The sequence below is a fragment of the Aedes aegypti genome, chromosome 2 (genome assembly GCF_002204515.2).
Source record: "Aedes aegypti strain LVP_AGWG chromosome 2, AaegL5.0 Primary Assembly, whole genome shotgun sequence".
NCBI lineage: Eukaryota > Metazoa > Arthropoda > Insecta > Diptera > Culicidae > Aedes > Aedes aegypti.
Window position 1 is genome coordinate 329,455,228 of NC_035108.1, and position 72,089 is coordinate 329,527,316.

Sequence of the window (72,089 nt, forward strand, 5' to 3'; positions counted from 1 at the left end):
AAAAAAAAACAATTTTTTTTACTGTGTTTATTTTTTTCCAGATAGTTCCAACAATAACCTAAAACTTTGCGGAAGACACCAAACCGATCAGACAAATAGTATCTGAGTTTTAATTTTTTGAAAATTGTTAATGCTTTTTTTCTTAGGCCCTTCTCAAAAGTAACGCTAGGGTAAAAATGGCGAACCGATGATGCAAATAGGCATTTTTGGGTATAAAGAAAGCATATGCCAAATTTCAGCCAAATCAAAAAATACAAAAGTAAACCGACATTCGAATTCAAATGGAACCGCTCAGTGGCAACATATCTGGAGAAAATTCTGGGATAGTTTCTGAAAAAAAATCAGCTTTTGGAAATCATTGGAGGTTACAGCGTTGGAGTACTGTAACCTGGGGTAACATTGATCCTGTCCCTGACAGTATTCCACTTTAATGGGTTTATTTGGGTCCATGAAATTTTACTGGGTTTTTAAACTACCGACAAATTTCGCCTGAAGAAAATAAAGAAAATAATCGCCAGGAGTAATTAAATGGCAAATATTTACATGTTTTATTTTATTTTTTGTTATGTTATATTGAAAGGAAGCCATTTGTAAAAGAGTATTGTTTGATCCTTCGACCTGGTTGCTTGCTCTTGCGGGGGCGAGCGACGAGGGCAGGATCGCGCGTCGTTAGCGTATCACGGTGGAAGAGTATCGCGGATCACTTTAGTAGTGTTTGATTCTTTGATCTTGTCGCTTGCTCCTGTGGGGGCGGGCGACGAACACTTGTTCGGCGTTCAATGCGTTTATCAAGTAATATCGCGAATCCGGTTGGGCGCAATAATTTCAAACTATATACTTATCGTTTACCAAAACGAATCCTTTACCCAACCCTTTCCCATACATAAACTCCCAGTGTCTACTTGTGGAAGTGCAGAGGACTCCTCGGCTTCTATGAAGCAAGTAACACGTCAACATTTCCCTCCCATCCCCAAATTGACCTGCATTCGGACGCAGCCGGCGCCGTTATTGTTTGTTATAATAATGAGAGCACCAGTACTTACACATTGAGGATGCTACTGATCCCGAGTATTTGTCTGTCGGTTCCCTGTGTAAGTACAGCTGTTCTTGCAATAACGGAGTAGCATGATTTGAGCATGATTGACCGCCCGCAGTTGCTATTCCGTTATTGCAAGAACAGCTGTACTTACACAGGGAACCAGCAGACGCTACTCAGGATCAGTAGCATCCTCAATGTGTAAATACTGGTGCTCTCATTATTATAACAAACAATACCGGTGCCAGCTGCGTTTGAATGCAGGTAAATGATGCTATGGGAGGGAAATCTTACGTGTTACTTGCTTTATAGAAGCCGAGGAGTCCTCTGCACTTCCACAAGAAAACACTGGGAGTTTGGATATAAGAAAGGGTTCGTTTCAGTAAGCGATAAGCATATAACACCCACATTGCTCGAACCGGACACGATTGATCTGGATTCCATCGCTCGCTCACAAAGGAGCATGCAACAGATTCAACGGACCAATTTCTACTCAGTTTCTGATGGATTCGCTTGAAGCAGAATAAGAAAAAAAGGGACATAAGAGATCATTTTGGGTAAAATGAGGACTTCTTGCAGTCTTGCATTACAATAGTGGTCAAATCGCTCAAAAGACACCGGATACCAGCCCTGTTTTAGGAAGTGATACCTGCAGATAATCTCGGAAAGGCTTTCCGGGATTTTTTCTAAATAAAAAAAAAAAAACATATCATGCTGTGCTGTGGTCTGGCGGCGCACAAGTCTAGTTCAGAAGGACCACGGGTGGAACCGTCTATTCCCACAATATGATGGGGACCAAAGGTTCAATGTTTGTTGGCAAGCTTTCTTGTGCAAATAAATTTCATTAAATTTAAAATATTTATGTCGAGAGTGTCGTCGTCGTTGTCGTTGCAAGAATGGCTTTATTTCTGGGTGCCAGCGAGAGAGAGAGACATAGTGGATAGTACGATGATAGTTGTTGTTCATATGTGGGAAAATCCCGGAGACAATGCTACCGCATCGCCATGGGATAAGGTAATCAAGAGCCCTCCAACCAACATCGCAACGCCAGCTGCAGTTGAACTCAGAGAATCTGGTAGTTTTCCATATTCTTGTAACGAGCGAAACGAGCTTCGTGCAGTCAGTGCAGGCTGGCCTCAACCAGAAGCAAATGCAAAACGATGATGCCTGGCATTAGTAAACAACATAAATATTTCATGATGAAATTTATGCCGGCAAAAATATATATTAATGGTCGAAATTTATGAAGGGCTTATGATTAATATCCGTAGTTTAGGGGTATCGAAATAGTGCGAAAAACAGAGGCATAGAAAGACACATTGATGCATAAGAGATATGGTAATCTCATAAGTGAAGGGGTGTTTCTGTAGTTTGTTAGACCAAAGCGAGACCTGAGGTTTGAATACTTTATTACATTTCGTATCGAGGATTGCATATTGTCCATAGTAGCGCGGCCTTTACGTTGTTGGCATAGCAGTAGGGTTTTCTCAGTATGCATCGTACCCTCGTGCCGTGCGTACACAAATTCTTTCTGCTTTCGGAAGTTTTTAAAACTACCTAAAGCAGTAAAACAGTGCTACAAATAGTACTTTTCAGTACTATTGTTTCTACTTTTGACCTCTTTCCGATCCTCGTTTGAACCCGTGCCTTCGATATTTCGTTGAACCCGTTAGCAAAAGCTAGCGGCGGTTCTTTTTAGTTACTGTCTTGGAATAAAAAAACCTCTTAGAAGGTCACTCCTTCTTTCGTTTTTGCACTGAACATGGTTGCCGCCACGAACAAAAGGAAGGATAAATCTATGAATTCACAACTTCCTCACAAAAACGTGGGTTTTAAAACTGTCACTAAACGTGGCAAAACTGAAAGAAAGGACTTTTCTCCGGAATGCGCTCTTTCTCCCAAGGGTGAAATGGTTAATGTTGATAATTGCATCGAAATGTGCAATCAGTTCGATGTTTTAAACCAATTTTTGGAACACCAAGTAAGAATTGAAATTTATGTGTGAGATGCGTTCATAAGGATACCATCTATTTCCTCCAGTTTATAGTGAAAACCTTAAAGCTACAGTTGTCGTACCTCAAATATAACTATAAATTCAAACGTGCATTTCCAGCATATCGATTACCACAATTAATAATTATTTAACTGAAAAAAAAAAAACAACACACAAATAATTAGCAATTCATGAGCTCACGGTGTTACTGCACACTTGGTACCTATGGCATGCTCATTTGTCAGAGCACCAGTTTCGATCCGTGTGCAATAAATCTATCAAATTGGCCTCATTTTCACGTTACAATGCCAGAATGGAAATTTTTATGTATTCCCACGTTTGCATTTCCCCAGCATGGGTGTTGCAAAATCCTTGAAATGGGTGATACATTTATTTTCGATTATTATTTTAATTCCATTCTGGCATTGCATACAATGGCATTAAACTGCCTGCAGGTGGCCTGCCTTTCAATTGAAACCAGATCAAAAAATAATTTGTGTAATGTAAATTCCTTTTTCAGCGGCAACTGCAACAGACGGCATCGTGTTGTTATTGATGATGGAATGTGGCTCTGCTTGTTTCGGTTTTTACGATACTGCGAAATTCGAGCGTGAAAATGGGCCTTATAATGTCATCGATTTATTTAAGTGAACAATGGATACTAAGTAGCTCATACAATCTCATATGGATGAATCCCTTTTGGGACCATGTGTGTATTTTTAATTACAGACTGGAAACGGTACGGATTCAAACTTTCGAAGTCTTATATCCTGTTTCCGAATACGCCCAAATAGCCGTTAATGTAGTTAATAGAGTTTCCCATCCCGGGAAATAAGATTTCCCTGGAAATGATTTTCTGTTTCCTGGGATTCCTGTATTTCCCGGGATTTCCGCATTCGCTGCACGGGAAAAATATCTGTAGTAAAAATTACTATTTTAGCTGACTACGCCCATTCTTAAAACTGCCATGGAATTTTAGAAACAAATACTATGTTTAAAGTATTCCCACCATATTTCTGGTATATTTGACAGAAACCATGTTCATCAATCTGATTTCGATTACGACAAGGTAAAATCATCCGCATTTCTGGTCTGCTGAAAATTGCCGATGTGAGCGTTTAAGTTAATCCCTTAAAATGGTAGTTTTTAGCACATGGTAGTTTGACGGGGTTGGTGGTCTGATGGCTATCACTTCTGCTTCAAAAGCAGAAGGTCATGGGTTCAATCCCAGGCCCATCCCTTTCCTCGTACTTTGTAGTTGTATATCTCTCACTTGCTTCTATCTTCCATTCTAAATCTATCATTCGTTCATTTTTTTTTTCTATCTTTATTAACGAGATTTTGAGCCCTGGGCTAGTTCATCTCGGGACCAACGGCTTTACTTCCCTTCCGAAAAATTTTTAGTGATTTTCTCGGGGATGGGATTTGATCCCTGGTCCTCGGCGTGAGAGGCGTGTGTTCTAACCACTACATCAGGTCCGTCCCCTGGTACATTCATTCGTTCATACCAAACGCTAGAACCCCAGAGACGGACGAGAAACCGTTTCCCCTAACGCTTACATTCTTCCACGCGCATGCCTTTCCATACGCCTGATACATAGGCAGTCTGCTAACCACAAAAGCAAACCTCTCTGCCATGCCTTTCCCCTAATCCATACACTCACGCATGAACTAGCTTAGATGCAGTGGTACATGCATCATCAATTCCTCCCCCTTCCCCACATTGGTCTGCATTCTGACGTGGCAGGCACCATTGTCGCTAAAAAATGGAAGATCATCAGCACTTATACACTGAGGATGCCTGTTAGTCCCAAGCGGTTGGTTCCTTGTGTAAGTGCAGCTGATCTGGCCGATACTGGAGTAACATTAACAGGCGGCCAATCTACAAAAAAAAAATAGGTAATCTTTAACAAAACTCGAAGAGAAACCTTAGAAACTCCTACAGGAAGCCTTGCAAGAAGTATTGCGAGAATCTCTGAAGGAATGGCTATGTAGTTGCTTGAGGAGATCTACAAGAATCATTGGACAACAGTGTAAGGAATTTCTAAATGAACTATAAGAAAACATATCTGAGGGAATACCTGAAGGAATCCCTGATGGGATTATTCTTGAAATCAATTCAAGGAACTCTACAGAATTTACTGAAGCCAATTTTAAATGAATTCTTGGCAGAAACCTTCGAGAATTACTCAAATCAGCGGAAAATAATGACTGGAAAAAGCTTTTACAAATATTCTTAGGATAAGGAATCCATTAAAAAATTCTGAATGAACCCTATGGAAGATAACTTCGCAGAATCCCTGGAGGAACTATTTGAATTGGCAGTAAAATTGCAAGAAAAAAATCCTGAAAGTATTCTTCGAAGAACTCTGAAAACAGAGTTTCGTAGAAATACCAGAGAGAACTTCTACATCAATCCTTCGGAAAACTTCTACTATGATGTCGGTAGGAACTTCAGCAGGTTTCCTTTGAAAAAATCTGTCCCATGGAGAAAGACTCCTAAAAAATCATTTCCTAATACGAAATTTGTCTGTGAGGGGCCGTTACGTGTTACTCGGTCTCGGATTCTCTGAAAGCTGAATTGGGCGTTGCCTTGAGAGATGCCTGTAGAAAACACACCTGGAAGAATTTGTTAGCAAACCCAAGGTATTTTTTGACAGTAATTTTTGAGGAAGTCCTGTTAAAAACACTTGTAAGCTGTCCTGAAGAAATTCGTAATATACTTTCAGGCAGAAATAATTAAGGAATCCACTTTTCTGAACACTTTTCCAATATAGTATAAGACATGTAATAGTTATTAGTAATACTTTTCAATGCAAAACTGACAATTCCAACAACTTTTTTTTCTAGGTCGTTGAATCGCTGTTTTAAAACTATGTTGCCCACAAAAAAAAGGTTCAACTATTGCGTAGGAAATGTTTTCACTTCAAATGACCTCCGTATCAACCAGAGTGTAACTCATTCAAACTTGAATTTCCTCCGTAAGAGGCACGGTGTTCATTTTACCACCACTTCCCCTATAATTTAGGACGCGCTCTAAAGTTTTTTTAGAATTTCTTTCTAAATGAATTTTTAAAGTGCACTTGTATTTTCAAATGCTGGTAACACTATTGATTGAATAAGACAGTAGCTATCGATAAAACTGACTAAAGATAAAACATTGGCAAGATTTAATTTTTTTGAACTTTCATTGAGAACCGAGATCTCTTGGTCACTCCGATCCGAGTGCTAAAAAGAAATTATGTTTTGGGGAGCTTATCGAAATGGGTTAGGCAGTTTTCTCAAAAGCATATACAATTTGTTATACATTGCATTGGCTCACCAACAGGACCCTGTAAGTGAATCACCCTCGCACATTCAGGCATTTATAGAATGGCTAGCATTGTAGATGGAGCAATAAATTATGCATTACGATAACTGTTTTCATCACATAATAAATAGACGTATGAATAACAAATTTCTATATAAATTACTAAGCGACAAACCATTCCGCAAGTTGTTAACAGTTTTTGCTCTCACAGTTTTCTGCCAATAATTGTCTGTTAGTATTCAGTTCCACATATCGTTTCTCTGTGGATCGGATATTTGATTTGTGCTTACTAAAGGTTTGATTGTTACGGATGTACCTGAATTGTAATCATTGCAGAAGTGTTGTTTTGACTTATTTTTACTTAAGGAAAAATCGAAATATGACGTCCATCGTTTTTCGAGATTTCTAAACACCCCCCTCCCCCCTGTCACGCTTTTGGCAATACCTAATACATACACTGTCACACTTTCGTAGACCCCCTGCCCTAAATGGTGGACGTCATTTTTGGGTGACCCCTAAACATATATGGCACAGCACGCTTATACACGACATGAGCTAAACAATATTACTACAATATTAAATAACCTTCATAAACTTGTCAAAAGATTTCACCATAAATTTCAATGAAAAAAAAAAAAAACTTAAAAAGCATAAAAAAAACTTCAACATTTCTCTGTAAAATCTTTCAGGAAGTCAGGAATTTTTCAAATATATTTTCATGGAACAGCTCCCTAGTTATGTACTACGAAGTCTCTCTGCTCTTTTTTGAAATAATAAGAAAGAAAGTACTGCAGAAGAAATTTCAAGCATTCCCTTCAGGATTTTACCCAATAGTTTTTCTTAAAAGTTGTCGAGTCTTCAGGGCAATATGTAATCGATTTCAATGAAAAATTCATTTAAATGTAGGGTCCATTTCTAGGAAAATATCAGAAAATCTTAAATGATAATGATTTAGTGATAGCAATGTCACTCCAACCACGCAATGGAAAAAAATCTCGAATGAATCATAAGGTAAAAAACTTTGGAGGGTTTTTAAGGGAATTTTCCAGGGAGGATCTGTAAAAAAATTCTGTTCGCATGACATGACATAATGTACGTATAGTGGAATTACCTTATGCGCTACTTAATTATACAAGGTTGATGTATAACAAGGCATCAAATAAGACCTATCGAATAAAAATAAATGCAATGGCTTATGATACGTACGCAGTTTTTTTTTTGCAAATTAATCTGAAGAAGATCTAGGAAAAAAAAAACCCAATGAAAGCCTTGGGAAATAATAGAAAATATGTGCTTGCGAAGAAACTGTGAGCAAATTCAAGAGTGTAATGTAAAATTTTTAAAAAATTATCAGTAGCTAATTTCAAAGAAATTGGGGAAAAAAAAAGTCTCAAATGGCGAACAGACTCGTATTTTGAACACTCGAATCTTGTATGGTGATTTAGTTGAACCGTTTCACTGAAATATATCATCAAATATCTAAGAAATGATAGTCATTTGAATGTTTTCCAAAATATTTTAGACACTGGCAGTTGTAATTGTCCCCTAGCTCAAGGTCAGGAAAACTATCTTAAGAGAATTAATTTTCAAAATTTCAATTCCAAAACCGTTTTGTCTCAAATTCCGAGTGGTCTTATACTCCGAAAACTCGATTTCCTATGGTGATATTGTTGAATTAATTCACTTAAAGACGTCATCTATTTTTATGAAATGACGGTTTACTGCAACTTAATTTTAAAAAACTATATTTATTAAACTTTTTATTTTTCAAGCTGTTGGGTATTCCAATCAAGATGTTTAGAATATGAGACAGTGTTAGATATTTGAAGCAAAAGTTTATTCAAATTTTTTCGCATACAGCGTTGAAAATAAAAAAAAAGTAAAAAAAATGCCGATTTTCACACAAAATGGCCATGTTTGAGTGTCCGTAGTTCTGTGTGTAATTAAATTTTGACGGCAAACTTTTAATAGTGTGAATTTTACCCCTTCTTTGTTGTGTGGCACAATTTCTGTTTATAGTTATTTCACATTAGTGTTATTCACTTTTAAAATTCCACTTTGAAACCGTTAAAAACTTAGAGACAAGGTATAAATATTATTTTTGATTCGACGCCAAAATTTCACATAATTTGGATCATTACATAGAGAACTACAGGCCATCAAACATGGCCATTTTGTATAAAAATCGGCAAGAGTAAAAATAGTGTTTGGGGTTTTATCTGAATAAGCCGATCAATATTCGGAGAGTGTTACAGTTCGTGAACTATAACAGTTCGTGGCGCATTGCAATCGGAGAGCCTTATGAATGTTGCTATTCTCTCTTTCGTTTGGTATGTGGTGAGAGAGCAACTCTCACACACTGCAACGGTATCGAGCCATATTCGGGTGATTTATGTTTTGCATGAAATTAACAATCACTTTATCACTTTCATGTAAAGGAAAATAATCCCCTCTGTGTCTTGATCCGAATGAGAATGTATCAGCGAACGTTACAAGTGGAGCAGGGATTCGAAGTCAAATTTTCAAAAATCTGGAAGATGGAGATTTTTTAGAAATTCATAACAAATTTTATCTGGATCCTACAGATTTTTGTAAAATGGGGCCTTAAAAATCTGGAATATTTTAGACAAATATCGAAGGTAACGCTGGGGTGGTGTGTGTCTGTCCTCGTGGCTCGTGACCTTACACGAACGATAAATGTCACGCGTGTTGTATGAATGCAGGTGAATAAATGGGATAAAATTGACTTGTTGAAAAACTGAGCTAGAATCCAAAGTTACATAATTTTTCGTGCTCCGGAACTATTTTTAAAACACGTTTGAATTTAGTATGGACATCGCGTTTGAATCACCCCTCGGCAAATTTGACTTTGGGTGGAGCTGTCATTATGAAAAGTTGAAATGTCGTTGAGTCGACGGAATGAAATCTTATTTAATAATTTACTATATCAAAATTAAGATATTAAAGCGCAATAAAATCGTGTTACACCTAGAAAAATGTGCTCTTTCGATCAAGTTAAAAAAACGATGAATTTTTCATCACTGAACAACCCACTTATGGCTCGTGTGTCAATGATCGTTGAATTTTCCAAAGCCTGGTTAGTTCCACTAACATGCTTTTTAAATTAACAAGTCCGCTTATTTGCCCTCCTACTTTTTTAAAAATGTTGCAATTTATACCACAGCAAGCTTTAAAACGATATTAAAATAATGATTGATAATTAATAAAAAATCAATTATAAATAATAAGGTTTCTGATATCACAAAATGACGTATTTTAGGGCCACTGAACTGTCTTTTAATGCTCATATAAGACATCAATCAGACGGTCAAAATTTAAAAGGTTGCAATAGTTAAAGTTAAATCCACATAAACTTCTCTGACGTGTGCTATAACAATGCGTGCTAATTTTGTAAAATACATACCCCGTTCAATCCATACTTCCTTCATTTTAGAAGTTTGGATGAATTGGCGTTGCAGTTCTAAAATCCTATTATATGAAAAAAAAAAGACAAATAGTGGGAAATGCAAAAGTTTATCTTCTTAATCGCATGCTAGAATCGTCGGATCTAGTGGTGACGAGCTTATAAAAAGTGACATTGAAGCTTTCTCAGCTATTAGTATCGAATAAAGCGTTCATGCAAAAACTTGATTATTCAGGTGAGGAGGGAACTGAGTGTAACAAATTTGGATGTTTCTATTTAGTACACTTGAGATAAGAATAATTAATTGAGAAACATGAATTTGTTTCGCCCATTATATAGTACAGATATAAAATTTATGCGGTAAGAAACATCATTTTTATGGAAACCACTTGAGCACTCGCACCGGCAATTTTTATCAGAACAGAAATGCGCTTGATTTTACAATGTCTGTAGTCGAAATCAGATTGATGATATTTATTTCTGTCAAATGTACCAGTTCACTATTGACGTAGAAAATTGTTCTGAAATACCATGGTAGTTAAAGAATGGGCATAGTCAGCTATAATAGTAATATGTACCAAACATTTTTTTCCAGTGTACATATATAACAAATAAACTATTAAGATGAACAAAATAATGACTTTTCGTTCGAAAACTTCAAACTTAAAGCTTTCAATGATGATTATGTCAATTATGCGTAGTTATAAATTGTTATAAATAGTGCTCAGATACGCATAATCAATACTTATAAGTAAAAATATTCAATTTTTCAACTGGCAGAAAAGTGGCAAAGACACTCGAAGACACGGATGAGTCCACCTGGAAAACATAGTAAAGATGTTGGTCTATCTAATGCATGTAATTTTGTTTGCAACTTTTTGCAACTTTTCGAGATATTTTAGTGTAAGAAAGGTGAATTTTCCACAATAAAATGCTTATAACTCATAGAAAAAATGAAGAAATTGTCTTGGTATGCTCAACAAAGTTTTGTATTTTGAAAATACATACTTAGCTCTAGAACATTGTAGGCCATTAAAATCACTGTGAAAAAAGTAAAGTCAGTATTTGTACTTTTGAAGTGGTTTTTATATGAAAATCGCTATAAATCCTTTATTTTAATAGATAGAATTAAAGTGTATTCGACAACTTTTCTTCATTGAACAATTCCTATAACTTTGTCGAAGACATTTTTAACGACAAACAGACAAGGCTTTAACGACAAACAGAGAAAATAAAATTTTTATATCACTAATGAGTAAATTAATCAAAAATTTGTGCATGTCAAAAGTTGGTGCTTAATATATGCACTAACTTTGCCGAATATAGTATGGCAAAATTTTCACTCTTTGATACTGAAAAAGCTGATGATCGTGTTTTTGGGTTTTAAACCACTGTGCAGTGCTGCGAATATTGCATATTGAATATTCCTAGTAATTGATTTCCGATGCTTCCCCGTGATTCTGCTCGTTATGATAAATAATATGGTGATCAATTATCACAGTGAAAACATTTTTATTGTATTTTTATTTGTGAAAATGCTCTAAAATGAAGTTCAAAGAAGGTTGAAAAAATGTGTTTAAGAAGAAGTCAGCCCTGTCGTCCTGCTTAGTCGCGCTTAGTCGACGACTAAGAAGCTTTTCTCAGATTTTTTTTTAATTTTTTACCCGAAGTCATAGAAACTAAAATGTGCAAAATCAACAACAATCTAACACCCCATAAGATATCAATCGAAATTTCCAACCTGTACCTACCAACGCTCTGTTACCTTATTTCTCTCAGAACTTCATATAGAACATATTACCGCCCTGTAAAAATTCCATCGAAATTTTTGAGCTGTATCAACGCCCTAGAGTTATTTCACATTATTCCACGTAGATCAAAATTGAAAACTACAAGCTGTATCAACGCCCTGGAGTAATTTTACTTTGTCCCATATAGATCTGTAACATCCTAACGCCCTGTATGACATCAATTAAAAATTCAAGCTTTATCAACGCCCAAGAGTAACTTGACCACCCTTATGTAGACCAAGTGCATCTTTACGCCCATCTTCACGTCCCACATCACTTGAATATTTTAAGCATTATCAACGCCCTGGAGTAATTTGGACTCGTGCCATGTAAATCAGCTACATCTTAACGCCCTGTGGGACAAATGTCAAGATGTGCAAACGCCCTTGACTGATTTGACCTTGTCTCACGTAGATCAGGTGTGCCTTAATGACTTGCATCGATTGAAAGCTACAATCTATTGACACCCTAGAGTGATTTGAACTTGTCTCATATAGATCAGCAGCATCTTAACGTACGGCTGTAGGACATTATTAAAACAAATCAAGCTGTTTAAAAGCCCTAGAATAATTTAAGCTCATCCCAAGTAAATCAAGTGCATCTTTACGCCCTTTGTGACCTCAATAGAAACTCCAAACACTATCAACGCCCTGGAGTAATTTGACCTAATCCTATGTCGATCAAATACATCTCATCGCCCTGTAGGACATCAATTGAAAATTCAAGCTTTATCAACGTCCTGGAGTAATGTGACCTCATTTTACGTAGACAAAGTGCATCTTTACACCCTGTCGGACATCAATTGAATATTCCAAGATTTATCAACGCCCTGGAGTGAATTGACCTTGTTTCATGTAAATAAGCTGCATTTTTACGCCCTGTGGGACAAATGTCAAGATGTATAAACGCCCTTCACTTATTTGACCTTGTCTTACGAAGATCAGGTGCACCTCAATGCCCTGTATCGATTGAAAATTCCAATCTGTATTGACGCCCTGGAGTAATTCGACCTTGTCTCACGTAGATCTTAGATAAGGTGCACATTAACGCCCTGTAGGACATCCATTGAAAACTCCATGTAGTATCAACGTCTTGGAGTAATTTGGACTCGTGTCATGTAATCATTTATATTAACGCCCTGTTCGATATCTATTTTCATTGCCTTACGACCTTGCCCAATGACCTTGTCTTACGTAAATCAGGTGCAACCTAATGCCCTGTATCCATTGAAAATTCCAAGTATCCATGCTCTGGAGTAATTTGAGCTTATTTCATGTAGATCAGGTACATCGCCATGTAGGACATCAATTAAAAATTCCAAGCTTTTGCAACGCCCTGGAGTAATTTGGCCTTATTTTACATAGTTCAGAAATATCTTAACACTTTGTATAACATCAATCGACCAAGCTATATCAATAGTCTGAAGTATTTCTGTTTTATTTCATATAGATCTTTGCAAGATCTGGAGGATATTTATGCCCTGTTGAAAAACAATAGAAATTTCTTAGCAGTATCAACGCCCTGGAGTAATTTGACTTTATCCTTTGAAGATCAGGTGCATCTCAACGCTCTGATTGATGTCATCGAAATTGTCAAAGTATATCAACGCCCTGGATTAATTTGTTCCTTTCTCACGTATATTAAGTATATCTTAACGTCCTATATGCCATCAATTGGAAATTCTAGCCTGTTCAACGTCCTGGAATATTTTAAGCTTTTCTTATGTAACGCATAACGCATCTTAACGCCCTTTAGAACATCTATTGAATATTCAAAACTGTATTACCGCCCTGGAGTAATTTCACCTTATTCTATGTAGATCAGGTAGATCTCAATGCTGTGTAGGTCATGAATTGATATTCCAAGCTCTATCAACATCCTGCAGTAATTTATCTTAATTCTACATTAATGAATTGAATCGTAACGCCATGTAAAAATCAATCAAATTTTTCATTCTGTATCAACGCCCTGAAGTGATAATACTTTGTTTTACGTATATCAGCTGCATCTTAACGCCCTGTAAAAAAAAACAATTAAATTTTGTTTGCTCTACGACCTTAACTAACGTATATCAAGTGGAGAGTAGTATTTGGTACTTTAGTTGCGTCGTCTGCTCTTGCGAGAACGAGCGATGCAATCAAGATCAATGTTGATTGTGTATGCTGAGCAATTTATTTATCATATTGGTGAGTTCTTTCCGTTTTATATGTTGTTTATAATATCTATATTTTGTCTCATATTATATTTCCATACTATTTGTCAAACGATTTTGCTACTTTTCCTCAAATGATAGTTACCCGAATAACCCTTTTCCTCGAATCCCATTTTTCCAAATGACCTGTCACTTCGAGAAGTGATGCAGTTCATGAAGGTGCAAGAATAGTTCTCAGTGACAGAGTGCTACCAGATGCCTGGTCCGTTCACTACTCTGAAATGTAGGAAGTTGTGAAACGGGATATTCGGAGAATAGACATTCAAGGGACTGACGTTCGAGGAAACGTCATTTGGAGAATCAATATTTAGGGCAAAGTAGCACAATCTCTTAATTAAATGGACTCTATGCGATTTATCCCAAATATTCGGTATTATTGAAGAAATTGTTGATTAAATTATCTTGAGAGATGCTTCGATAACAGCACGTGATTATTAAGAGGCCCAAGACCACTCTCGAAGTTTGATGAAATATGTTAATGTTTAAAGCTGAAAAATCTTCAACTTATATGACCAATAATTTTCAAGTGAATTTTCATAATCAAGTATGCAAAAAGAGCAGCATTTTCGTGTTATTAAATTTGATGAAATTCTGTAATTGATACTTGACAATTCGAAGATTCACTAATATATCCAACGTAAAACTACAAAAGATAAAACCATAGCAAAATATATTAAAACACAGAACAATTGTGGACTTTTTTTTCATTTTGATATCACTTCAAGAGCGATATTTTATTTTAACTTAAGCCAGCCGTAGCGGTAAACGCGCAGCTATTCAGCAAGACCAAGCTGAGGGTCGTGGGTTCGAATCCCACCGGTCGAGGATCTTTTTGGGTTGGAAATTTTCTTGACTTCCCAGGGCATATAGTATCTTCGTACCTGCCACACGATATACGCATGCAAAAAATAGTCATTGGCACAGTAAGCTCTCATTTAATAACTGTGGAAGTGCTCATAAGAACACTAAGCTGAGAAGCAGGCTCTGTCCCAGTAGGGACGTAATGCTAGAAAGAAGATTTGGCTGAAAATTGAACACCTCTTCTTAAAGTTAAAAAAATAATCAAACGTTCTACATGTCATGCTTTTAGAAAACTCAAAAAAAGTCTCTGGTAACTTAATTATTTGATTTATTTTTTCAAGAAATAAATATAATATTTTTCTATATGTACACTCCCGTGCAAAAGTTTGGGTTCACCCCCTCTAAAACATACAAAAGTGTTCTGTCCATATCTCTGTGATTACACGTCCAATTGAAACTCTTTAAGCCGCATTCGAAAGGCAAAGAGTTATTCTTACTTCGTTTGTATTTTTTGAAAAACATTTGTTGAATTTTGTTTTCAAAATTTCTACTTAAAGTTGTTACATTTTTCAAAAAACACATTGAAAAATCATATCTAATTTCCTCAGCATTGGGTCGACCAAAATTTTAAATCAATGTGTCATTAGTATCGTAATCTTATATTCTTTGAAGAGACCCCACGAAATGTTGGCGGAAAAATCTGGAAAGTATTCAAAATCAATGAAACAGTCAGTCAAGTCATCGTGCAAAAGTTTGTTTTGAAATTTTGGTCGATCCAATGCTGAGGAAATTAGTAATGTTTTTTCAGTGTGTTTTTTAAAAAATGTCACAACTTTAAGTACAAATTTAGTAAACAAAGTTCAAAGAATGTTTTTGGAAAAATACATACGAAGTAAGAATAACTCGTTGCGTTTCGAATGCGGCTTAAAGAGTTTAAATTGCACGTGTAATCACAGAGATATGGACTGAACACTTTTCCATGTTTTTGAGGGGGTGAACCCAAACTTATGCACGGGAGTGTATATATAATATATGAATACTTTACGTTCAAACATAATCAATCATTTGGAACATTGAATCTTAAGTATTAATTTATTTATGCTTAACTTTAAAACTTTTCTTTGCTTCCTAATCTAATTTTCTTAGTCTGACAGGACTGAGAATACGCATAATACTTCGTTAAAAATGTTTCGAGTTATGGTTGAGTAATTATCGCTGAAATGTGATTACCATTGGCATACATAATTAGAATTACAGTTTGTGTCATATTTCGCTTCAATTTCATAAAACTAGAGGAGAAACGTTTTGGTTAATTAAAATTGGGAGGCGAATGAACTGGCTAATCAAGTTTAAACCCTCATATATAAAAAATAACTCAAAATGCTGAACCCTAGGCTTGACAGTTTGTAAAAAGCTCAGTTTTTTGAAAAATAAAAATCTATGTATTTCTTCCGTATCTTCCTTCTCATATATTCCTTGAAACACAAAGCAATCTTAGGGGCATCGCATGAAAGAGAAATGTACCGTAAACTGGGGAGAAGTTGATCAACTAAACGGGTGTTTAGTTCTCCAGATCCGTGCTCTTGAAAATTTGAACTTTGGCTTCGATTCATCTTCACCTTAAAAATAATCAAAATTGTTGTGGACATAGTTCATGTTATGACTGAATGTCAGACGATATGTAAGTGATGAAACGACACAGAAGCGGTTTCTTGAAAATGTATTGAACAATAATAGTAATTTTACATGTCAAATGATATAAAAGCTACGGAACTATGATCAAAATTTCCCGAATCAGACACTATCGTGTTTAAAATTGGAAATAAATTTACGTCATTCGGCTAGCTTATTTTATGTGCATCCAAAACAAGTAAAATCACGTGATGTTTGGTAAATACAGAGTTTTTTTTTCATAAATCCTATATTGAGGATTTTGCCCTCTCATAGACTCACACCTAAATAATTTTGTCACACCAAAATATTCTCCCACCATGTCTGCCACATATTGGATGGCGTCGTAGCTAACTAAACCAACAAGTAACGCACATGGAACGCATTATATTGGACTGTACATTGAGTGCAAGGTGCGTGCTTCTCTGAAAGTGCCATATAAACTGACGTGTGAGTATTTAACGAACAATACAAACTAGTGATTTTTTTCTGTAAACTTTCATTTTAGTCAGTGTATGTGAGGTTAAAGTATACCAGCAGCTATAACCAGTAAACCTGACAAGGACAAACATTTAAAATTAAGCTCTGTAATTCCCGTAACGCAAGTAGGTCACCTTTATGATTTGCGTTACGGGGTATAATCTAACGTATTGTTTTTTTGTTGTATCTGTTCTGGATAATATTTAAAAGTTAAGGTCGGAAGAATGTAAGAGAGTAACAACCCGAGCAAAGCTTGAGATCATATTGAAAACTAATTTTGATGTTGTGATGTCGTTAATTTTGATAACTCAGTTTGTTGTCATTTTGGTCGTTTAAACGGTTAAAATATCAAAACTGAGAGCTGAAAACGGTTCGAGTCTCTGCTATCATGGAGAGCGAATTGAGAACGCATTGAGATATACATATTTTCGAATGATATTGAAACGGGTCTGTTTTGTCACATGCTTTATTTTTATATTCTTATAGTGTTTAATTATATAAAACTAGTGGTCCCGGCAAACTTCGTCTTGCCATCAAGTAGGCTGTTGAAAAACACTAGTCCCGTGTAGAAAATGTCAGATTAGTTTTCTCCCATTTCCCCACTTTCCCGAAGATTTTCATAATTTTTTCTCCGCACAAACACGTCGGGGCCCTGGACGAATTCAACAGTGAAATAATCATGTAAGTCCAATCACCCGTTCTTAAGTTATTTCGTTACATACAAACATCATTCCGTTTTTATTTATATAGATGAAAACGTCAACAACAAATTGAAATGATTGCAGAACGAAAGCAATATATGATATCATACATTTCAATGACAAATATTATCAAATTCAACTTGATGCAGAAAACAAGATATGTTATCAACTTGCTTTCTTTTTGATGTTAGTCTTTGCTCAGGTAGCCACCAAGATCCACCTATTTGTCCTACATGATGAGAAGGTTGAAGTGGAAAATTGTGATTGAGTCATCTGGTTTCAATTTATGAGACAAGTTCTTTCCGAGTTCAAGTGTTTATCTTTCGATATCTATGAGGTAAACTATTCTGAATCAGTAGAATAACAGACTTACTGCCTTCCAAAATTAGCTTCAAGGAATCTGAATTTCTAATGCTTTGAAGCCTATTCACAGTTACAAAAAACGACTTAAAACTTTATAGGTAGAAGCAATATTTTTGGTTTATGGACAAATGGTCGAAAGACAAAAGGTCGAAAGGACAAAAAGTCGAAAGACAAAAGGTCAAAAGTGATTTGGTTGGTGGGAAATTTTTCCTTCTTTGGAAAAAGCTTTTTGACCTTTTGTACCTTTTTTTTGCTCTTCGACCTTTTGTATTTCGACCATTTATCATATATTCAATAAGGCTGATACAAATATTAAATTTCTTTTATGTCCGCGGCCACTTGGTAGGTACGAGGGGGGGGAGGTGGATAAAAACAAATAAGGAACAAAAAAATAAAAATGAAAAAAACAAGTTATTTTTTCGAATTTTTATTTTTTACGATGATTGTTAAACTTTTTTTAAACGTCCTCTGGATCATTATTTTACTTGTTTTTCACTTCAAAATTGAAAAAACCTAACTGATGTCAAAAAAATGATGAATCTTTTATTTTTCTCCCCTTCAAATTTTCGGATTTTTGAAGGGCGGGGGGCTGACATAAAAGAAAATTAATATTTGTATCAGCCTAATTTGATACGCTATAGTACCAATGCACGGTCAAAATCAGTATCATTCACCAGCTTAGTGGCCGAACCAGAATAAAATAACAGAATTTAAAGAAAAATTTCTTGCTTCGATTACAAAAATGGCCCCAGTTTCTACAAATGATTATCGCTAAGAGATTTGAGACCGGATACATGTTCTACTATAACTTTGCTGCTAGGGATACGCGACCAACCCTTTAAAATTTAATCAAATAATGATCGTAGAACAGATTGTTGGTAAGGGTTTCAAAAATGCTAAAATTTCATCAATATTTAATATTCGAACATCTTAGATTCGAACATAATGCTTCCTACACAGAAAAAAAATTGTTTCTGAATTCATCAACAAAAATCATGAACTCATAAAATTGTATGCTTCATGATACCATGAAATCGTGATTATTATGCAAGAATTTGTATGCTCAAATCTAACTGTCACTTTCTTGTCCTTAGTCAACGCGTTCCATGGCGATCGGTGATGTTTTCTAGTGAAATTATAAAAAGAGTTTTAAAAACGTTTAAATCACAATTAATCTTTCGAAGCTGTTAAATGTTCTAATATGTAATTGCAAGCCTTCATCCTGACTATGCAGAACCGAACTATGTTTGGCTTTGAGCGAAGATTTTGCTTGACAAGCTCGTCGGCAATTTTAACTGTTCAGATGTAATGCATTCCCCACGTCCTATAACAGAGTAGTTCTCAAAAGGCCTACGTTATCCGGCTGTTTGATGATGATTATCCATTTTCCACATCCACAGAGTCGTTAAGGAATTACATCACTCATGCCATTCACCAGCATTGTGTTAGCCCAGAGCAGTGCCGTAGCATCGGTTGGCCAGGTTGGCAAATAAGATGGCTTCCTTAGTCACAATACCAAATAAAATTCTTTGAATCTTACAACATCCTGAAGGAAATTTCTAAAGAAAACTGATAATAATATCCAGGCAATCCAGAAAAATGAAACAATCCAGAGAGAAATCTACAGAATGCATAACAAGATTCCAAAAGATAATTGAACTTCAGAAAACTTTGGCCGAATTTTACATATTTTTGAACAGGATTCTTGTGAAATCTTGGGCATGATACTCACAGAATCTTCTACATTATTGTGATAGAGTACGAAACATAATTCTCACAGAAAATTCCGAGCAGGCTTACAACCCCATTCAAGGGTGGTAATCGCGCAGTGGGTTGGATTCTAATTACTGGGGAGAAGTTGATCAATTTTGAGCGATTCTGTGCTATTATTCGAAGCAGGATGCATGTATTATCATCAAAATATTTTTAAAACCTGTACTGGTTGAATGTTTAACGAATTACATAAACGAAATTTTGACAAATTATTATCATAATTACAAAAACATTTTTTGGAAATCAAAAAGTGATGTTTCTGATTCCGGGGTGAAGTTGATCAATTACTGCGGTAGGTTTCCTAAAATAAAGAAGTATGCTATTCACTAAATTTGGGGTCTCTGAATCTGAAACAAGACTCAACAATCTTACAACTTATTGATAAATCGATTAATTTTTAATTGAAAGTTGTGAATTACATATTACACAACATTAAACGCCTGAAGGTAGGCAATTTTCTTTGAAATTAACAACCCTCTTACAAAAAGGTAATTTTTTCTCTAAAAAAAGAACTTGTATCCTCAATACAAATTCAAAACTGGATACACAGAACATATCTGGAATGTATGAAACAGTTTATTAAAATTGTAGCTTTGTATAGCAGTGGAAATAGTTGATTGTTTGGAGAAGAATCCTTCAACAGTTCATTGAACATTTCTTAAAAAATCTGTTTTTCCATGAAATAATTACCTTGAATGCCAAACCGAATTTATGAAAATCAAGAGAAGCCACAACTTAGAAATTGTGATAATTGAAATCGGGTGATAGCTCTTATAACAGTCTATACATGTGGGTACGGGAATGATCAACTTCTCCCCGCTGATCAACTACACCCCGAATTACGGTAGTCTAATTTAAAATAACTTTGGCGACCATTTCGAATTCGACTCCATTTTGAATTTTATCAGAAAAACGTGTTTCACCGTTAGCGCTTCGTTTTGAATTCTGAGATCAGCATTAAAAAGCTTATAAAAAACTGAGTTTGAGCAGCTGCATAAACTGTCCAATAATATTAACCGAATGAACGAATTTCTGATTAAATGCAAACATCATATTTTGTACAAGGCCATTTTGTTCTTAGTCAATTTATCAAACAAAAAGAAATAAAAGAAAGTCAAGTAATAAAAATTATCATACAATTCAGTTGTATTGTCAAAATAATGCTTTTGACTTTTGACGAAATGCAATAACAATATATTGTTTTAAAAGCAAAATGCCGAACATAAGAAAAAAAAAATAAATTTGAGGCAGACACAAAAACGTTTCCAAATAAACGGTTCAATGAGGTTTTAGGATTTACACTCGATGATCCGTTTCACATTGAGTGATAAGTTCTAAAAGACTAAGTTTGTTTCATGGATTGAGATTTATTTTTAAAGTGCACATCGTAATAGTCTTAGTTGTTAGACTCTAATAAATAGTCACAGGAATTGTTATGATAGATTGAATTGGTACAAGGAGTAAATAATTTTCACTTTTTACATTAGCAAATTTATCAACTGAATAATTTCAAGCCTATGTACTTGATCTCTTCGTTCCATATTTTAATAGAAATGGAATACAAACTAAATAAGTGCGAAAGCATATTGGCTTTCGTTTGTTAGGAATATATATTGAAGTATTTGTGATATCGGTAATTTTTATATATTAAATGTTGCTAGGGGTTTTTGGATTTCCGTTTATGATCTGTACAGACTAAAAGTCGAAACCCATTGGCTGTTTAACGATAAACTTGCGACGATCGACGCGCCATCATATTCCATATAACGGAGTGTATTAGAACCAACTTGGAGGTGATGATTTGGAGGTTATTTGGCAATTTGGAGGTTAAAGTCCCCTTCAAACACTAGCGATTTTGCGGTGGCATGTTGACGTTTGATGACGAATAGCAAATGTAACCTCCGTAATAGTTGATCCCTATATACTTAAATATGTGTGATATTTCTTATGAGAAAACATCATAACGCCTGGAAACAGAAGCGCCCTCTGGGCTATATTAACGCCCCCCTCAAAAAAGGACGACTAAGAAGCTCAAATTTTATGACGACAGGGCTGAAGAAGCTGGATGAAATGGCAATTTAGGTGCGGGATAAATTTGCAGTAATTTTGAGGTGATACGAGTAAATAGTAGCAGTTTTGCATTGCAAATAAGAGGAGAGTGACTAAAATTCTATCAATATGCCTATATAATTTTGCTCCAATCAAACACTGGGCAGAGGGGAATGAAATGAGAGGAGGTACGGTAAGTGGCATTCTGGTAGCCATTTATTGCTTCCCTTTATAAGTCTTTCGGAATATGAGCCTAAGCGGTACGATTTTATCGTGCTGTTTGGGATTTGAATCAATGTGTTCGGAACATCAGACATATTGAACTGAGTGTTCGGCATTTGAAGCAAAATGCTGTTGCACTGTTCGTGTCAAAATAATAGTAAAAGACGATAATGGTTATGCAAAATTACAAAAAAAAAAAAAAACAAAATAAAAATAAAAATATCACCTAATAGATAATAATATCAAATCATTTAAAGTCATTCATTGACATTCATAATGTTAGACAGTATCTCATTTACCTAATCCGTTTTATTCAATGCCATTCAAAATAAAAACGCTACCTTTGGATTTCTTATATCGTTAACTGAAACGCGATTGATTTATTTTCAGCACGGTTCGCATCCACAAAATCATGGGTTTTTTCGACCTACAGGACTGCACCGCTGTGATGCCATTTGCCCTGTGGTTACAAGAAAAATTCGACTTACGGAAATCCCGATGGAAATACCTACGCTATCGTTTTGCGATATCCTGCATGTGCATCGTAGTCATAGTACCGAAAATATTCCTGGGCTATCGTGACGACATTCGGCTGGTTCTTCGGGGCATCTCGGAGCTCATTTTCCAGGCCAACATTGCACTCAAGGTGGTGATCTTCGTGTGGAATCAGGACCATTTCGAACAGATGTTGGCTTTACTGCGTAAATGGTTTGAAAAAAGTGAGCTTAGTAATATAGTGACGACTTATCAGTCGACTTCGGCATGCTTCTGCTAGTGTTCCTTCGTTTGTATGTTTAAAATAATTTAAACTTCTAGTTTTTATTCACAAATTTATTATGGATAGCTTGTAGTTAAACAATTGAATTTTGATACATTTGTAGCTTTTTCAAACGGTTATGATAGTGAACCAAACAAGGCACTTCTCCGATGTAATCGTGTGAATGACTTATTTGCCAAAATATACTTCACATACCTGGCAGTAGTTGTCAATATCTTCAACATAGGTCCATTGATTCATTCGACGTTCATTTATTTGACCTTCGATCGAGAAAATAGTACCGAGCCAGTGGAGCTCACTACACACATGGAACAGGAGTAAGTTTCTGTTAACGTTCCACGCTCCGTCATCGTAATCATCGTCATCATCGAAACTTCAAAAGCAGTTTTTCTGTTCAAAACTAAAAATTATTCGATAAAAATGTGTTCACTGTACTTCGGTTGGAAAACAGAATACAGTGAACACATTTTCCTGTAAATTTTCTCGGGTTTGAACGAAAAAACTGCTTTTGAAAATTCTGAAATCAATGACGGATCCTGCCCCCTTAAGAAGTTCTCATGATTCTGATTGATTCACGCAACATCCATGCAGGTTCTACGGATTCGATATCCGCACCAACTTCCTTCACTATATGGGCTTTACGGCGTGTTCTATTCTAGCGTATTTCTCGGCAGCCTACATTATGGCAGTTGAGGCTGGATTTATATACTGTTCTTGCAAAAGCTGTTCCCAGTGTTTCAAAAGCAGTTCGAAGTGGTTTCATTGAGACTAGGGCGTCTAGCATCGCTGAAAGGAGAACGTCAAATGAGGGAGTTAGAAGACATTATTGCCATGCATGACGACGCTTACAGATGTCTTGAGCTTTTGGATAAAAACACCACGTTTGCTTCCATGGTACAGGTTATCAACTGCGTTCTGATGTGGTGTTTGATGGGCGTTTATCTCACTTATGGGGATTTTTTTTTATTACCGTACGGGTTTGGGCCGAAGGGTCTCAGATTTTCATGAAACTTTTTCCACAGGCAGGGCTCATGGATATATGAATAAAAAAAAATTGAGAAAAATTCAGGGTCGCCTATTTTTCCGGAAAACTCAGGTGGAAATTTTTTGTTTTCCCTTGACACTACTTACTTTGAAAAATCATAACTCAAGAACGAAGCATCGTAGAAACAAAGTTTTTACATAAAAATTTAAGCAAATTTTCTCAAAAATCCAAAAAAAATATGAACTGGAAAAAGTTCTCCACAAAATTTTCCACCGTTGGGAAAATTTGTAAAGAAAAGCCGGAAAAACTATGCCCGAACTCGTGGAAAATTTTCAAAAAAATATTTTCGAGAAGGTAATTTTATAAGCTTTAATCACTGAAATTTTTGGAATGCACTTTTTTTTCGTTTTTGAGTTATGGCCAATTTTGTGAAAAATGTCCAGATGTGCCATATAAGACTTTTCTTTGAAAAATCATAACTCAAGAACGAAACATTGTAGAAACAAAGTTTTTATATGAAAATTTAAGAAAATTTTCTCAGAAATCCAAAAAAAATATGAACTGGAAAAAGGTTTTCCACCGTTGGGAAAATTCGTAAAGAAAAGCCTGAAAAACTATGCCCGAACTCGTGGAAAATTTTCAAAAAAATATTTTCGAGAAGGTAATTTTATAAGCTTTAATTACTGAAATTTTTGGAATGCACTTTTTTTTCGTTTTTGAGTTATGGCCAATTTTGTGAAAAATGTCCAGATGTGCCATATAAGACCTTTCTTTGAAAAAACATAACTCAAGAACGAAACATTGTAGAAACAAAGTTTTTATATGAAAATTTAAGCTAATTTTCTCAGAAATCAAAAAAAAATATGAACTGGAAAAAGTTTTCCACAAAATTTTCCACCGTTGGGGAAATTCATCAAGAAAAGCTGGAAAATCTATGCCCGAACTCGCGGAAATTTTTTAATAAAATATTTTTAAGAAAGAAACTTTATAAACTTCAATTCTGGTGCCTTTTAGGATGTACTTTTCTTTAGTTCCTGATCTATGGACAATTTTGTAAAAAGTGCAAAGGTTTGCCATACATGCCTTTTCGTTTAAAAATCATGACTCAAGACTCATCATGACTTGTCGAACCGGATTCAAATTATCTCAAAAATATGAAATTTTTGAAAAGGAATCAGTTTCCCAGGACATTTTTCACTGTTTATGAAAACAAATAATGAAAACCCGATTAGCTATTCCAGCTTTCAAACAAAGTGTATTTGAAAAGAGCGATCAATAAGATCCAATCCTACAATATTTTTCAATACGCTCATTTTTCGTTCCTAAAACATGATCAAATATTGCTAGGATGAGCTGTTTGAACCATATATTTACAAATTTATAAGTTCATAAACAAAATTTCTTAAGAACGAAACTACATAGAAACAAAATTTTTTCAATCAGAATGTAGGCAATTTTTTCCTGTTAGGTAACTACAAAATTGACAGTTAAATAAATGGGTAGACAATATGACAAATAGGTATTTACCAATTCAAGTTTAAAGCGTTGAAATGGCTTGAGAATCATAAGTTTACCAAAAACTAACAAAGAGCAGTGAGAAAGTGCAAGTGTTGTCTATCAGCTGTATATTCTTCGTTATTATTTTTTGTAAAGTGAAAAAAGTTTTCCCGAAGCTGTTGAAATGGACAAAGTTCAATATTACGAATACAATGCTTTATGCTGTAACCCCTTCGGACTGGACGGCCACAAATCAGTAAGGACAAATCTACGATCGATCAGCCAAGGCCTCATCAGTAAGCTTCATTCGAATGGAGTTCGGTGGATTACGGAAAAGATGAAAATTTGCGTGAAGTGCTCCATTACCGGTGACCAGAAGGCACTCGTAACGGATCTTCCAGAAGCAATGGCGTTTGAGGAACAAGTTTCACCACTATCTTCGTTGGCGTCGCCAAAGGAAACTCCTTCCTCGGGTGAGTTAGTTGGTTCTATAAATAATGTACAAAAAATACAAGAGCTAGCTAAATTCTTGGAAATTTCTTTTCGAGTAAAATCTTCACGTTTGGATGCTTCTAGTAGTAACTATCGCAATGCTTCTATGGACGAAATGTTCAATCAAATTTTGAGTAAAATAAAGACTTGGTTTCCGCCTAATATTGTCGATGTTACAGAGGATTTTAATTCCGTTTTATTAAATTTGAACTCAGCTGTTACAAAAGCCGAACCTGACAAGCAAATTGAACTATATATATGGGTTTTCAAAGAAAAGGCTAATATGGTTATTTTTCACAAAATTGACCATAACTCAGGAACAAAAAAAAATACATCCTAAAAGTTACTAGAATTGAATTTTATAAAGTTTCCTTCTCAAAAATATTTTAATAAAAATTTTCCGCGAGTTCGGGCATAGATTTTCCAGATTTTCTTTATAAATTTCCCTAACGGTGGAAAATTTTGTGGAAAACTTTTCCCAGTTCATATTTTTTTGGATTTTTGAGAAAATTTGCTTAAATTTTCATATAAAAACTTTGTTTCTACAATGTTTCGTTCTTGAGTTATGATTTTTCAAAGAAAAGTCTTATATGGCACATCTGGACATTTTTCACAAAATTGGCCATAACTCAAAAACGAAAAAAAAGTGCATTCCAAAAATTTCAGTGATTAAAGCTTTTAAAATTACCTTCTCGAAAATATTTTTTTGAAAATTTTCCACGAGTTCGGGCATAGTTTTTCCGGCTTTTCTTTACAAATTTTCCCAACGGTGGAAAATTTTGTGGAGAATTTTTTCCAGTTCATATTTTTTTTTGGATTTTTGAGAAAATTTGCTTAAATTTTCATGTAAAAACTTTGTTTCTACGATGCTTCGTTCTTGAGTTATGATTTTTCAAAGTAAGTAGTGTCAAGGGAAAACAAAAAATTTCCACCTGAGTTTTCCGGAAAAATAGGCGACCCTGAATTTTTCTCAATTTTTTTTTATTCATATATCCATGAGCCCTGCCTGTGGAAAAAGTTTCATGAAAATCTGAGACCCTTCGGCCCAATTTGTACGATAATAAAAAAAAATCCCCTTATGTAAGATTTGACAGTGGACTATAGCATTTCAAAGTGAATTTCACCATATCCAATATGCTTTGCAGAATGTCAACTATAGTGCTGTCAATGTGCTGGTACTGTTTGGCTTGGTGACTTTTGAAACTTATGCACGCTATTTGCTTGGAACGGAGGTATCTCAAAAGGTTCGTAGCGGTTCTCAAGAAATTCACGTGGAAAAGAAAAGAAGCTTTTTATTTCCCGTTAGAAATTTTATTCTACGCTCTCAATTTTTTACATTCCCCTAGTTATAAGCGTTATAATAGGGATTTTTCACTTGAACCTGAGGTACCCAGTCTTATTTTGAATATGTATATGAGATTAGTTTATTAGTTTCAAGTCAATGCTTAAAAATCAAGATAGACTATTTACTTCCGGAGATATCGTTATTCACAAATTTTATTTGACCTTATCTAAAACAAAAACAATTTTCTTTCCAGAGTTTCGACGTTTATCAGGCGGTTTATAATTTTACCTGGCACGAGACTCCTGTACCAATACAGAAAAATCTGCTCCAGGTGCTACAAAGAGCACAGAAGAAAGTAGGACTCACGATGGTAGGGTTTTGCTACTCGGCTTACGTCGTTATGAAGAATTGTTTATAATGTTGTGTATCCATTTGATAATGGAATTACATGCAATACGTCAAACAGATTTTATTCTCATCAAAATCAACTGCAATTGAACTCGGCAAGCGAAAGAAAATGCAATAAAGAGTAAACAATCTGAGAGGTCGTGAGATTTGGTGAACATTCTGCATGGTGCATTTCTCCTTCTTATACACCTTTCTCATCCAACATCAAAATACGATCGATCGTCTCTTTTGACCTAGCCTTCGACTGTTTTCCTCAATAAACCAATCAAGAGCATTCATTCTCGCCCGCAACCCGGCAATGCGCATTGTGTATCGGCAATAAGCAATTACACGTTTCCGCTTCCACAAACAGCCATCAGAACTCGGGGCAGCCAATGCAATGGTGCAGCGACATTCGATTTCAGGGAAAGTGGTACAAGATGCCACATGAGTATATGCAACGTTTATCCGTATCCAATTCCTTATGCTGATCATGGTGTTTTATTTGCCGTATCAAATAAAATAAGCCATAAATATAGCCGAATAGCTATTCCACATCTATGGGCATAATTGTGAAGGTTCACCATAACTAACTGTGTAATTTGCAGGTTCAATCGCTCTGGGGCATTACGGAGTCGATTCCATTGGATTATTATTCACAAAGCTTATTTATGTATGTATGTTTATTTATTTGTGACGATAACCTATGTGACGATAACCTATTAGTTTTAAACTTTTTACAAGTTCAAGGAAGCTTATTCATGAAAATAACAATTTTAATAGTTTCATACAAGCTCTGGTGTTTGAAAAAATAATTCTTACGTGCACTTAATGATAACAAGAGCTGAGATTGGGTTATGGCCGATGAAAAATACAATGTCTGTTGAGGATCAAAGATGCATGGATAGGAGCATCTACTTCTTCTTTCTTCTTCTTTTTGGCATTAGGTCCTCACTGGGATGCCAAGGAAATTTATTTAACTTTATGAAAAGATCCTGGACTGACTGGGAATTAAACCCAGACACCTTCAGCATGACTTTGCTTTGTAGCCGCAGACCCTAACTACTCGGCTAAGGAAGGCCCCATGGATAGAAGCATCTTGATGGAAAAATGTGAGATGATTGATACGTGGAAGCAGTACTTTTATAAACCTCTGAATGGCACTGATAGCGTTGGCATTGAGGGTCAAGACAACTAAGGAAATGTGTTCGTCAGTACTGAAGTTGTGATCTCCAAAATTTTCGACGAACGTGCAATTACGTTTTACGGTCTTAGAGCTCCACCATGCCATCTACGGATTTGATAATTGATTTTACGACCGGTGAATGGTAGTGGCTAGTACGATCAGGGGCAACTTACAACTGGTATAACAAAGTGAGATGAAAGTCTATTCGGATAGTGTATTGCAATAAATGACGAGTTAAATTCTTAACGGGTAGTAAAGAAATGCGATTTCCATAACTGTATAACGTTCGTTTCATTAATGAAATCATTCAAATTATCCGGATGAGATTGTAAAATTGTATTAGGGGTATTCACTTAACGGCGTAAGTCCCCGCGTATATCGTGGTAAACTGATTAACTCAAATCTTTCACGAAATCTCGTAAACTGTGAAGGAAATATTTCAAATTGTTGAAATTCGTCAGTTTTTCAATCTAGGAAGGCATTGTTTATCCTTGTATTGCTGTTATGATGAGAATAACAAACAAACTTTTTCCCAATTTGGGAAATAAGGTCAGCAAATATTCACTAGTCGGAATTTTGATTAATAGGTGGTCTTAAGAGGTCTGAAATGTCTGAAGAACAGTCATAGAAACTAAATCTTGTCAATAATTAGGAGGGTCTTTGTAGGAGATGGCCCCAGGGGAGCAGATAGTGATACAACTGACGACGGTGTTTGCGCTTCAAGAACGAGTAGTGTGTTAAATTCTCTATATTCTCAAATAAATGCCTGACCCCATTCATGCAACCCAACTTAACAGAACCCAAATCCAATTTTTAATAGAATTCGGTTCAAGTTTTTCTTCAATTTAATCACTTTAATGTTGTGCAACATAATTTGACAACTTAACGATACTTGATCTTGCGACACACATTTTTTCATCTCTTGAATGCCACCTATCACATTCATGATTTTCAGTAATTATTATTTAAAACAGTAGCCAAATCTGCAAAAAGCAATAAAATTACATTCCATTTTTCAAACTCAAACAACAACATTCGTTGAAATGACATACGTATGCTGCGGGTAACTAGATTATTGGTCACTTTTTTGACATCGCACTGAGTCAGAAGAGAATTATTTCATTCGAAATATTTCTTCGCTCCAATTACGCAAAATCGCACGTTACGCAGCTTTAAGTGAATACCCCTATTGATTATATTTTGCGCCTAGACAGGCACTGACTCGTAACCGAATACAACCAACCAAGGAAAACTGCGCATGACATCCCGGACTCTCAAGCTTAGACATGCCGTCTCAAACACCACCCTTTGTTTAACGAATAATTTCGTTCCTTTTTGATTTAAAAAACTATGATGAAACAAAAATTATAATAAAAAATTGCTTTAAAATTAATTACTAGGACTAATCAAACGATGAATCGAAATGGTTTTCTGTGTCTTCAGTATTACGCGTTGCGAGAAAAATTTTGATTCCAGGAAAATTAAGATTTGTCGATCGCTAGATTTTCCGCCAATATCATCATAGTCACCGTTGACTGAAGAATGAAATAATTTTGTTTATGCTGCATCAAATGTCACGATAAATCTAATGACTTCAACGGGTCCGCCCATACCTTGATGAAAAACTCTCTTCAATTGGTCAAGTGACTCGAGTCAGCAATCCCTATGTGTGGGACGCTGATAGGTACCAGATTACACGTACACACATAGACATCTGTAGCATCTGGGTAACTTAGAAAACCGCGTATACTCGTTTCATATAAGATTTAACTTATTGGTTCCAACATAGCACTTTTGCATTTACTTCTACGTTAAAAATGTAAATATGGTATTAATAATGGGATTCCACCAGTTTGAATCCCACAAACAACGAGAAACTTTGGACACTGCCTTACATAAAACCTCGGAAGTTCAATACAAACCCACGGTCGAGCAATATGCATGAAGCTCGTAAGTCACAAAATTTAAGATACGTAATTGGATTTGCGAGCAATTATGGTTATAAATGCGATGAACACGTGCAAATGGAAACATATTGGCCTAAACGATAGGCTATCGTTATGTTGCAAATCTATCTTGTCAACGAATTGAAACATGTTCAGAACTGCAGTGCTTGCTGTGGTTCATTTGTACTGTGCGGAGATTGCTCTCTGCGCGTTATTTCCGCGAAGCAATCCAAATTTTTAAATTTCCCCGCAATACACCACAAACAAATAATGACGGCAACGGTTGCCACGAGATGAACAGCGCACTGTGATCAAACATCACAAATTGTTTGAACTTGAACACGGCTCACGTGAGCACAAGCTTTGAACAGAACAGAACGCGTTCAAATGCATCTCTGGTTTAATCCTCATCGAATTGCTGGAAGACAAGTTGGGCGATGTATCGCTCACTGCTTGAGAAAATTCCATAGCTGCTGATGCTCATCCAACGTACACCAAGACGGTCAATTTCTTGCAGAAACGTCCTCGTATACTCGAAAACATTTCGATTAATCGCCCACTAATTCCTGCTTTTAAGCCGTCTGCTTATCTTTCCGCTCAGAAGCAGCCCAACCAGCCAAGATTGAGTACTTTACACGCAACTGCATCTCTAGGTACAATTGCAAGCACAGCGTCCAGCAAGTTAGTATGATTACTGAAACATCCAGCAAAGTAGTTGTCAAACACTTAGAGTTGAAAATTGTTCCTCTAAAGGAGAAAAATATTATTCAGATATTGTTTTTTATTTCACAGATAATTTAAAGAATAGCTTAGTTCTGGGTAGGTAAGGAGTTGTAAAAGTTTAGTTCATGGAGTTTCGTGTGCATTCCAACGGAACCATTTTATTTACAGATACAACATGGAGTTCTGTGCAGATTATAATTTTCTGCGGGCCGCAGTGAAAAAGAGCTACAAAAAAACGCAACAAAATTCAAACAAACGGTTATTTTCCGGTGTTATTAAAAACTGCAGAAATAAAGAAAGCTTCCATTCATTGAGTCATGTGTTTTTTTTATAATAATTTCAGAATTAAAATAATTAATTTTTTTGCTGATTGTTCAGCAATATGCACGCAAATCGGCACATCTGAAAATTGCTGGTTATCCAGCAAACAAGCTGGGTTTACAGCACAAAAAAAAAACAGCGAGAGTTTGCTGGTTTCCAGCAATAAAAATTTGGTGTGTAGGGTGCGAAAATCCCACTAGCAATTTCAACTATCAAGTTATCCAACGCCAGCGTGCTCTTAACTACAGTTCTTTTAATGCTAAGCTTTCTATTGAAGCATAGGGGAAGAGCACTTATTTTCGACCCAGCACTAGTTCTCGACCCATTCATACGATTTTGGCCTACTTTGTATGAAAATCTGAAAATTGGCACAAAATTCTTGTAGGTCGAAAATTAGTGCTTTTCCCCTGGGCCATTTTAATTGAATACATAGTCGCCTTTGATTCTATAGTCCTATCTCTCAAATCTCCCCAGATTTAAATTTAGTATAACCAAAGCCCTCAAGGAATATCGAAGGGTGGTTTCAGAACTCTTTTCTTAGAAATAAGTGAAATAATATTGTGAGGATAGCCATTTTTTCTATGTAAACTTTTTACCCAGAAATTGATTCCGGAATATGTTCCCGGATTCAACTAAAAATATTTACTTAACCTTTCAAAAGTGCAAAGCTTTCCTTCGCAATTCATCCAAAAATGTCTTGATTCTGTCAGTTCCTATGCATATACATATTTCTGTATAGGGGAACTGACGTATTCTCGGCAGTTTAAGCTGATGCCGCGCTTCTTTTGTAAAATTCTCGGAAATCAGCAGATAAATTCCATGTTTGTCTGTTTACATTGATGCGTTGCTCAATTCTTTATCGATTATGTTCGCTGCGAACATCTCTTGTCAGTGTGGCTATTGTCGGCAGCCTCATTCTGTTCGGCAACTTTCCCATAAGAACTGCTGGTGAATCTCTTCGGCAGCTTCATATCGTTCGCATTTTGAGGCGTGTTCATTTCAAATGATGGCATCACTGGCGTTATTGTTTGTTCAGTCTCGGAAATCTCGTCAGTGGGAAGCGGACAGAACAAAAAATCATCTGAATGTTTTCATTGACGAGTTTTGATAGAATAATACTGTGAATTTGGCGTTTGAAGTTTGGTTGCCGATTATAGTCGAATGGTTCCGAAGCTGTAAGTCTCCCTATATGCTGAATGTTCTACATATTAGACATTCCTTCATGAGTTCCTTCATATAATTTTCACAAACATCTTACATGAAACTCTTTCGCTAAGTTCATCAAAAGACCTTATTTTTAAAATACCCTGGATTGGTTTATGGACAAAAGGTCGAAAGACAAAACGTCGAAAGCACAAAAGGTCGAAAGACAAAAGGTCTAAAGGACAAAAGGTCAAACATAATTTGCTGAGTGGGATTTTTTCTTTTTTGTTTGCCTTTAAAACCATAATAAAAATTTACTTAAATTTTGTTTGATTCAACGCAAATTTGAGTTCATTCAACCCAAGCTTGAGAATAATGCATTTTACCCAAATTTGGCTTATTGGGCCAAACTACCCCCATTAGGTAGGTGCAGCTCTCTCTATTTTTGACAACATTGGTGGGGAAGAGAGAGAATACCGAGAGATTTTGGGTTGAGAGAATAATCGATATACTTAATTTTGGGTAAAGTCAACTAAAAAATTAGGATATCTGTTCTTTCCGTGTGTGAGGTTGATTGCAGAAAAATAGAAAATGTAAATATTATTGTATTACATGTTAAATTAGACCCAAACAATTTTAGGTTATAAAGAATATTTTTTTCAAACATTTTTCGAAAGTTCTCCTAATAAATCATTTTGTTTCCGAAGCTAAGAAAAAATACACAAAACCCTAAAAGTAAATTGTAGGAGTTTTTTAAAAATTGCTTAATTCTTATACGTAAGATGCCTGACTTTTGAAAGTGCATTAGGTATTCTTTAACAAATTATCAAAGTAATGCAAAAAAAATCATTCAAAACTTAAATTTAGCAAAACACTACATAGCGAATTTTACCATAAAACATTTTTGGCAAAGTTGCGTGGTTTGTCACCGTTAGAACCACCTGATGCTGTGTACAATAAGCGAAGTTTTTTCACCATTGTTGTACAAAATACAACAGCGCGACGACTGAAGTGTTAAAAAACTCTGCCAATATTCTAGCGTGAAACTTATATAGGTCTAACACAACACCACAATTTGTTTGTAATTTCTGCAAGTAGGAAAAAAATGATTTCTATATCAACAGTATTATGAAACTTCGCAGTTCATGCAAAACATATTCCTTCCATTTGAATGCAAATCAGGTATATCGTAATGAATTTTGTCAAAAAAAAAAAAAAAAAAAATCAGAAATTATATGGTTAATTCTCAAATTTTCCGACATTAATTTAGTATTTCGGAAGTTCCTTTAAGCCAAAATTATAGATACATCAAATTTGTTTAGAAGTACTTCAAAAACGCTACTTTCAGTTGATTTCTCAGTCTGATAGTCGAAAACCGATATTTTTTCTGTTCCCGACTTCCGGCCGATGAGTTTTGATCTTTTTCAAAGGACGTTAGGTCTATTGTCTCCCGTTATAAACAGGGTGATGAAGAGCGCTCAATCATGCTGCGTTTTAGTTTTAGGTTCAACAATGGATTTTCTACATACATATGGTCATTCTGAAAGAAAGTCTAAAAAAAAACGTTGCTACGTTTGTTGTGTGGTAAATAGAAAACAGCTGTTGAACCTTAAAACTAAAACACAGGCATGATTAAGCGCTCTCCGTTATCAGTCAGACGACAATTTGTTTATTACGTGAGACGATAGACCTTACGTCCCTTGAAAAAGGCCAAATCCCATCGGCCAGAACGTTTGGATCATAAAAAAAATATTTTTTCGACTATCAGATTGAGAAGCAATCTGAAAGTAGCTTTCAAGATCCAGCCAAATTGCCATTATCAAAGTTGCCCAAAATTTTTTTTTGTGTTTGTACTGATTGAGGTTGACTATGAATGTGGAATGATTCTTAGAGTTATTTGTAAAGAAATCCCAAAAATATATTTTAATTTCCTAGAGTAAATGGTTCTTTAACCAAAAGTGTAGAGTGGATAGATTTCTAGATGTTTTTTAGGAAATAATCCCGGAATCAACATTCGGAATAATTTATGGAGTAATTTCTAGAACCTAAAAGCATACCTGATGGAATTTCTTGTAATTTTGTGCTTTGAAGTTCAAGAAAGAACTGCAAAATTCTTTAGTAAAACTGTTCATTTTCTTCTTCTTCTTTCTGGCGTTACGTCCCCGCTGGGACAGATACTGCTTCTCAGCTTAGTGTTCTTATGAGCACTTCCGCAGTTATTCACTGAGAGCTTACTATGCCAATGATCATTTTTGCATGTGTATATCGTGGCTGGTACGAACATGCTCTATGCCCTGGGAAGTCGAGAAAATTTCCAACCCGAAAAGATCCTTGACCGGTGGGATTCGAACCCACGACCCTCAGCTTGGTCATGCTGAATAGCTGCGCGTTTACCGCTACGGCTATCTGGGCCCCTAAAACTGTTCAATATTTCTTTAAATAAATCATTGACACGAAAGCCACAATAGTGGTATAGTGTCGCAAATAAATAATAATTAAAATTTCTTCAGAAAATTCTCAGTAGAATCGCTAGTACTGTTCAAAAGAAAAATTCTGTGAAAAGTACCTGGATGAATCTCTGACTAATTTCAAGGAAAAAATCCGGGACGACATTCCAAGGGAATAGTTATGTAACACTTTAAGAAATCCCTAATAAAATTGATCGGGGAATTTTTAAGTATTTTTTCTGTTGTGTTTTTGAAAAAGCAGAACGTATTTCTATAGAAGCTTTAAACAAATGTTAATATTTTGTTAGGTAAAAGTTAGTTGCGAGAGAATTTTGAAGAAATGTGAAGAGCAACATAATTTATTCTAGCAATATGAAAGAGATTCTTTGAGATTTTTTTTAGTAAGATAAGAGTCTTAAGTAACTTCAGGAAAAAACTGTTGCATAATCCCGGGATTTTGTTTTTTTAGATCCTTGGAGGAGCTCAGGATACAAAAATTCTTGGAGAAAGCACTGAAAAAGTATGAAACTTGTTCATGAAGAAATCCTCGTGGGGATTCTCAGAGAAAATTTCAAAAAGCATATGGTTCAATACCTAACAAGCTCGTGGAGCAATCACTAGAAACATTCCTCGTAAATGCGTTGGATGATTTCTTGAAGGATTTGGTTTTGTTGGATTAGAGTGAATATTTTCCGTAGTGAAAATAGAATTTTACAAATGTCACTGATGTGCAGCGATATGAGACAAAATCATAAACACATAAAATCAATGCCAGTGTATGCAAACTACGAAATTTGTGAAAATAGTAATTATTGCGAACGATTTTACTTCCTTTCAAACAAAATTTTGCAAGGCCCCACCTCCAGAAATAAAATCCTAGCTACGGCAATGCTGTTTTGTTGAATGTCCAGGAAAAATTGATACCCCGATAAAAATCAGGATACACAGTGCAGAGCTGGCATGGGGTGTTTTTTTTCGGCTGAACTGACTGAAACTTTGCCGCAATAAGAAGCGCATTAGTATAACGCATATTGTGGCCAAATATGAACTCTGTAGCTTTAAAAAAACATTGCCGAAGCGAATCTTAAGTGCCAAGAATAGGATCCGGCTCCCTATTGGTCATCCAACTATTACTGATAACAAGATGCATTTTGAATCACTTTCCCCAACCTATGCTTCTTTAAAATCCGCAATCACATACTACATCACAGTATTCCTTCCGAATGTGCGGTAAGAGAATTTTTCCATATAAAAACAAGATGTTTGAGTTTAATCCTTCTTCTTGTGCTCTATGGCATTACGTCTCAAGTGGAACAGAGCTTGCTTCTCAGCTTTTTCTTCTATGTGCACTTTCACAGTTATGAACTGACAGTTTTTTTTGACAGTTGATCATATCTGAAATTTTTGATCGTATGATAGTTACGAAGATACTCTATGCCCACACGGAGACGGAATTCAACTCAATTTTGGGTTGTTTCAACGCAATTCCGTAGTTGAGCCCAATAACTCAATTTTGGCTAAATTTCCAAGGTCCCCACTAGGTAGTTTGGCTGTAATTCCGATCGAAAAATATACTCAATTTGTGGTTGATTTAACGCAAAATTGAGTTCTTTCGACCCAAACATAAGAAAAGTTGTATTTACCCAAATTTGGCTTATTGGGCCAAAGTACCCCCATTGGGTAGATGCAGCTCTCTCTATTTTTGACAACATTCGTGTGGGAGAAAGAGAAAACCGAGAGATTTTGGGTTGAAACTATAATAACAGTACTTAATTTTGGGTAAAGTAAACACAAAAATTAAGTAAAAATATTTCTCCTTGCAGGGAAATCGAGAAAGTTTCCACACCAGAAATATCCTCGACCTTGCAGTCTAGCTGAATAGCTGCGCGTTTCCGCTACGGCTATCTGGGCCCCCATTGATGCTTGATACTAAAACATTTCAATTACCTTTCCTATAGTGAATTTTGAAAATAAATTTATAGTTGTATCACATTATCTAATCTTATCCATATTTATCCTAAAGTACCCCGCATATCCAGAAGCTCACTACATCCGGTGCACATCTGTGGGGTAAGTGTGAGTCTGAGTATGTGCTCGCAAAAGCTTTCACTCCTCGACGGTTTTGTTTTCGACTCCGGGCTGCTCAATGCCACCTCCAAACAATCGCCGCGTAACCGAAGTTGCAATCCAATTCAATCCATATCCTGGTTACCGCGGCAATATCGGCCGTGGACTGCTATGTGTGCATGTGCTTACACGAGTTGGACGTATAATTTATGTTTCACACACTTTGTTATATTTTTGTCGCTCAGGAAGCGCAGCAAACGGCGGCGGAACAGAACAGAAAAAAAAAACTCAAACGCTTGGCATTAAATGTCATATTGACGTATCAATATATTGGATTTTTTTCCGCCACGGTCGCGAAGGGAGCTTTCCGGTTACAGTCCGTGGAAAACTGGTGCAGTTCGATTGGCGCTTCGGTTTGGTCACGGTTGGCGCGATCGGAACTCCAATTCGGTCGTAATTCAATATTTTATTTAACTTGGCTGTGCGGACATTTATTTTTATTGGATTGTAAATTTGCGAGTGAGAGTAAATTTTGTGACAGTTTTCCCGGAGAGAGTGAGCGAAGGGGGTTGAACCGTAAATTAAAGTCTCACTTCCGTCGGGCGTCGGAGATTTTGGCGATTCAGAGGGACCAATCAAGGCGAAACAATAGTAAGTGGAATTCGTTCGGAACCGAACCGGGAATGCGAAAGAGGACAAGCCAATTTCATGGATGCAACAACATAAATTAACGATTTCGATTCTGTGGTTTTTGTTTTCTCTCTTCCAACCGCGCGATTTTGCACATAGGAGTAACAGGACCAATTTCATGACCAAAAAATTCAAAGACGTTTGAATGTCCTGTTTTACATTAACAGTGCCCTACCGGTTTTGGCAACAAAGTGTGAATTTCAAATTGCAAAATCTGGGATGTGGTCAAATTCGGAAAATTAAACTTGACTATATTTTTTCTGAACAGAAACATTGTAACATCTAAAAGTTTCGAAAAATGCTTGGCATTACGAATGGTGTGGAAAATAAGTAAGAGACTTCTCCTGTTCAGTTTTTAACTCAAGAGACATTATACTGCGTACACGCACAATTTGAAATGTATACTTGTTGCATACAATATAGGCGTGAAGTTTTCTATGTTAACTTTTCTAGAATGCAAATTTGCAGCTTTAGAGTAAGACCTTAATGAAAGTATGTAGTTGGTGTCAAATACGGGTAGGATCAAGGATTTTTTTTTTCTGGTGGCATTTTTCTTATTTCTGAACTTCTGGAATTCGAACTTCTAGATGTATTCTCGGGAAGCTTTATAGACAAGACTCTGAAATGTTCAAAAGTATTCATGACTATGTTTCTTGCAATATTTTGGGTTGAATTTCAAACAATATTACTAGAAAAAAAAAAACTTATTCAGTTTGTTTGGCTGTTTTATCGCTAGAAGCATTGGCGTAGCTAGGATTTTTTTTTCTGGAGAGGGCCTAGCAAATTTTTGTTTTACAGATATGATATCGATCGCAATAATCACGATTTCGACAAGTTTCGTAGTTTGCATAGATATGTATTGACCTAATTTGTTTGGGACTTCGTTTCATATTGCTGCACACCAGTAATATTAGTTGATTTCAAGTTCCGCTTTGGATAATATTCATTCTTTGTCTAATCTAATAAAAAAAAAGAATTTTTCCATGAAGAACATGTGATTCTTCTACGAATTTTTCAATGATTCAACCATGTTCGTTTAAGAAATTCCTCTGAGAATTCCCAAGGGATTTTTTTCATGAATATACTTCTTAAGGGATTTCTCGAAGAACTACTTTACCAGTTTTCAATCATTTCCTCCTGGGATTTTCATGGGACATCGTTCCCGGGATCAGTCGTTATTGATTCCTGACAGATTTTTTCCTGAAATTTTGCTTTCTGATCTTACAAGGAAATGTCTACTAAATTTCTCAAAATCGTCCAGGGAGTGCTTTAGAAATTTAAAAATGCCTACTGGCAGATCATCAACGTGGTTATTGCATTCAAATTCCTATTCTTAGTTTAAAATATCATCTAGTTGTTCATTATTGGTTTGTTTGGATTTTCTGGAATTACTAAGGATTTTTTCAGGAAAAATATAAAATAAATTCTAGGAGTCGCTCCAAGATCACAAACCAAGGATTCTTTCCACAAATTCTCAGATGTTACTCTAAGGATTCCTCTTAACATCCCACATAATTTTAATAAGCAGTTAAATAGTAATCAATTGAGAAAATGTTCGTAAAAATTTCTTCGGAGAAAATTTCTAAGAAATTTTTTTAGGGCATTCTTTGGACAATTATATTATTGCTTTTCCTGGTATGTCGTACTAAGCCTTTTCCAAGAAATTTATCAAAGATTCATCCAAGTTAAACATCAGAGGTTCAAGATCTTGTAAAATTTTTGCTTTTGTAGCAAACGTCAGAACAATTCTGCTCCTCCTTCCCTTGACTGTAACTTTCGTCATTTTTATTTTTAATCTGAATTGTCAAAAAAGAGACGGAAACACAACTAGCACCGAAAATAAAATGTACAAAATGAAATAATCTACACGTGCACGTTCTACACACCCTGTGCTTGAAGTGTTAAATCAAGTGTTGATAGGAAGGTCGTCGCATAATGGACCAATGCAAGAGTTAACTGATCTGACAGATGTGAGACATGAAGCGTTACATTTCTAGTTATTTCTGAAATATCCGATTCAAGCGAAACCGTCCAGGTATCGTTCAGAAAACTAGAATGACAAAGATTTAGTCGAACAATGGAATGTTAAGAACGTTGTGCGTGTAACTATGCCAAAAGTGATTATTTTCCACCATTGACTATTGTTTATGCTATTCAAGACCCTCCTTAGAGGTTGTCCATTTAAAACGTTAGAAAATTCTGAGATTATTCAACACACCTCCCCCCATTTTAAGGCTTTTTGCACAAAAAAAACACGTACAAAATCTTCAACCCTCGTTCCCCCATTGACCCTTACGTAATTAATGGACGACCTCTTATTAGAAAAATAATTTCTGGCCTCAAACCATACAAATAGAACTATTAAAATGATATAAAATGTTATGAAAACTATCTGAAGGAATTCACCCAGGAATAGAGTAGAATTTGCAGTAGAATTTTCATTGAAATATCTTAGTAAAAGATCTATTTCACTTAATGTTTTTTTTGTCAATCCCAACAAAGAAAGAAAGATGAAGTTTATTTTTTTATTCCAGGAACATATTCCAAAATTAATTTGTGTGTAAATAGTAGAAATATAAGAAATGGTTGCCTTCCAGTAGGAATTCACGTAACGAAAAAATCTCGTAATATTATATAACCCATTTCCAAGAGATTTGTAGCGCAAGTTCTAAAGCCACCCTTCGATTTTTATTGTACAATTTGATTGTACTAAAATTCTCTTAAGAATATCGAAAGGACCATCAACAGTTTTGATGCAGATCTGCTAGAAATTAGTCAAATAATTTTTATAATTGAGAATTCAGAACATAAGTTTCAGGTAGGCCGACGGCGCTGCAGAATCGTTACCCGATCTATGGCGTAGTTAGTCAGCGCGCCCTGTCTAGCGTACAGGGGAGTCGTGGGATCGAAGCCCACCCCGATTCCATTATTTTTCATAATTTTGCTTCTCAATTTGTCCAAATTGACTTTTGTGTCTATGAGCTTTAAAGTGATGTTCTTCAATATTCCTCAAAATTTTTTAAAATATATTTAGACATTTTGGGAAATTTGTTTGAAAAAAAAATAAATATAAAAAAAATATTTTGCAAATTGATATTGTACATCAACAATGCTTCTTTATGTTTCATCTAATAGTCTCTATTAAGGTAACACAAGAGACCGTTTTATTTGCCCTATCTTTTGTCTAACTCTATCAACTTTCATTAAAACTTTGCAAAAGCAAATCTCGAGTTTTAATGAACCGATGAGGCTGAAAATTTAATGGTTTGGGCACAACATATATAGAATTATATGATAAATTTCTCACATCGATATATGGAGTGGTACTTGGAATTTGCTTCTGTAAATGGATAGGGTTATCATAATAACGTTCCGTGCGGTCCTAATATCTAATATCCTTATATGATAGAGAAGTTATTGCAAATTATTTCAAAAAAAATTATGCTATAAATTATGTGTACTAATTTTCAAAATTCCGCTCCATCCTACGCCAGAGAGCAGCTGATCCCAACAAATAAATGCGTAAAGCTTAAGAACATGGACAGTATTTAATTTTGTAAGTAAATAACTGCAAGAAATACTTTTTGTGCCGATAATTTGAAATTTCAACAAAAAAATATAGGCAAATATAGCTATATTTAGAACAAGATATTTTAAGCGGTGGGGTCAAAGAGGAAATAAAGACTTCTATGTTCCTTGCAGTTGCCCAAATTGTTATGGCACATTAGGTTATAGAGCAAAATCTAAAATGCCGTGAAAAGTGTACTGCGATCTTTGAAACTTGAGTACCATTTGCAGTAATAATGGACCAAATGCAGTACTAGAAGTGGTACCCATTCTGAATTGGACTTATCAGTTATCTCTATTCATTTCTGGTGGTATTCTCAGGGATATTTTTCTTCAGCATCATGAATGTTATATATTATAGTTATATACAATTTCAACCAGACTGAATATTTGAAATTTTTCAATACCAATGATGGTGAAAAATCAGTAATACAGTGAAAGCTCCATAAGTCGATACTCCATGACTTGATATCGACTCATAGAACCATACTAAAAACCAGATTTAATGGTAACTCTGATCCCAGACAACCAGAATGTACGTATAATGCAATCACTTTTTGCGTTATGCGATGCTTACATGCGCAAAGTTTCACGTATAAAAAGATGCGAAAAGGCCTTATACGTACAAAAGTGGAGGTGCTATACGTGCATAATTTGTATGATGAAAAATAACATGCTGTGCGAGTGTGTAAATTTTCTTGCGAACTAGTCTGTACTCTTATGCGACTTAATTTATCATAACAAAATTGATTTGACAGCTGCTACGGATTGATCCGACTTACTTAGAAAATAGCATTTTATGCGAGGAAACTCATCGATCAACCGATATCATCCACCATGTTGTGTGGGTGTGATGAAATTTGTGCAAATAAACGACTTTGTTCGTAAACTGTTAAACGACTTCTGGTTGTCTAGGATGGTCTCTACAAACAAGTTTACAAAGCACTTCTGTTCCATTACTCCACGAGTCGATGCTTCCTTCATGCTTTTTCCATGAGTCAATGGTTCCTTGAGATATCGACTCATTGAGGTTTGACTGTAATCTCGAGTTTTTTATGACTCAGTTGAACGTCGAAACTTATGAAAGTTGATCCATTTTTGCATTATACGTATCATGTTTGGTAAAAAATACTCTCTCACGAGATGAAACATAAATTCGAGCAATTAGTATTTTGTTTTGTTTGTATTGCATTCTACAATAAATGAAATTTTATGTGTAAAAACCAATTCGAAGCAAACGAATAATATAAGGCATGTTAGGGAGACATGCCTGGTGTAGTGGTTGGAACTCACGCCTCTCACGCCGAGAACCTGGAATCGAAACCCACTCCCGAGAGAGTCATTTATGAGTCACTCGGCTTCGGTGATATCCGAATTATAAACAACGGTGGCAAAAATGAACACGAGTACCAACACCGGTGTCTCGTTTGCTGCGTGTCGTGTTCGTTCATATGCACGAGATGTGAGTACCTACACTGAAAACATTCTACAAGCTCGATCAACGTGTTCCACAAGTGAATTTTCACTAATTGCTAAACACATCAATCGACGGTGTAAAACCAGTCGCTATCGGCAATCCAAATTCAAATGTAGAAAACATTAATTTAGAAATAGACGGATTCTATGTCAAATCGGTCAGTCACAGAACCCGACCATCTTCGATTTGGATTAAATTTTTTGACCGCCCGCAGTTGCTACTCCGTTATTGCAAGATCAGCTGTACTTCTTCTTCTTCTTTCTGGCGTTACGTCCCAACTGGGACAAAGCCTGCTTCTCAGATTAGTGTTCTTATGATCACTTCCACAGTTATTAACTGAGAGCTTTCTTTGCCGATTGACCATTTTTACATGTGTATATCGTGTGGCAGGTACGAAGATACTTCTATGCCCTGGGAATCGAGAAAATTTCCTTTTACGAAAAGATCCTCGACCAGTGGGATTCGAAACCACGACCCTCAGCATGGTCATGCTGAATAGCTGCGCGTTTACCGCTACGGCTATCTGGGCCCCGCTGTACTTACACAGAGAATAAACAGATGCTACTCAGGATCAGTAGCATCTTCAATGTGTAAGTACTGGCGCTCTCTTTATTATAACAAACAATACCGGCGCCGGCTGCGTCCGAATGCAGGTCAATTTGGGAATGGGATGGAAATGTTGACGTGTTACTTGCTTTATGGAAGCCGAGGAGTCCTCTGCACTTCCACAAGAAGACATTGGGAGTTTGGATATGGGAAAGGATTCGTTTTTGTAAACGATAAATATATAATTTAAATGAATACGTGAACACGGATGATCGATACCGATTGTGCGGTTACTATGCGAACCGGACACGATCAGAGTTGCTTGCTGTCACTATCAACGCTTGAAATTTGCTGATTTTTACAGGCCGACTGCGATACAATTCGGATCATTCCATATCACATCAACATCATGCTCTCTACTCCATCAACAGTGCATTGATGGCGATAGACTATGGATATCACTGATGGCTCAAGTTTAGCCTTAAATTAAGCAAATAAAATGGAAATGTATCAGTACAATATTCTTGATAGTGCTGCAGATGGATTGAAACTGTGTGTTGGTCACTGAAAAACATTAATAGCGTGGGTAATTACCACGTGATCACTCATTCTGCAGTGATTATGATCTAAAGTGCGATGTCGCATCACAGCTGTTAGTTGTCAGATCCAAGTGATATTGATAGTTTGCAACTGATATTGATAGTTTTAGTCCATCAGCCATCAGATGATATGACCGATATTGTGCAACTCTGGACACGATCCGAATTCCGTCGCTCACTCTTAAAGGAGCATGCAACAGATTCAACGGATAAAACACAACTTTGCATATGTTTTTGGTATGGTACAATAAGTGTTTTCCATAGAAAAATTGATCAGTTTGACTCAAGTATAACTTTTGAAAATGACCTATAAATTTTTGCATGCAACTTATTTGAAAAAAAATCTAACTCCAAAACTGATGATTTTAGCGAAAAATGTTCTATGAAGAAGTTGTAGTGAACCGTTTGGATAATAAGAAAAAAAATATACACTGAAAAAATATTTTATTGATTTTCATAGAAAAAATTAAAAATAAAACTTGAACTTTATATTACACAAAAACCCCATTTTAAATATTTTTTAAATTTTCACCATAGAATCTTGATAGTAAAAAGATGTTTGGAACAATGTTTCATGATGGCGAAATTTTTAATATATTTTTTTTTCTAAGAACAACTTTTGGCCAATTTTCAAAATTTTGATTTTTTTTGTCAAAATAAATACGTTCTGATGATACAGTAAGCATCTTGAAATGATTCTAAACCATAATGATTATATGAATAATTTCTCTAGAAGTAGCCATTTTCAAATTATATCGAATTTAATGCAAAAAATATTGTTTGAATATTTGAATGGGCCATTTTCAGTTATTCGCGTTTCTCCATTAATAATAATACGTTTTCGAGAGTAAAGACCATATTTTTTTCCACTTACTTATTTTCCTTGATGGAGAATCGTAAATAACTAATAAAAATGGCGTATTTTAATATTTTAATAATATGTTTTGCATTAAACTCGATATAGTTGGAAAATGGCTACTTCTAGAGAAATTATTCATATAATCATTATGGCTTAGAATCATTTCAAGATGCTTACTGTAGAGTAAGGTGGGGCAAAAGTTCGACCTTAGTGGTATAATCAAAGTTTCCAGGAAAACAATAGCAGTTAAAACTAAACAAATACCATACAGTGAACCTTCAACATATTGGCTATAATTTTGCTTAACAAACTTGTGTCAAAATGTTTACCCATTATTAGTTATAACAGTTTCAAAATTGATTGTCTTATTCGAACTTTTGCCCCACCGGTGGGGCAAGAGTTCGAATCTAGTGCGGGGCAAAAGTTCGCTGGCTAAAACACAAAATATCAATCTTTTTATGACAGGCGTACTTTACATCAGCCGTAAACTTAAGTTTGCCGAAAAATACACACTAAATTTTCATCAAGAAATTGCCCAAAACCGGGTTAATTGTAAAATACTCAAAAATAGCAGTTTTTCGCAAAACTAAGTGGAAATGTAAAATTTTTGTGACAGTTTTCACACGATCAGACAAATTTAAATAAATTTGAAGACAATATGTGGATTTTAGGTAATTTGCAAATTTTTCCGTGATTTTATACATGGGTCGAACTTTTGCCCCGCTGATTCGAACTTTTGCCCCAGTATGGGCCAAAAATTGTTTCCAAGCATTTATGCAAAAACTAATACACCTCAAAGCAACCTTATGATAGGCCTAGAAACGCCCTTATATAAAATATTGAAAAAGATTTTATCTTCAATTGGTTCCATGCAACGAAAGTTTGACCAAAAATTACAATATTCACGTCAAAAAACAACAAATAGCCATAACTTTTCCAAATCTCAATCGATATTTATGATATTTGGAGTAAAAGTCTCTTACTTGAATGACCTTCGAACCACCATGACATTTATAAGATTTGTTTTGAATTGAGCTAGAAATCTTAAAAAGAAACTCTTACCCCACTCGAACTTTTGCCCCACTTTACTCTATCATCAAAATGTATTTATTTAAACAAAAAAAAAAAAAAAAAAAAATCAAAATTTTGAAAATCGATCAAAAGTTGTTGTTAGAAAAACTTGTTTATTAAAAATTTCTCCATCATGGAACTTTGTCCCAAACATCTTTTTACTACCAAGATTCTATGGTGAAAATTTAAATAATATTAAAAATGGGGTTTTTATGTAATTTTAAGTTCAAGTTTTATATTTGATTTTTCTATGAAAATCAATAAACTATTTTTTTAGTGTATATTTTTTTCTTCTAGTCCAAACGGTTCACTACAACTTCTTCATAGAACATTTTTCTCTAGAATCAACGGTTTGGGAGTTAGAATTTTTCAAATAAGTTGCATGCTAAAATTTATAGGCCATTTTTAAAAGTTACACTTGAGTCGAAATGATCAATTTTTCTATGGAAAACAATTACTCTACCATACCAAAAACATGTACAAAATTTAATTCAAATCGAAGACTATCGAGCACGATTTTTTATTTGTTTTTTGGCTCATTCTGGATGGAATTCTTCAATAATCGAAAATTTTTCTCAAAGATTCATTAGCGATTGCTTAATTTTCTGATTACAGGCACCTATTACGGGCGCCCGGTTTCCTAAAAAATGACATGCATATCATCATATCACGCGTGTTCGGCAAATATGCGTCCTTGTGATGATCGACAGACTAGTTTTACGAGTGATGGATATCGTCATTGTAGAACACGTGCAAATCATGTACAAAAGACTTTGCAATTGAATCAAAGCAGGCATTGCATTTCATCTCATCTTTCGATCATCTGAGCAAGAAAAAAAAATAAGAAGATATCATCTAGGGCTCTTTGATCATATCTTAATGAAAATCTTCGGCTCTTTTGATGCTCGATAAAATCTTTCGACACAGCAATCCACGTAGTTTATACGATGACAATGTTTGAAAAAGGAGCAAAACAAAAGTAGTGAAAGATTGCAAACTCAACGAAAGTAAGTCAACTAATGTATTTGAAATATAATCAATTTTCATTTCAAAATTTTTTTAGGTTCTGTGCAAACTGTTCTGTGCCAGAGAATCTAGCAACATATTGGGAATGTTGGATACCATTTCATCCTCAAAGATCGAAACCAAGCGTTCAAGGACAATAATGGCCGGAATATTTCAAATAGCGATTCAAATGATTGATCACAAGTTTAAACTAATTAGACACAGCTTTCAATCAAATTTGTTATATGTAGAAAGCTACTGACTTTAAATAAGTCTAATGAATGGAAAAGTTAAAGAATAAAATTACTATTGTATAGAAATAAACACAATTTTATGTCTAACATTATCAAAATGAGAGGTTTTTTGCTGTTCCATGTACGACAAAATAATCTTTACAGCACATTTTGCTTGACCATAGGATAATTTGGAGAAAAATCATCTTTCGCTTGTCGATAATTTAGGTACATGTGAGTGCTGAGAAGTAAAGGTTCCCTTCTGTTACGGAAAACTTTTCTTCAAACGACAAACTTCTCCACTGGTCCATTCAGTGTTTCAAGTGTCTTCTGGTGGAAGAAGGTCTCGGGGTCTAGTGCCTCTGGTACATTTTTATTATCTCGAGAAAGTTAAATAGCCGACCCCAATATTTCCTTTGTATATTTTTCGGTCTTCAAATTTGTCGAAACACTCAAGGATTAGCCTATAGTTTAACAATCAGTAGATAGCACGTTCTAAAAATAGTTCATTCCAGTGTCACAAAATGCTATAGTTCCAACTCAAATTACGTTATTGAACATCAGTAATCACTTTCGAAACAGACATTTCATTATATCAACAAAGAGTTGTCTAGATCATCAAGATGAAAAGATCGAATCATTTCAATGCGCTCTTGGATTGAGGATAATATCTTTTAACCATACGGAGATGATCTCTTCGATCAGATGAGATTGTAAAGCCTGAATCAAAGTCAATTCTTAACAGAATTACAGGTTTAACACGTAATTTCACGTTGCCAAGCGACACGACAAATCCACGGTAAAAGGTTTTGGATCGAACGAGTAAATTATTTTCAGTGTACTGTATTTTCTACGGTAAGTGGTATGCTACAGAAAAGCTCGTCGTAAACATCATAGTGACGACTTTCTCCGGAAACGAAGTAAAGCCGTATGTCCCGAGATAAACTAGACCAGGGCTAAAATTCCAAGCGTGGAGGGCGGCTGTCAAATGGGGGTAAAATTGTAAGGCCGATCAACCAAGTCTAGAACCAGTTTTAAGGCTTCACGTGTAAAAATCATTATTCGCAAAATTTAAGCTAATCATCGTGCTTGAAAGATGCTGTTTGCAAGCAGTTATATATCACGTGCTACTACAGTACGCTGCTAGCGATTCAATCAGAAAATTCTGTTCAAAAAGATGTTTTCGTGAAAATTGATTGCGCCTTCATCATTGTTCTGTAGTCATTTAGTATGGTTGTTCAAATTTTAAAACCAGTTACACTGCCCATACTCGCATAACAGTCCCATTTATAAAGGGTATCCCATATAATATGGGACTGTTATGCGATTATGGGCAGTACATGTTAGGGGGAGCAATGAAGAACCACAAGTATCTCCTTTGTAAAAATCACGGTAATAAAGAAAAAAGGCATGTAAAATCCTCCCAAAACAATTTTGGAATTATGGCCGAGAATTTTACCCATTTACTCCTATGTGTGTCGGAATGCGGGCGAAATGAAAACGATCGAAACGCTAAGATAATTGTATTTTTGGCACTTCATAAACAGGCTGGCGTGAGAATGATGGATCATGCGATAATTTCCAAGTATACGGACATGCGAGTGAAAATTTCCGGCTGGGACGAACGGGTGCAGCAGTTTCCGAAGGATTGTCCTTGCTGTTCGGTAGGGGTGAGTATGAGTTCGATCAACGTTCGTGAATCTCTTTGGAATTTTGAAAATCATCAGGCCATTAAGTGTTATTGTATCATGCGTCTTATGGTTTACTCCAGTTTTCGATATTTGTCACAATATATACTTTACTATACATATAAAAATTAACACACTTTGTTTGAAAATGTTGTGGAAAAATATGAAGTAATTGTAGTCCAGGATTGGAAAATAAAGGCGTAACAGTCTCAATATGAGCTTTCAACCGTAATAGAAACTGAAAAACTTGGTTTATGTTCCAATTCATATTTGTTGATAGTCATTAGATGCAAAATGAGTAATCTGTGCGTTGGTTGAATGAATAGGGCATGTACCAAATTTCTGGAAAATTATAAAAATTTGTGTGAGATGGTAAACTTTGAATTTAGAGCGTTATTTTCTCAATGCCTGCATTTTCCATATGGGACAGTTATAATCCATGGGTTCTAACAGAATATTGTAAAAGACCTCTATAATATCATTGCATAAACAGAAAATGGGACATAACGTGTATAGAAAATTGAAGATTCCAATGCAAATGCTGTTAAAATCCTTTTTCACTTTTATTATAATCCTTAGATTTCATTAAAATTCTTATTTAATAGTTTTACAATTACTTTCATAACATTATAGCGTGCCACCTATCGCACCTTCGGCTACACAACTAAGCATTTTATCCCAAAAACAACCACACAAGCAATGTACGAGGATGTCTGGAACGACCTTTGCCCTCACCGAAGGAGGCCCCGGTTGGAAGATTGCGAAATGTATCGCTCGACGTATCAGACAGACTTCGGCCATCGAATCTCCATGGTGTACTGAATCGGTCCCGAAGGATTTTCCCTTAGCCATCCATTTAGTGATAAAATTTAGAGGTAAATTCTCCTGACTAATCCCATTTCAACCTATTAAGTGAAAAAGTTCTCTCCGCTTTATTGTCTCTATAACCCTCTACGCAGCTCAGATAATGTTGATTAATGAGACAGTAGCTGCTGACCAGTTGTCTCCTTCCGGTCTCGATTCCCGAAATCGTTCAACCCAGGGCTACACCCAGAGATCATAATCAGCTCCAAAGCCCTTCTGCTTCCTGAACCTGATGCCAGAACGTGTGACTGTGCGGTCAGCCGAAAAAGTGAACTGTGTGGTGGCTAAATCTACCGATGATGATTATTTACGATGGCGAAGTGGAAGCATCCGGTTGGCTGGACCGCAGGCTGCACCACGCAGTGGACAATTTATTACCGGAATTAGTTGAACCCCGATGCCGAGTCGTCGAGTCAAGTGGTCGTCTGGTGTAGCGTGTGCCATGTTCCTAAATTCCAAATAAAGCCAAATTGAGAAGAGTGATTTCGCGCAACGACGGTGCTTTAATGAGTTTTTGCTCCGCTGGGATTACCGGGGAACGATTCCGACCTTAATTGGTATTTGATCAGGTTGATCCGAAAGCAAGAAGACGGTCTTTCAGTTGAAGATTCCACTTACGTTGCGTTGCCACCCCGGTTTGTGGGAGCCAGAGAAATACTGCTTTTCCTAATGATACGACCACCCACATTTCTTGGTAGTAGAACTCGAATTCGGTCTTGAATCTTTTAGCCGAAAACATTTTTACAAATTGGGGTAATTTGAATAATCAAAGTTAACAATTTCCATATAACGTAATACATAATGTTCATAATAATACTTTTCCTATTTCAGTAAAATTTTGTCTAAATTCAAACTGATTATCAGTTTGAAAACCATCCCATAATAGCCATTGAGGAACATGCAGACATGCAGATCCCGGAAATAAAATTCAATCAGACATTTTCAACATGCAATCTAACAATCCCATTATCCACACTCCATAAATGCAATGGATTTCGGAAAAGCATACAATGTGTTTGTCAGCATCTGGAGATGTTCATACTCTGAAGCTCATAACGACCTTCATGCATGTAATGGGGGAAAAGAAATTCTCCCAGATTTCGAGTTCCCGAAAGTGCCAGATGTGTGCATAAGTAGATAATGCAAGATTTCGACATCTTCGGAAAACAACTTCAACCCGATTGCAGTCGTCGTGTAATTCTTCGTTTCCGAGCAGTTAGATTGCTTCTGATATGGAAGTTTTGCTGAGTGGCGCTATTTTGCAAGCGAACAATTTCTCGAGTGGGATATGAATCTTTGCCTTTCTTGCCGGTGATAGGGAAAATTCAAATGGATTATGAACCGCATCATTCACAGCGATTTGGCAGCTCATATTGCAGGGAAAACTTGTAATTGGACATTTGGTAGCGTTTTGTTAGTGTAAGCACATCGTTATGGATGGGATTGCCCGTCTTGAGCCATGGGCTATATCGTCATGCTGTATCGAATCATATATTTTTATGTTAAGAAAATAAGTTGGATCTGTGACACATTTTTTCACAGTTATTACTGATTTTTTTCTGAAATGCTTTGAGAATTTTTAGCTGAAAATATTAACCCTCAATTTTTATTTTCGATCCAAATATTATTTTTCGCTATCTAAAATCGATCTCAATGCGTTTTGGCCAATGATTTGTTTTTATTCGTATATTTATGAGTTTTAATTTTTGCTCTTTCTATTTGTTTTATTTTTGAACATCTCTTTTCTTTTTCATTTTTTCTTGATCCTTTTCTGGGTACCGATTTTGACAATAATGAAATTTTGAGTTTTTGCAGTGCTTTGTAAAATAATATCAATTTTCTTATTGTTTTTCCGGAACATATTTTATTTTTGTATTATACGTTAAATTACATGCAAGCATTGGTATATTTGAGAATAATACAATTTTTCAAATATTTAAAAACAACACAAAAAATTTCAAATGTTGTAACTGCATAACAGTCACATTCGACATTTTTGACAAATTGGAGTTAATACCATGGAGAGTCATCTAATGATAAATACTTTCGATCAACTTACTAAAATCTGTGAGTTTGTTCTAGAAAATTCGAAAAAAATACCAAGTTGTTTTGTCACATTGGCAATTGTAACCGCATAACAGTCACATTGAGATTATACATGAGCCTCATATTGTAGTAGCAACGAAATTTCTATCAGAATTATTTTCTGATCATTCACCCAATATGCGATATGAGCTGTACAACATTTCAGCCTCAAATAAGCGCTTTTAAATTCTTAATGATTTTTTGAAATTTTAGTTGCCTCCCATACTGCAGTAAAATGCAAACTTGGTATCCCATTTACTCAATGCCTACTTTTGTCGAATGTTACAAATATGCAGTTATGGGCAGTATAAAACTATCCTAATATGCGTGTTATTCTCCAAACTAATAAAAATACAAAAAATTCCAAAAGGTACCCCATTTAAAGGCGGGGTTGGGTTTTAGAGGGTTAAGTACACTCAAAGGAGTTTTTGGGAAAAAAAATCATTGAGATCTTTGGAAAGTGTTTAGAAGAGTACTTAGGCATTCCTGGCAAGTGTCTTGATGAGATGCTCTATGAATTTTTGCTTAGATTTATTGTACATTTTTTAAGACATCTTTTAAAGAATCCCAAATAGAATCGAGGCCAAAATTGAGCAGTCACTTTGAAGTTATTTGAAAAATCACTGAAAATAATTAATGCTCTACAAATAGTGGATTCTATAAATCAGTTTCACCGATTTTGTCTAGAAATTTTGAGAATTGAAAAAAAAATTGAGCTAGAAGATTGTTAGGAAATTTCTTGTGAGATTTTAGTGGTTTCCCAATGACATCCTGGTATCATTCGTTAAGAATTGCTTCTTGGCGTATTTCTGAAGAAGTCATGTTTGAATTACTAACTTGACTAATCTATGATTTATGACATAGTCCAAGTGTGAGGTATCTGACGAAATTTTGTATGGATTTCTGCAGATTCACAGCGAATTTCTCAGCGCCAAAGGCAAAGTACTTTAGGTATTCGTGTGCAGATTTTTGTTTTTTTTTTCTTGATGGCACCCTTGGCAAAATCTTTAATGGATTCCTGGAATGACGCTTGTTTGGAGTTACTTTATTATTTTTCGCAAGCAAGCAATTATTTTTTTTTGCGGGTTATCGTTTATGTCATAAGCATCTCTTTTTAGATTCAACGAGAATTGCACCAGATCAAGAATTTATCCCTTGCTATTGACAATGTCTTAAGCATAATTTTGAAGGAATTATTATTAGAGATATCCATTATAAACATTGTTGATTTGTTGAACAATCATCTGAATTAAGAAGCAGAGAGCAGTATTTTTGTTATATAAATCTAAAATTTCTCCTTATTTCCTATGCATTCTCGTGGGTGAATGACATCTTCTGTATTTTGGCCTTTTCGTTATTTTATTTCTACCATAGCAAATATTTTCTTCAAAAAATTATAAAAAATCCGATTGTGCGATATTTGCTAGAAAACTATTCGCCAGATTATTTATTTATTTATTTTTTCAGACAAATCAAGTTTTAATAATAGGTAAAATCACCGAGCCAGAGCCTTCACAAATTTTGTAATAATAAATCTTAGAGCTGTTTAGTGGAATACCTATAAGTAAATGATAAATCGAATTTAATACTGTACCATTTAATTCCACTAGAATTTGTATACTTTGTATCCTCAATTGTAAGGCCGTCTTCAGTGTCGTGTACTAGACTCTGAAATTTAAGTGACCGTTATCACTAAAAACCTTTTGTAATATTTTTACCCGAATGTCGGTCCCTCGAATGTTATTTTCCGTACGCCAGTTACCTGAATGACACTTCTCTCAGCAATCCATTCCATCGAGTAAACCGAAATTTGTATGGGTGATGGTATTTTGATAGAACCACTCAATGACAGAGTGGTGAACTAGAAAGAGCGATAAATTAAACAAGAAAGAGTTTGGTGAAACTTTAACCCGTATAGGCCTGAGTGAAAGAAAAATAATGCTCAGCGAATACTTAACGGATTTAAATCATGTATTGCCAGTATACTAGCACACATATCTAGCTTATAAAAGTGGCCAAAGGATTTATGGAATGATTCTGTGGCCGGAGTTATTCAGGTGAGTTACTGGGTCAGGTCGGCTGAAAAGGATGCCGCACTTCTGGCTGATTTCAAGTCAAAGATAATTTCTGGAATCGATTATAATGTGGCCACTAGAGATGGGCAAAAAGAATCGGAGTCGTTCAAATGATCCGGATCACTCAAAAGAACGAGTGATCCCTGGCTCTTTTTTTGACGAGAGTCGATTCATTTGATCAGCACGGATCAGATAAAAAGTGACCCGGAAAAAGAACGAACCATTTTTCCCCCTATTCTCCTTTGTTTGTTTTCCGTCTTTATTATAACGCTTGGCACGTGCATTGCTTTGCGCGCCACGCCATACATGCAAAGTGTTTTCTGCTGCACCGTGCTCTCTGCGCTCCTAGTATAGACAGACAAATTTTCCCGGGAGTGAACCGCCGTTCTCCGTTTGCTCGGTTCAATTCGCTCTTCTTTTGCGAGCTGCTGAGCCACTGAACCATTCAAAAGATCCGGTTCACTAAAATGAGTAATTCGGATTGGATCCGTTCATTGACATGAGCCGTTTTGCTCATCTCCAGTGGCCACTATATGAAGGTATACAAAGAAAAACTCATCAGCGTAAATTTTTTGAGAAATGATTGAATTGGATAACCATATTTCGTGCATTTGATTGCCCCTACAATTGATCATACCCGAATCCGGGACGGCTCAAATTTACTATAAAGTGACCAATTTGTACCTAAACCCTAAATCTTTGCACATACTCGCATAACAGTTCCATTTATGTAGGAAATCCCATAGAATATTGGACTGTTATGGGAGTTTGGGCAGTTCTGTACAATACAATATTTTCAAGAACAACTCGTGGTTAAAGGAAATGTAATTTTCTTGACGTTACAACTGGGTACAACAGCTTAAAATATTAAGCATAAGCATAAGCATTGATGATCGTACGATTTGTAGTTGCATCTCGGTGATTGATCAGAATAATCTAAGTTGCACAAGGAACCAAGAGATGTAGCTTGGGAGTAGCTTTCCACCTTCAATGTACACTTTTGAGAACGGTTCTCCGACATTACCCGGAAAGCCATTACCCGGAATGCAATTTACCGGAAGACCATTACCCGGAAAAGCATTTACCGGAATGAACCTTTTACCGGAAAACCATTACCCGGAAGGACCATTTACCGGAAAATTATTTTTCTATTTCTCGCCTTTTTCATAACGTCTCTTTATCCGTTTTGCGGTCATTCAGGTTAGTATTTTGTAACGATAATGGACAGGGGATGTTCTTCCTTCAAAATACCTAAGCATCGAAGAGGAGTCTAAGATATCTTCATACTTGATCATGTCAATATGCACCATCTTCATATATTTGCATTTCATAGATGATTCACCCTTCTTTTAAAAATAAGCTGTTCTTTCAACTTATCTTTGCAGCTTCTCTTGGCTGAACTGGCTAAATTTGGTAACAATTATGTAACTTTACTTTTGACATTCGACCGTCGGTTCTCCAAGCGTCTAATTGTTAATTAATAAGCAATGATTAGAATTTTGAACACGATTAGTTGTGCTCCTTTTCGCCGAGTGTCAATCCACCGAATGTCGTTTCTGTAAACGTCAATAACCGAATGCAAATCCTCCGTATATTTCTTTTGTCTAGAATGACCCATTTCAGGCCATCTGATATTTACCCTTCTTTATTTTGTTGGCGGTTCTTTCGAGTTCCACCGATCTCGGCATTTTTGGTAAAATATGTTTAGTCGAAAATGTCCAAATTTATGACAATATGATTGCTTACTGTTCTTTCTAGTATATTATCCTGGCATTGGATTTGGGGTACAGACATTCAGAGTTATGACATTCGTAGTATATAGCATAATCAAGCAAATTCAAATGAAAAGTAGATCTTATTAGGTTCAATATTTCGGAATCCAAAGATGGACGTCACAATGGCGAATAGTGTCTCTACTCTCAATCACCAAGGCACTCTTAGTTTCGTTTTGTTTTTTTATATTTCCTCAAGGCGATTTTTTTGCGATGACAGCGACATGCACATGCGCTGCATGCACAGTTTGATGAGCGTGTCTAAGCCACAGCGACGCAATTTCGCAGCGATTTTCGTTGTGTCGATTTAGATGGTTTCATATAAGAGTGCTTGCAGCGACTCAACAACAAAATCGCGTCGATTTTTTGTCGATGTCGCTTAAAAATCGTGTTGATTTGGAGGAGCCTTAAAGCTACAATGAGAATAGCACTGTTGTATGTCCCTTCCCTCGCAAGATTAGAATTTTTTTTGTGATACTTACTTACTTATTTGGCTTTACATCAATTATCTTGATAAAGCCTCGCCAACAATATTTCGCCAATTCCCTCGGTTCATGGCCGCTTCTCTCCATCCTCGGCTGTGACCCACGCTCTCCAGGTCCTGGTGTACCTGATCAATCCACCTAGCTCGCTGCGCCCCACGCCTTCTTGTTCCGACCGGATTCGTGGCGAACACCATCTTTACAGGGTTGTTGTCCGGCATTCTTGCAACATGCCCTGCCCAGCGTATCCTTCCAGCTTTAGCTACCTTCACGATACTGGGTTCGCCGTAGAGTTGAGCGAGCTCGTGGTTCATCCTTCGCCGCCACACGCCGTTCTCCTGCACGCCGCCGAAGATCGTCCTTAGCACTCGGCGTTCGAAAACCCCAAGAGCTTGCAAGTCCTCCTCGAGCATAGTCCACGCCTCATGCCCATAGAGGACTACCGGTCTTATGAGCGTTTTGTACATCGTGCATTTGGTGCGGGGGTGAATCTTTCTTGACCGCAGTTTCTTCTGGAGCCCATAGTAGGCACGACTTCCGCTGATGATGCGCCTTCGTATTTCCCGACTAACATTGTTGTCAGCCGTCAACAAGGATCCGAGGTAGACGAACTCGTCCACCACCTCGAAGGTATCCCCGTCTATCGTAACACTGCTTCCTAGGCGGGTCCTGTCGCGCTCAGTTCCGCCAACCAGCATGTACTTTGTTTTCGACGCATTCACCATTAGCCCGACTCTTGTTGCTTCGCGTTTCAGGCGGGTGAACAAATCTGCCACCGTTTCAAATTTTCTCCCAATAATATCCATGTCGTCCGCGAAGCAAACAAACTGTCCGGATCTCGTGAAAATCGTGCCTCGACTGTTAAGTCCGGCTCTCCGCATGACACCTTCAAGCGCAATATTGAACAACAGGCACGAAAGTCCATCGCCCTGTCGTAGTCCCCGCCGAGACTCGAACGAACTGGAGTGTTCGCCCGAGATCTTCACGCAGTTTTGCACACCGTCCATCGTTGCTCTGATCAATCTTGTGAGCTTCCCGGGAAAGCTGTTCTCGTCCATGATTTTCCATAGCTCTATGCGGTCGATACTATCGTATGCCGCCTTGAAATCGATGAACAAATGGTGCGTAGGGACCTGGTACTCACGGCATTTCTGGAGGATTTGCCGCACGGAAAAGATCTGGTCCGTTGTCGAGCGGCCGTCGATGAAACCTGCTTGATAACTTCCCACGAACTCGTTTGCTATAGGTGATAGACGACGGAAGAGAATCTGGGATAGCACTTTATAGGCGGCGTTTAGGATGGTGATTGCACGATAATTTTCACACTCCAGTTTGTCGCCCTTTTTGTAGATAGGGCATATAACGCCTTGCTTCCACTCCTCCGGTAGCTGTTCCGTTTCCCAGATTCTGACTATCAGCCGATGCAGACAAGCGGCCAACCTGTCCGGGCCCATCTTGATGAGTTCGGCTCCGATACCATCCTTGCCAGCGGCTTTGTTGTTCTTGAGCTGTTGAATGGCATCCTTAACTTCCCCCATCGTGGGAGCTGGTTTGTGATACAATATTTAAAATGGATTCTAAATTGTTATTTGAAGCGAATAAGAAAACCATCATAAATCCAAACATTTTCAAATGCTGAGATGTTCTATTTACAATAATGCACATAACCTTAAGGTGAATATACATCGAAGCCAATCCTCAAATTTTCAAGAGCACAAATCTAGGAAACCAGGCAGCGGTTCGAGCTGAAAACTTAATCGATTGATCACACGCTGGATGTAACCAATCCATTAAGTTTTCAGCTTGAACGGGTGTTTAGTTCTCTAGATTTGTGCTCTTCAAAATTTGAGGTTTGGCTTCGATGCATCTCCACCTTAATCGTTAGGCGATTTTTTTTTATTTATATTGACCTCGTTAATATTTGCCATCAAATATACATAACAAAAATAATTCTCTTCATTCTTTTTATCCTTGCCTGTAATGTTTAGTTCTACAGCCTAAATTTGAAGACATAGTTTTCATAGATCTATAGGAAGTTTTGGCTCTTTTGATTCACTTCGGCAGTGGGTTTTTTTAAAGCTACTTAGTTTATATTTGGCCACAATGTGCGTCGTACTGTAGTGCGTGGTACTGCAGTGCCTCGTTTTGCGAAATTTCAGATAATTCGGCCGAGAAAAACCTGTGGAAGTGCCCAAGTAGCTATAAACCCTATCAGGCGATTGCTTTCTAAAGCAGCATCCATTTATTACGTAACGCTAAAATTAGATTTTTTTTACCCCTCCCCCTTCCTTCGTAACGCTTTTTGTATAAAAAATTTCAAATTTTTGTATGAGCCGTAACGCTTCAGCCTACACCCCCCTCCCCATAAAGCGTTACGTAATTTGTGGATGCCGCCTAATAAAATCGCAAATAAATGACATGTGCAATTTAATTTTGGTATCGTAATATTCGTTGCGGCAAAGTGCAGCTATTCAGAATGATCAAGCTAAGGTTGGTAGAATTGAATACCGCCGATTCAAAATTATTTCTAGTTGGCAAATTTGATGACGTTTCAGAGCTAGAGAACTTATATACTTGTCAAACTATGTAAGAATGCATAAGTGGTCAGCTATTAACTGTAGAAATGCTACTAGAATAGCTTTGTTCCTATTGACTTGTAACGCCGGCAAGAAGAAAAACATGTTTGGTCCATAGCTGTTTGAATTTTTCTTTTAAAAAAGTGTTTATAGAAACCGAGGGAGTCAAGAATGTCCATGGTTAGCGTGGCATAATTTGTGCTGAGCATCATTGAAAGAGAATAAAAAAAAAATTATACAAATGTACTGAAAATGGTCGTCGAAAATGGAAGATTTGGCTTTCCGGGTAATTGTGCATTTCGGTAAATGGTACATTCCGGTAAACGGTTTTTCCGGGTAATGGTACATTCCGGTAAGTGGTATTCCGGTAAATTGCATTCCGGGCAATGGTATTCCGGGTAATGGTATAGAATCTTTGAGAACTCCAAACAATAAAAAGTCAATAATGACGCCGGCTACGTCCTTACGATCATCGGGGGAATGGAGGGAATGTTAGTATGACATCCATTGCTACTAGAGACCTAGATTGCCTCTGCATCTCCATGGTTGTCATGGGAAGGAGTTTTATTAGTGAGGAGGGATCATGGGTATTGGGTTCTAAATGTTTATGTGCAAGAGTCTATGTCGACACTTGCAGTGACGAACTGTTCATATTTTGTTAAATCAATTCATCAGTCTTCATAATTCTTTATAGATCTTTGACCAACGATGGCGATCGCTAACGGTTCAAAACGAATCTATATCGATTGCTATCGAAAATCACTGACTGGTTGACCGGGCTGTTGTCAGTTTAAAAATACGGTTCAACACATTTTGTACATCTAAATAAAAGCATGAAACGAGCTCACCAAATTGATCATCAGTCCTTGATTTAGCAGCTGTAACCTACTTTAACCAGCATGCTCATTTCACAAAAGCAAAATATCACTCCGAGGGTAAAACGGCTTAGAATATTGTATCAAAACTTAATAGGCAAAAATCTCGCGAAAGATGTAGAATATTGTCCCTGCTGTGTGTGCAAGCAGAAAGCTTAAAATGAGAAGAACGAGATCGTTGGCGTACTAATAGTTCAATTTAGTGCTATAGATGTGAAAAGGGGCACTAGTCGAACATTGTGACGGTAATCTATGGATTCCTGGATATTTCACCATACAATTGCACTGCATGGATGGAGTAAGTAAATCAATTATTAGTATCATATATTGGCAGACTGCTTACGCGAATTTGAATAAGTTTAAATATCTTCAAATGTTGTTTTCCCTATACATTTTTCATTCTTGGCTTAAATTTGTCAAACTGATCAAAGAAAATTTTATTTTATTGACCTTAAACCTTTTTACTGCCTTTTTAGCGCAAAACATATAGAAAAATAGATATTGCAAAATTCAAATAAAGTTTTTGGTGATTCATCTAAGCTTTGAATTTGAAAAAAAAGTAAAATATACAAATTCTTCAATGGAAAGCATAATATTATAGTAAATGATTCGACCATTATAGAAGCGCGTCCACGTTCGAAAACAAGCATTAGCAAATATGTTGTGCGCAGTGAAGCTAAGAAAAATTTCAACCCTGAATTGATTACTAACGCTCAAGGGGCTCAAACGCAAAGGACAGTGTGACATTTTGGTCGATTTTTAATTGAGTATAGGAAATTCTAAAATTCTAACGACATTTTTAGATGATTATTCCGACATAACTCTAAGAAGGCTGGCTTGATTTTTTGACTATCGCACAATTTTTATAGAATAAAAAATTGCTGAAAAATTTGAAAGTATATTCTCTCAAAACTGATTTTTGTCACTGACACAGTTTACTTCGAACCTATTCATTTTCATTGCATTACTTCAGATATTACTCAGGAAATTTCTAGAGGAGTTTATTTAGTTCATTTAGTGATGTTTATGATACATCAACAATTAAACCATAATTTTCCCAAGGAGAATTACTGAAATGGAGTTTCTCAAAAGATGATATTAGAAGTCGTCTAAATTCCTCCAGAAACTCTTTGAGAAATTTTTCAAGAAAGTCCTAAATCCTCTAAGATATTATCCAGTGATTCATTCATCGATTTCTCTGACACACCCTTCAAGATTCCCAGTCAACAAGTCTGAAATTTAATCAATAACTTCTCCAGAAATTACTAGGGATTTCCTAGAAAATTGTTCTGCAAGATTCATATATAACTTCAACTAGGAATTTCTCCAAAGATTCCATACGAAAATTGTTCCAAAAATTCCTTCTAAGATTTCTACAGAAATTCCTCCATTTTTTTCAGGAAATGTCCTAGTAATACCTCAATGGAAATGGCAGGGTTTTTTTTTCTGAAAAATAAATCCTTGAGGTATTCTTAAAGAAAATTAAAAAGAAACCTCTGATCAAACTTGGGTTAGTTTCAAAGAAATCTTTAAGGATCAACGATCTCTAAAATAATTCCTAGACTCTTGAGAAAGTTTTAGAAGATTTTCCAGATAATTTGCTAAGACAAGCGAATAAAAACGGATCTCGGGATAGTGTTCTGCAGGATTTTCTAAAGAAAACATTGGACAGAACATCTATAGAAATTTGTGTAGGAATGATTGAAGACATTAAAGACATTAAAGTTATCACGTATGACGAAATAGGGAACCACTATGTCCATAACTGGTACACTTACCCTATCTTTTGAAAAATTGCTGGACGAATTACTGAGGGAATTGGTAGAGAAATTTTCGGAGGGATCCCTGTAGGAGATCCTGAAATTATTCTTAATAAAATCACTATGATAATTCCTGAAGCCTTCCCTCGGGGAATTTGATACGAAATTCTTGAAGTCTCTGAAGGTCGTTCTTCTCACGAGCCAGTACTTTTGGGGATCATGCACAAACCATGTCAAGCTTAACTATGTATGAGAATACCATGAGTTTGTATGGATGTTGAACATATGACAATTCCTGTATCTAATCGGGATATACTGGGTACAAAATGTTATCATACCGTCGATGGGGGTGACAATGGGTCTGGGGGGTGAGATTGGGTCAAAACGGAAAAATATGATTTATGAAATATTTCAGCTAATAACGGTGATATTACTAAAATTAATAATTCATATGTTAGGGAACATATTATTACACATAATTCATCACAATATACATTTTTAGAAATAGTAGTTTTTGTTTACTATATCAATAAACTTGTATGTTGAAATTAGATAAAATTTACAACAATAAATTTCTCCTGTGCAAAGTATCACGCATGTACTTTAACCTCTACCGTTATATTAGTAGAAGGTTTAAAGTCTTTTCATTACACTTCACACGTATTTTCCGGAATGTATTTGATTTTTCGACAAAAAAAAAAATTTTTTTTCGGTACGGTGTCTAAAAAATCAAAAATGGGGGTGAGATTGGGTCAAGCAAGAACAACAGTAAATGAAATTGCAAGTCCACTTTTTTGACATTTTACGGTGCCGGTAGTTCTCTTTTTCATTAAGATGTGTTTATTCTTTCTAAATACAGCATCTCTGAAACATCAAACTAGTCTACTTGAGGATTCCGTACATTGAATAACAATGCAATGCATTTTGACAACTTCTCAATCCAGCAACTGTGTTCCGTGCGCAGCAACAACGTAAAATTTTATCAAATGGATTGTTTTTTTTTCAAATTTAGCTATTTATCAGTGTTTTCATATTATAGAAACATCTCCTGGAAGTACAAATGAGTTGGAACACTGAACTATCGTGATTATGACATCAACATCTGCCTGAAATGTATTGATCGTGGAATGTCGCTCCGAAATTTAACTATTTGCGAAGAATTAAAATAATCACTGTTTCAGTACACCTTTGGGGAAACTCAATAGGCTTTATGGCAATGGGGATGAGGCTTTGAAGACAATTCGAGGGAAAAAAATAGAAAATTTATGTAAACTTGACGATGAATGTTGTATTTACATATTTTTTCTCATAGCTCTTCAATTTTTTGGTATAATCGTTCTTTTAAGTGGGTTTATCATACTTGTGAAACATCTTAGATATCTTTTCATCTTGTTTGCATCGTATTTCATCAATATTCTTCAGCTGTGAATGGTTTTGCAACCATATTATCAAAAACAAGTTATTTCAAATACAGTGACCCAATGTCACCCCCTCTATGGGGTGAGATTGGGTCATTTTTCATTCACTTGTGGGGCCGCTGTGAATAAATATTTTACTTTAATGTTTTGAACAGTTGTTAATGTACCATCAAAGCACACACACACACACACACACACAGGGCTCTATCCTGGGTCCAACGTTGTGGAATGCTATGTACGACGGAGTGCTGACGCTTAGGCTGCCAACAGGCGTCAAAATCGTTGGATTTGCAGACGACATCACGCTTGTGGTCATTGGTGACTCACTGGAAAGGGTGGAGGTTCTCGCTACAGAAGCAGTGGACGCAGTCGAAAACTGGATGTACGAGAAGAAACTGGTGATAGCCCACCAAAAAACGGAGCTGTTGCTTATCAGCAATCGAAAAGTGGTGCAGAAGGCTGAGATTACAGTGGGAGAACACACCATAGCCTCAAAGCGGGAGCTAAAACACCTCGGCGTAATGATCGACGATCGGCTGAACTTCAACTGCCATGTCGATTACGCGTGCGAGAAAGCAGCAAGGGCAGTCACGGCGCTGTCCAGGATCATGCCGAATAACTCGGCGATTTGCAGCAGTAAGCGGAGGCTATTGTCTAGCGTGGCTACGTCGATCCTGAGGTACGCTAGCCCGGCGTGGGGAACCGCAATGAAGACGAAGAGGAACCGAGTCAAGCTTAGCAGCACGTATAGGCTGATGGCCATGCGGGTAGCGAGTGCCTACCGAACCATATCTTCGGAGGCAGTATGCGTGATTGCCGGAATGGTCCCTATCGGCTACGTTTTGGAAGAGGATAAGGAGTGCTACGAAGCTAGTAGTACTAGAGGAGCCCGGAAGATTGCCAGAGCCGACACGATGGTGAAATGGCAACGCGAGTGGGATACCGCTGAGAAGGGAAGGTGGACTTATCGCCTTATTCCAAATCTGGCGAAATGGGTGAGCAGATCCCATGGAGAAGTCAACTTCCACTTGACGCAGTTCTTGTCAGGTCACGGCTGCTTCAAGAAATATCTGCACAGGTTCGGCCACGCAGAGTCGCCGCTCTGCGCAGAGTGCCCAGTCGTAGAGGAGTCGCCGGAACACGTCATTTTCGAGTGTCCACGTTTTGCTGCGGAACGTAGCGAGATGACAGCGGTCTGCGGTGCTGACGTAACCGTAGACAACGTAGTGGATAGAATGTGTAGCGATGAGGTGATGTGGAACGCGGTGAACATGGCGGTGACGAAAATAATGTCATTGCTTCAGCGGAAGTGGAGGGAGGAACAAGCCGGTGAACCGGAAGTCAGTCTCCAACCGGAATCGCCGAACCGACCTCGGCACCCAACCGGTAGGTAAGCTTGATCCACCGTCGGGGACAAGACCGAGTAGATCGTGGAAAAGCCCCGGAAATTGTAGGTTTCGTGGCCGTGCGGTTAGCGGCGTCAGTCGTTTAGGCATATTGTGCCATGAAGTGTGGGTTCGATTCCCACTCCAGTCGGTGGAAACTTTTCGTCAAACGAAAAATTCATCATTGGGCTACTGGGTGTTTCGTGTTGTCCGTTGCCTAATGTTTGTGATTGTTCAGTCTGTGCAGCCTTGAGCTGAAGACGGTGTAAATTGTCTTGCCAAATTGGTCGTCAGGGCACCTGTGAACCGGAAGTCATCCACCAACCGGAATCGCAGGATCGACCTTGGCACCTATCCGGGCAGCATCGGTACCGGAAGAACTTCCACCTCCGGGGAAGTCTTCGTCGGGGTAGGGTAGATTCACCGCCGGGGACTATCCGAATAGTGCGCGAGAACCTGGAGTGCTAAATGGCATGCGTCCAGCACCGAGAGAACTTCCTTCGTCAGGGAGTTTCTGGCACCCATGGTATCGTGAGCCGAATGGCTGAATATGGCATGTTTAGATCACAAACTAGGAATACTAACAAATTATTAATGGGAGCCGAAGGGCTCAGCATGGCATGGATTAGGAACTAACAAATTAATGATGGAGCCGAAGGGCTTAATAAAGGGTGCGCGTAGCATGTGTCGCCTCTTCTTCGAAGTAATACCGCAAGGTGGTGCCGGAGAAGAATTCTTTACGGTGACGGTGTACCTAGGAGACTGTTTTTTAGTGGGTAGGCGCCCCATTGCGAATCCCACACAGTGCCAAACCATACACTGTGACATGAGCATGAACAAATACAGGCCAGTCTTGAGAAGATTTTTTAACTCCTAGAGATGCATGAAAAAAAAAAAAAAAAAAAAAAAAAAACACACACACACACACACACACACACCAAATTTGAAGTTTATTGGAGTTAAATTGCGATAGTTATTCAATAAATAATTCGTACACATCCCTTTTTGAGCCATTGTCACCCCCAACGACGGTATACTTAAACTCTTATTCAGTTTTTTGGATGAAATTTCCTACTTTGTTTGATACTCGTACTTGGTATGTTTTTTCAATTTTATTTGCAGATATGACGATGGATTCTTTTTGGAAGACCCCGTCCCTCATCGTGTTTTGGAATTCAGCCTATGCTTCATTTAACAATTGATTCTTGTTGCAGTTTGTGGCTCTGCTATGGTCATATTTTTGCCGTATGAGTCTTTAGTTTTAAGTTTATTTTTGGTTTGTTTTGTAACGTTATATGTAAAGATGAAGAGGTTTTGTACCTCTTTGAGAAAGATTTTGAAAGGTTATCACTCAAGCGGTTTTTCTCTCTCCCAAAATTTTTGTTAAAAATAAATAAATAAATAAATCATTTCGACTATAACGTTCCATCATAACCATGTTTCCAACGTCGATAAATCCCATCACACTGTAATGTTCCTCCCTCATAGAGGGAAAGGGAAACCCTTTAAATTGCAGACACTGCTCGTTAAGAGATAAGCAAACAGTACCGCATCTAAATCGACAAACATTCATCGAAAAGTTAGTCGGAAAAGTTTTCCAACATCCACCCGGGAAGATTTTCGATTTATCTCCAACCAGCGCAATTACACCGTAATGCATCCTTTCCGATGGTGTGGTAGCCTGCGAGGACAAACAGTGATAAAAGCACCGAACGTGAGTTCATTTCACTGTGCGACGACTTTCTTGACTTGCGTTTATGACAGTTAGATGCTTGGTGGATACTTCCATGCAACTAACGTGCACTCGGAGCCACGGTGTGTATATAACCGTTATTAGCGAAAAACACGTCATCATTTCGGCATCCATTATTTGAAAAATGCAGTATTCGAGCATCTTCTATGTGCAATTGGAAATATATCAACAAGGAATAAATTTTTTTGCAAGAATGATTATAATCAGAAAGAACAAATAATTAAACGTTTTCTGCTTAGTCCCATTTTATGTTTTGACATTCGATATTTTGTCAATAACGGTTTTAGACACACCGCGGAAGCCCTTTCTTCGTGTGTGAGACACACTTGCCGGGTAAATCGTTTCGCGATTTAGCTCTCATTACGTGCGTTCTGTTTTTTCCAGTGCAGATTAAAACTTTTGTTCGCTATCTGGATGCGATGGCAGGCGTGCAAACAAACACCACCCACACACGTATGAATGGAGCGCCCGTTCCGAATCCCGGCCGGCTCAGTCCCAAATCTACCAGTAATTATCTCCATACTCTCCACGAGCAAGGACCAACCAATCCTAAATCCCCACGGAACGCCTTTGTTTCTGTGCTATTTCTTCTTGGTGGCGAACCAGGGCTGGTCTGTTCGATGTGATACAAATGAAAAAAATGTGCAAGGATTCTTTACAGTTCATTTATTTATTTTGACCAATCATTTTTCATCCACAATCATCAAAGATTAAAAGGTTTTTTTTTCGTTAAAATTTTAAAATCCTAATGAAAATCTACCACCGTCATACAGATGGCCAATATTATGGGACAAAATTGTATGAAAAATTTAGACTCTCGCTTCAGTCCACTTTTTGGATTGCATTAAGGCAGTGATCCTCAGCCTAACCGGTTATGCGGGCCACCACTTTGCTCTTAAAATACGTCACGGGCCACAAATATCTGTTTTATATGTCTGATCAAAACGACTCGACTAGTTTATTGGGTATTTTTCTCTCCAATAAAGTTACACATAAACAATTTTAGTACCAAAATATTGTCACATCATATTTGACATACATTGGATCTAACAAAATCAACATGTAACGTACACTGTTAGATTGTACATTAAACGTAAGGTGCGTGCTTTTCCTGAACTGCCATTAAAATTGGCATGTGAGTATTTGTTTCCACACATTTAAGATTTGCACGAAAATCTATTCTATCTAACAATACTGTCGTCCAAAAAATTCGCTCGGCACGACTCTGTCAGTCAAGGTTTTCGACAGTTTGTTACTCGACTTCTGAAATATGCATGCCTATTGTAATCGACAGTTACTAACAGTTTTAATAATCTTTCCTAATGTCCCTGGATTCTTAAGAGTTTGTTCTTCGTACAAAGATACATGGTAAAAATTATAAGATTTCCGGAAGTGAAATATCGTGGTTACAAACAATTTAGCACCGATTTAAGAAATAAATACTTTTTCAAAAATTAAACAGGCTTTGACAAGCTTTCAATATTTTCAATATTTTTTAGTTGAAACATTAATATAATATCAACAATTAACTTAAGTGTCATATAAAATTCTTAGCCACAGCAAATCTAAAAGTTCTGTGTAATTTTGGAAGTAAAAGAGAAATACTTGAAAAAAAGAACTTTTTTAATTATATTCTGTTATCAAGAGATGAATAAACTTTGGGTTATCGGGCAAACTCTAGAAATAAGAAAATTCCTTTAGTTTCTCAATAGACATTTCACTGTCAACACATGTGGAATAAGAAAATCTGAAGATTAATCCAATGGCCCTCTGTTGGAAAAAAGGTAGCCATATTTTACAGAAGATAAATTTTCAACTTTTGAAATTACAATTTGCGGGCCACACTACTCCAATATTCAAAATCACTCCGCGGGCCGCACAAACCCTTGCTGAGGGCCGCATGCGGCCCGCGGGCCGCAGTTTGGTGACCACTGCATTAAGGTCCCATAACAATTCCCAGGTAACCAATAAGCATTAAAATAAGCCGCGCAGTAGACTGCTTACAGCATTGGCTCTGCTTGCTGCTCTATGGAAGCAAGTTCATTGCTTGGCAGCAATGCTCCAGCACAAGCACTGCTATTTAACATCTATCGGTTCTTAATAAGCAATTGAACTGCACAGGCTATTTTCGAGTAATAGCAAACAAAATGCTTTCCTATAGCCGCACGAATGTAATGAAAGAGAAGTACGGGTTGTGTATTACATGTTTGACAACACTTTTCATCTCTTTCTCACCCACGTCTCGGTTTTGGCATCTAATGGAGACGATTCAGTGTACGAGAAGTATAGTTAAAAACAAACTGATTTCCACGGTAGCTGCCATTTTTTTTATCGGAGCGCTAGTTTCACAGATCCTTCTGACATGTGGGATAAAACTAATGTATCAACCCATCTTGATCTGCTTCATAAATTTTAATTATCTTAGCGCGTTCCTACATTAGGTAACCATTCACGGAGCCATTCATGATGAGTTGGTTCGCAATTGAATGTTTCTACTGACAAAACGTACCTTATGTAGGACATAAATCAATGCTCGACAATACATCAACTGCAGCATACCCTGCAACGTCGTCGATATCGTCAATAATAATCACCAGGTTATCAGTACGGGCCGCAAAATGTAGAAAACGAACGAAAAATCAACAGCAACGAGAAAAGTATCCATCATTAAGACTAACCTGGGAGTAGTGAGCGAGGGTGAGAAATATTTTTGTTTTGTTTTTTTTTTTCTACAAGCAAGCGTTACAGTTTTTGACAGTAAAATACAAAGTTTCTGAAGGTGCAGCATTGGAGCAGCCCGATATTTCGCCAAAACCTGCTATGAGGTAGCACTACTAGCAGCTATATGTTCAATCAGCATTAAATGCTCTGCCGTGCTGGCGCATATAATGCTGATTAAATGCTTTTTTAAATGCTTCTTGGTTTCTTGGGTTGTGCAAAATTTTAGCTTGATCGGTGAAACTATATTTGAGAGCCAGCTGTTCAAAGTTTGTATGGGATTTACCATGGGAAAATTTACTTTTGCTAAGAAAAATCGCCAGATTTCGCTCATTATCCTCTATGAAAATTCTGTTGTTTTGCTCAACAGAAGCAAGAAGTCGGCGATACACTGTCCTTTCGAAAAGCTTTGATAACGCTGAGAGAAGGCTGATGGGGCGATAGCTTTTAGGGGAGGAAGGATCTTTGCCAGGTTTCCTGATGGGGACGACTTTAGCTGACTTCCAGGACGATGGGAAGTAGCTAAGCTGGAGACACTGGTTGAAGAGATCATATAACTGGACACTCAAGTGCTTGCGTTCCAAGTTCATGATGTTATTGAAACCTGGGGCCTTCATGTTTTTGGAGGATTTTAAATAGGTCGAGAGTTCGTCAGCTGTGAAATCGTTGGGAAGCTGATGCTGGTTGTTTGCATGCTCATTATTGGAAGCTTCATGCGGACTGATGATGTCGCGTCCAAGATTATGTGAGCTGACGAAATGTCGACCTATTTCGGCTGCCTTCTCAGCAGGCAATCTACGGTGCTATTGTTATCATGTGGAACCAGCGGTGGAATGGGTCTAGGCTTGGTTTTTTAAATGTTCGTGAGCTTCCAGAACGGCTGAGCACAGTCTGGGAGAGTGCGGATCTTATTTGCTAAATTTTGGTTTCTGAGATCCAACATTCTGGCCTTTATAATTGTGTTCATTCGATTTACATCGGATTTAAGGGCAGGCAGCTCAGTTCACTGGTACTGCCTGCGGATGGTGTTGCGAAGTCTGATCAAATCTTTAGTAAGCCTATCGATTGGTATGTTGTTGCTCACCTGACTGGTTGCCGGCACGTGTCGTTCCCTGGCCTGGGAGATCGCTTCTTCGATGGCCTGCAGCTGCCGATCGACGTCATCGGTTGACTAGGATCGCACCTCGTAGTCGACGTGGGTGTTGACACACTGCCGGAACTGGTCCCTGTTGACACGATGATAGTTGCGCCGAGTTGTGAGATGCCGGTTGACCGAGGACTCAACTTCCGCTACCACCGGATAGTGATCCGAGCTGAGTTCCTGGTAGACTTCCGGTTGGGAGATGCTTACCATGTTGGTGATGAACAGGTCGATGATGGCATGGGCCCCGGGTCTGCTCAACTGGGTGGTAGTATCCGGACCCAAAATGTTGAAGTTACCTTCCTCCAAGCCGTGCTGCAGGATGACTCCGTTTCGGTTTCTTCGGGGGTTCCCCCAGGCTTCGTGCTTCGCGTTAAGGTCGCCAGCGATGATGTACTGCCCGCGTCGCCGAGTTAGCTTGATAATGTCTTGTCGTACGGCCGTTGCCGACCCGTCGTTGAGGTTCGCTTGCGTAGGGTAGTATGCAGCGATGATGATGATCGGACCGTCCGAAGCTTGCACTTCTACTTCTACGGCCTCGATGAGTTTGAGCTGCAGGCTCGGCAGCAGGCGGCAGTTCATGTTGTGGCGCAAAGCGATGGTGACTCTTCCTCCTTCAGAGCCGGTCCGATCTAGCCGCACAAGTCGATGGTTGGGAATGAAGACGCTTATCTCAGGCTTGAGGTGCATCTCCGTGATGATGGCGATGTCGATGCTTTTCTTTTCGAGAAAGTCGACGAACTCAATAGCTTTGTTCCGGAGGGAGAAAGCGGTCCAGTTTGCGGGCTCCTCACGGGCCATATTTGGAGAGGAAAGCAAATACCTTCGAGTTGGCGGCGTCGATCTGTTCCGACTTGGAACGGCAGGCACGTAGCCGTTGGAACAAGTTCCTGGTGTATTCCAACATTTGCTCCGGTATGCACAGGAAGCCGTCGTCGAAGGGAGGATTTCCGGGAGCACTGGGTCCAGGATTCCCCCCTTCCAGGAGGGGGCGCACTCTGCACCGGCGGCCGCAAAGCGATGCTGAACGGAGGGGGCCGACTGGCGAGATGCCTGCTGGTGGGTTGGTGGAAGCGGTGGCAGATTGGGCACCTGGTAGCGGGGAGTCGGAATGTGTTCCTCAGTCAGCGGAGGGGGTGGCCGGTGGATCTCCAAGAACTCCGCTCGTTTGGGGCAATTACGGCTGATGCCCTCGTGGTTGGAACCGCAGTTGGCACACTTTCGTTCGATGCCCTCCTCCATTGAATAACATGACCTCGTTGTGTGCGCGCCGGCACATTTGCCACAGCGGGGCTTCATGTGGCAGTTCCTTGTCCTTGCACTCACCGGATGGGGAACACGTTCGTCGGCTTCAGTCCAGCCAACACCATCTTCTCGATTATTGCCTCCGGGGTGTATTCCGGAAGCCCTCGAATGAGCACCTTCATCGGTTTGCTACCGGGGGCATCGTGGGTATAGAACTTTAACCCCTTTGCCTTCAGCAGCTTGGGCTCGCTTCGGGGCGCTTGTTTGCCCGTTGTCGGAAAGCAGGGCAGGGTTCGAGGCGAAATCCGCCTTCTGCTTTCGGTTGCGACCCATCGCAAATGCTATGGGCCGCGGTTGGTCTACTGCTACTTGCTGCAGGGAGGCTCGCTCACTAGCCACACCAAGAAGGCATGATAGCGCTGGGGAGCAGTCACGGGATCGCGATATAACGGAAACAGCAAAAGTGCACGTCGCACACGAGAAAGAACTTCGGAAAGCTCTATTTATACTAGTAGTGAAGACGCGATTGCATAATCTCCCCTTCCCTTTTTTCAGCCAATAAACACCGCGCTACCCTGAACCAATGAGTGGATGGTAGAAGTCAGTGGAATTAGGGATGTTCTTTGTTTTATTTTTTCGCCGACAAAATTGAAATTCGAATCAATTTTATATATAGACGTATCAGATATATTTATTTAAAAATTTACGCATTATTATTTCCTAGAGCATATATTCAAACCAATGTTCTCAATTAGAATAATCATATTTCTTATTTTTTTTATCATTATTATTATTCCATCATTTATATTTTGTTTATCCTGCCTCTAAAGTTTGGAATTTGAAACAAAACTGTACCCAAGTAACCACAAGCATTATACCATTGCATTAATTTGGCCGAAAGTCAACATTTTTTGCATTAATAATGTTATCATGCATTTATTCAATAACTGTCAAGCAATGATGCATTTGATTAACATTGTAAATGCTTTGTAGCATTATTTTAATATAGCACTATGCTAAGCGTTTAGAGTGAATATACAGTTATGCTGTCATACAAGATTACATAACCTCATTAAACGCACTCGAATCTGTAATAAATAAGTAAGACGATCGAGCACGTTCG

The 72,089-nt window shown here is 37.1% G+C and overlaps 2 long non-coding RNA genes across 2 annotated transcripts; both read left to right on the plus strand.

Annotated features, from left to right (window-relative positions):
* Window positions 1-6,540: 6,540 nt before the first annotated feature.
* On the plus strand, window positions 6,541-22,824 carry LOC110676780. The gene is made up of 2 exons (XR_002500715.1): window positions 6,541-6,634; window positions 22,216-22,824. It is a non-coding gene; the product is annotated as an uncharacterized LOC110676780 (long non-coding RNA).
* Window positions 22,825-37,435: 14,611 nt separating this feature from the next.
* On the plus strand, window positions 37,436-50,174 carry LOC110676781. The gene is made up of 4 exons (XR_002500716.1): window positions 37,436-37,733; window positions 48,677-48,799; window positions 49,451-49,692; window positions 49,777-50,174. It is a non-coding gene; the product is annotated as an uncharacterized LOC110676781 (long non-coding RNA).
* Window positions 50,175-72,089: the final 21,915 nt, after the last annotated feature.